General features: G+C 33.2%; 1 protein-coding gene across 1 annotated transcript; it reads left to right on the top strand.

Annotated features, from left to right (window-relative positions):
- The first annotated feature begins 33,234 nt into the window (after window positions 1–33,234).
- LOC126888589 (uncharacterized) lies at window positions 33,235–38,899 on the top strand. Its single transcript, XM_050656941.1, has 2 exons — window positions 33,235–34,824; window positions 38,723–38,899. The coding sequence occupies exons 1-2, from the start codon at window positions 33,235–33,237 to the stop codon at window positions 38,897–38,899; spliced, it is 1,767 nt and encodes a 588-aa protein (XP_050512898.1).
- The last annotated feature ends 33,190 nt before the right edge of the window (window positions 38,900–72,089 follow it).

The following is a 72,089-nucleotide window of genomic DNA, read 5'->3' as shown; positions in this document are numbered from 1 at the left end:
CTCGTTCTCGAAGTTGTCCCTTGAAACGATCATTTCGGAAATACGTTGCATTGTCCAGTAGAATCTTTTTTGGTGTTCCTACTATGGCTATAAAATTGTCGATTTTTCTTAATATTTCTTCCCCCTTTGTGGTGCGGCAACTATATAATTTTACGTATTTTGAAAACACATCCACCATTACCAGAATATGTTTGTTCCTTTTAGTGGTCATAATTAGATCGCTTAACATATCTATTGCTACAATGTCTAGTTTGTTTCGGGCTTCAATATTTTTGGCAACATTTTCGTTTTTGAAATTCCGACTCTTATATTTTTGACATACATCGCACTTCTGGGTAATTTCCTTTGCAATGCGGTAATCCTGTCGGCTTATGTAATTTTCCCTAAAAACGAGCCAAACTTTTCTGCTACCGATATGCCCATTGTCCTCATGTAATTTCTTTATTATCTTTTCGGCCAATGTCTGTGTCACTAAATATAGTTCCTTTCCGTCTATTCTCTTAAAATATATGTCATTTTCTACTTCCGCTCTTCTTTTCTCTCTTTCCTCTAGGTCTTCTTGGTTTGTCCTTATCTCATTTAACGAATATATCCCTTCTTCTTGTATTAATCTATTTAGTCCCACCTGTAGAGTAATTGTTTCCTTTTTTCCCGTGTCCTCATCCCGTGTTAGAGCGTCGGCTATTATGTTCTTTTCCTTTTATATATCGGAACTCAAAATCATACTCCTGTAATAATAGAATACCTCTATGTATTCTATTATTTACTAATCTATTCTTCATGATATGTACTAAAGCTGCATGGTCTGTTTCGATTGTGAATTTTGCTCCCAATAAGTAAAACCTCAATTTGTTTACGCAATATAGTACACTGGCAAACTCCAATTCTGTAACACTATATTTTCTCTCATGTGTTTTAGTCACTCGCGATATAAAACATATCGGCACTTCTTGGTCGTTTTGTATTTGAGACAGAACTCCTGCAAATTTTTGTATGGACGCATCAGTTCGGAGTATAAAAGGTAAATTGTAAATGGGGTGGTATATTTTCGTTCCTTTTGCGAATTCTCGTTTTAATGTTTCGAAAGCTTCCTCCTGTTCTTCTTTCCAATTCCATTTTATTCCTTTTTTAAGCAACTTTATCAGAGGGATTTCCTTTTGGCTCAAATCGGGAATCAGTTTTTTAAAATAATTAATCGTGCCCAGAAAACCTCTCAATGTTTTCAAATTCGTTGGTCTTGGGTATTCATCTATGAGCTTGACTCTGTCTTCGGATAATCTTACTGTTTTGGTGTCCAATTGAAAACCCAAATAAATGACTTCTTTTTGAAAAAATTGACATTTTTCAATGTTTAATTTCAATCCCGCTGTGTCCAATTCTTCCAGAATTATTTCTATGTGTTTCAGATGACTCTGAGTATCTTGTGAAAAAATTAATAAATCATCGATATAATGAACTATGAAATCTTCGTGGCGATTCAAAATGGTATGTAGAGCTCGGACGAGTGCAGCACAAGCACTCTGCAATCCAAACGGCACTACCTTAAACCGGTAGACAATACCATCAATAGAAAAAGCGGTGTAGTTTCTACACTTTTCAGCTAACGGTATCAACCAAAAACTGTGTTTTAAGTCAATTTTCGAAAATATGTGTGACCCGGTGATTCTTCCAAAAATGGCCTCGATGTTTAGAGGTGATTCATATTGTGATACAGTGTGCTGGTTGATATTCCTGGCATCTAAATATAATCTCAATTCTCCACTGCTTTTCTTTACTATCACAATCGGGTTAACATACGGTGAATCACATCTTTCGATGATTTGATCTTCCAACATTTTATTTATTTCTTCTTTCACCTCTTGTCGATACTTGTATGGAATCGGGTAAGTCTTTGATCGAAAATTTCCCAAGTTTTTCACCTCAAATGAATGTTCGTACTTTTTAGCCACTCTGTTTTCCTCATTGATCAAATTTTCGTAGTTTCTTAACATCAACCGCAATTCTTTTTCTTTCCCTTCTCCACATATCAATTTTCTGTCTTTTTTCTCAGATTCTTCACACATGTTTACCGTGCATTCTGCATCCTCGTTTGCATATACCTCCTCTTCAAATACCACTGTTTCAATCATATTCTTTTCACTTTCATTTTTTAGCTTTATTTCTTCTTCTCCTGAGCCCGTCTCTTCTTTTGAGGAATCCCAGGTTTCCTTTGTTTCTGATACTCTCAAATTTTCTTCTTCTGGGCTCAACTCTTCTTTTGAGGAACCACAGGTTTCATTTTCTTTTATCTTTTTCTGACCTTTTCTCCTTTTTCTTCTTTGTCCTTGCTTCGCTGCCAAATTCATTTCCACTGTTTGTTCTTTACCTGATTCGTCCGTATTTTGTTTCTCATGTTCCTTGTCCTGTTCTTTTTCTTTTTCTTCTGTTAGTTTCATCGTATTATTTTTAAAATCTATCACTACATGTTTTTCTGCCAATTCGTCCACTCCTACTATCATGTCATGTGACATGTTTGGCATTATTACACATTGTAGTGCATACATATTCTTGCCCAGTCGTACCATTACTCGTATGCCTTCATTTATAGTTGCCAATGTCCGTTTGTTTGCGCCCACTAAATTTACCCTAGGTATTTTATAAATTAAATTCGTTAAGTTAACTTCTTCTATTAGTTTTCTGTTGACCAATGTTATTTCAGATCCAGTGTCTATCATAATTTTAATTGGTTTCTCGTTGATAAATCCATCCACAAATTTTAAATTAACTCCATTTTTCTTTTCGTTGTTTCCTGCCAATTTAATAAACTCCTTGGGGTGACAAAAGATTCCTGTTTGATTTTTGGTTTTTAGTGAGCGCCGTCGTGAAAAGACGCCGGTTGCTCATCGTTGTTTATATTTTCGTCATAATGTCTCTCTCCGTCATATTCATCTGTCTGGGTATTATTTACTTCTCTTCTATTTTCTCTTGGTCTGTCGGACCTGTTTCGGTTTTCTCGATATCCCTGTTCATTTTGTCTACCATTATTTCTGTTTTCTTGATTTGAGCGTGTGGTGTTTCTATTCTGGTATTCTCGATTTCTATCCTCATTCCATTGCCTATTTCTTTGTTCATAATTTCCTATTCCGTTGTCTCTATTTTCGTTTTCCCTTCTGGGATTAAAATCTCGTCTTGTATAGTCCCTCCTATTTTGATTTCTATCTCTGTAATCTTGTGTTTCTCGGGGCCTGTAATCTTCTCGCGACCTTCTTGATTTTCTTTCTCTTAGACGTGATTCTCTTATTTGTAGGAATTGGCATAAACTATCTATGTCCTTGTAATTTTGCAATGTGATATGGTCTTCCAGCGTTTCCTCGAAATGTCTTGCAATCAGTTCGACTAATTGTTCCGATGAGTAATTATATTGTAAATGCTTTGCATTATTGTAAATTTGTAAAGCATATGTCCTTTCTGATACCCCCATCCTATCATTGTATTTCCCATTTTGCAATTCCTTGTTAATTTCCAATTGTTGGACTTTTCCCCAGAAATAATTCAAAAATTTTTGTTCAAATTGTTGCCAATTGCTGAATTCTTCTTCTTTACTATCGAACCATAGGCTTGCTTCATATTTGAGATGGTTTCTGATAGTTTCTTTTGCTGTTTCGAAATTTCCGATGTGCTGTATTTTCTTTTTCAGGCTATTTATGAACGGCACTGGGTGTAATCTTCTTACATCCCCGCCAAACCTTATCTTCACGTCATCTGTGCTATGTATAACCATTTCTCTTCTTTCTCCGACATTCTGTTGCGTCCTGTTTTCGGTGACTTGTTTTTCTATTTCTGTGATTCTTTTTTCCACTTCTTCTCTGTCTACTTGAATAGCATTTTCCAACTTATTTTCCAAATTTTCTAGTTCCTTTTTTTGGCCATTCGTTAACTCCTTTATTTTATTTTGAGTTTTCATTTCTTGTTCTTTCATGTGATCCTTCAATCTCATTTCTTGTTCTTGCATGTGATCTTTAATTTTCATTTCATACTTTTCTATGCGTTCCTCCATTTTCTTGTTGTTCTCTTCTATGGCTTGTTTTGTTTCCTTCTGATTTTCTTGCATTATTCTTTTTGTTTCATCCATTTTTTGATCCATTTTTTGTTGTGATTCATCCATTTTTTTTTGTGATTCATCCATTTTCTTTGATGTTTCTTCCTGATTTTTATCCATTGTTCGTTTTGCTTCATCCATTTTTTGTGACTGGAGTTGCATAAGTTGTAATATCTTTTCTAATTCTGACAATTCTTTTTTTCCTGTTTCCATGATTGTTGTGTCTAAAATATCTTCTTGGTCTGAATTTTCCTCTTGATTTGAATGTTCTTTTTGTTTTTTATTGTCTTTGCTTTGGCTTCTTGTCACAGACATTTGTTTTCAAGAAGTACTGTCCCCGCCAAATATGAAATTTTACTAGTATGTTACCAAAACGACTTTTTCTCACCCAAATATTATAAATTGTCAATAAATATATCAAATGTAAATATCGTAAAATAAATATTAAATCAGTTATGTAAAATTTGTACCTAAAGAGATCTAAAATTTTATGTTATCAAATGTAAGTATCTCACTTTTTACCACAGGCATATAAATTTTCAAATACCGGCTTTACTCTTTCTATCCTTCAAATTTGCCACTAGAAATACTTATCAATGCTTTCCACGTTGGACGACAGTTGATGTGATCTTGATTATTGATGTGAGATAATATTCTTATATGTCACTTAATTTAATCAATGTATTAATACTAATCTAATTAATTAACCAGATCACATATCAATATGTTTTCAATCTCAGGGCGAATTATAAATTAATTACTTACTTGCGTGGCTTCTAAATATTTCTTAATGGTTCCTAATCGGGATAGAAAAGAAAAGAGTAAAAAAAATACAAATATGGGTTACAATTATAATTAAAATATTTTTTATTTTATTTAAAAGGCAATCAATGCTTAATATTTGCTATTTCTTATTATTCTTAAACATAACATTTACAAATGGGAATCTTATTTCCTTTTGGTTTTCAATTGAAAGTTTTTATTAACATTTAACTATTAGGAGTTATTAGGAACAACTCTATTTAAGTTTGATGAAGCTTTTCTGATATTATTGATTATGTTATTCAATTATTTATGTGGAATTTAATACGAAAAAACCCATACATTCATGTCCAAACAAATGAGACTGACCTTTTCCTGGTGAACTGAAAATGTCCTCACACAAGACCCTTTTCCTGCTATCCTTGGCTGCGATCAAACCTCGTCCTGGCTTCCAGTAATGTTCTCCTTTGAAAAACTAGCTCGAATAGCTCTCGTTCCTGCGTCTGTCGTGATGCTGTGTTCTACCTTTCTCGAAACTGCTATCAGCTACCGGGACACTTTTGGCTCAAGGAGGTTCTTTTACTCTCGACCTGGCCTACTTCTCGTTCCACGATAGATATTCCACACTCACGGAACTACACCGGCTTTCTCACTCTCCGTACACTACCGTCTACTACTCGACTTCACTTCTCGACAGCTCAAAACATTCTGCTCTCTATTTGTCATTCATTCCCCTACTTTCTAAATATCCCTTCCAGATTCACAAATCAAAATTCCACCACCAACTCTCATTCGCAGTATTCCTCAAAACCAATTTTTAAACTTTCTAAATATGCTTAATGGATTTCAAAGAAAATAGTTAATTCCCATTCTAAAATTACTTTCTACTATATACAAATTTTAATGACCTATTCTCTATTTCCACTTAGTCTTATTTAGCATCGGCTAATGATCGATCCTTCCGCGAACAAACATAATTACCTATTATCGATTTCACTTGAGTCTTATTTAATCACTTCTTAAAATTAAATATAACAATTTGTTGTATACAGGTTGTTCTAAATTTATATGCCCGTGGTTGAGAAAATTGAAAATATTTTATATTAAATTGAATTTTGTCTATAATTATCAAATTTTAATTTTCATATCAAATAGAAATATAACAATATATATATATATATATATATATATATATATATATATATATATATATATATATATATATATATATATATATATATATATATATATATATATATATATATATATATATATAAAATCAAACAGATGAAATAGAGAATGTGGAAAAATCCCCTTACGAACAATTCACACATCCACCATTTCGGGTTGGGAAAAATTTTTTGAATAGAATCAAAGATCCAAACACCAGTTCTTAGAAATGTGTTTCGCCCTCTTCAACCTCTCTGGGCTTATCAATAAAGATGAGAGGTTGAATATCTTTAGACACATTCCAATCAAAAAACAACATTCGAGACCTAGACATAGAAGGTGCGTAAATCTACGGCAAGTCCGACAATGACAGTCTCAAGTTTTAATTCCCTAATTACTTAAAGTAAGTAAAATATATGTTTAAAAACATGAGATGTAGATCCTTGAAACACACTCAGTGATCAAAAGATCCAAGGTTAATGGTTTGACGACCACTCGTACGAAATCAAACAGATGAAATAGAGAATGTGGAAAAATCCCCTTACGAACAATTCACACATCCACCATTTCGGGTTGGGAAAAATTTTTTGAATAGAATCAAAGATCCAAAAAACTTGAGACTGTCATTGTCGGACTTGCCGTAGATTTACGCACCTTCTATGTCTAGGTCTCGAATGTTGTTTTTTGATTGGAATGTGTCTAAAGATATTCAACCTCTCATCTTTATTGATAAGCCCAGAGAGGTTGAAGAGGGCGAAACACATTTCTAAGAACTGGTGTTTGGATCTTTGATTCTATTCAAAAAATTTTTCCCAACCCGAAATGGTGGATGTGTGAATTGTTCGTAAGGGGATTTTTCCACATTCTCTATTTCATCTGTTTGATTTCGTACGAGTGGTCGTCAAACCATTAACCTTGGATCTTTTGATCACTGAGTGTGTTTCAAGGATCTACATCTCATGTTTTTATATATATATATATATATATATATATATATATATATATATATATATATATATATATATATATATATATATAACAAGGAGAGGTTAGCGCGAGTTAATAAATATCGGCATGGCTCGCAATAAGTATGAAAAACAAAATATGCACAAGGTGGAATGCAACCATAGACACGTGTTTCTGACTTATTAGTCGTCATCAGTATGATATAGCTAAACAGGAGCAATGCAACCAATTTGTGGCTATAGTTAGATTTGTGGATTTGTTAGTTGTTGCTCTCGAATCCTGAGGGTCTTCTAACATTATAGCCACAAATTGGTTGCATTGCTCCTGTTTAGCTATATCATACTGATGACGACTAATAAGTCAGAAACACGTGTCTATGGTTGCATTCCACCTTGTGCATATTTTGTTTTATATATATATATATATATATATATATATATATATATATATATATATATATATATATATATATATACATATATATAAAGGAAAGGATCAATGGGAAAGCAGCTGAATAATGGAGCCAAGAGTACTCTTTTTTTCAAATATCAAATATTTCGGTATTTATTTGATACCATCATCAGTGATAGCTAAAAGATTGTTTTGGTGAGCTACATTACAAAATATAAATTGAAAATTTTGACTTACAAAATTGAGAATGTGGCTATGTTGTTAAAAAATATGTAGAAAAATATGATGAAAAATATGTAGCGTATAATATTTAGTTGACATAGTTGTGACAAAAAACACTGCACAAGACATCTCTTCGGTGGACACTGCTCCTGTTGAACAGGAAGGGGATACTGCATCGGTCACAACTATGTCAACTAAATATTATACGCTTCCATACATACACAATGTCACACCAAAATTGACAAGAATTTTTAATTCTGTTGGTGATTTTAAGTTTGCTTCCAAAACAGCTTTAACAATAAATTCAGTTTTCTCCAAACTCAAGGATAAAACCTTAAAAGAAAATATGTCAAATATAGTGTACAGCATCCCTTGCAAAAATTGCAATTTGCAATATATAGGCCATTCTTCGAGACGATTGAGGGATCGGATCACATCACATATAAGTGATTCTAAAAGATACCCAGACAGATGCAGTTTGTCCATGCATGTCCATCAAAACAATCATATAATGAACTACACAGAATCCAAAGTTCTAGCAGTGGAAAACAATTATTTTAAAAGGTTGTTTCTTGAGATGGCTTTTATTTCTGAGACTGAGGAGACTATCAACAAAAAATCAGACATCAGCCACTTAAGTGAAATTTACTCACATTTGCTTCACTTAGATAAAGAGTTCTATGCAAAAAAACTACATTATAACACTGCAGTTTCTGATTAATAAACTGCTGAAAGCTATTGGTTTTCAAATATCATATTTTCAAATATCCACATGTGAAATTTATCTATATTTACAGTGAGAAGTAGGGTTAGGTTAGGGTAAATAAAATACAAAACTTGGAATGTCATATTTACTTGACTTGAAGTTTGTCGTTGTCGGCTATCACTTGTTTTATACCATGGAACATGAAATATATTACCGCCAGATTAGTTGAATTTCAATTTTTTCATGTACAAAAAAAGTACAAGTTGTACCTACTTAATGTCTGTTTTCCAATGTTTAGATTTTGATATTCAAAAAATTTTTATTGGTTTTAATTAATTTATTCAAATGTGTATTGTTACAGTTTTTTGTTGTTCAGATGTTTTTTGTGTTTTATTGACAATAATTTTTAAATCACAACATGTTTCCCCTCTGGAGGCTTTTCTACATATTTTTTAACAACATAGCCACATTCTCAATTTTGTAAGTCAAAATTTTCAATTTATATTTTGTAATGTAGCTCACCAAAACAATCTTTTAGCTATCACTGATGATGGTATCAAATAAATACCGAAATATTTGATATTTGAAAAAAAGAGTACTCTTGGCTCCATTATTCAGCTGCTTTCCCATTGATCCTTTCCTTTGTGTATTCAATTGTTCAGCTGTGATCAAGACTTGGATATATATATATATATATATATATATATATATATATATATATATATATATATATATATATATATATATATATAACAGGTATATAATCTTTGCTGAACAGTTAGGAAACAAGGTTGAAATATTGGGGTAGCAGCAATCTCAAAGAAAACTTTTTATAATAATTCCAAGCTTTCGATAATGTTTATTATCATCTTCAGGGAAAATTATTTGAGGATGTAGAGCCTAGTTGTTAAATACTTACATAACAATGAAATTTTGTCTTGGTAAATAGTAAATAATATAAATTAAAGTAAAAACTATATAAAAACTTATAAAAATCTGAGTATAAAGCGATAAAAGCTAAAATATTTTTTAAAAAATTATGTATGTCTAATTGGCATTTTACAAAATGTCTAACAAAATGTTATTAATAACATGTTTATTACATTATCGAAAGCTTGGAATTATTATAAAGAGTTTTCTTTGAGATTGCTGCTACCCCAATATTTCAACCTTGTTTTATATATATATATATATATATATATATATATATATATATATATATATATATATATATATATACATATATTTACGCACAGATATCAAAGTGAGGTCCTGACAATACGCGCACTTAGTGAGGACCGGTAGAAAACGTAGACATAATCGTTTCAACTCTTCATAGCGACCTTGACAAGTAAATAGCAATTAGAAAATGACCAATATACACAAAAAAAAATTACGTATATGTGTTCCGCATTGTTCAAGTATATTGCCACCAAAGTGAGGCCATTATACGCAGCTGTTAAAGTGAGACTGTATATATTTTTTGGTTATGCGCACAAAGTGAGGACAACTTTACGTGTATATTTCCTTACAGCTCATCAAGTGAGAACCATACAGTGTTGTCGATAAATATGAGATTAGTGGTTTCTACTGCCTTTTTCTGTATAACACAATAAGAATTATTATTGTTTCGGTGTTTCAGTCACTTGTAGTAACAAAGAGCCCACATCCTTCTTATAACTGTTATAAGAAGGATGTGGACTCTTTGTTCTTGCTCGTACTGTTTGTTAATTTTATAACATTTTAGTACCTAAGCATTAAATCAGGGTAGCCTTATCGGAGACTAGCGTTAATAAAGAAATAGTTTTATATTTTTCAATAATTTACATTAAAGATGGATAGGAAAGCAAGAATTTTGAAAATGGCGTTAGTTGAGAACAATAATAATCAAAATGGAGGATACAGTGATAGTTCAGTTATGTGAAATTCATATTGAACTTAACATATAAATATAAAAGCCCGACTTTTGATCTAAGGGGAACACATTTTTACGGTACATACATCTGTCATTTGTCAACCCCCTTCCTTCCATTTCCCCCATCCCTTATTTTTAAATAGGGAATAGGGGCGTGTGCTAGCTCATTTGAAAGGATATTCAATTCTCTATCCAGTATTATTAACATTGACATAATTATTTATTTATACAGAGCGTATTTTGGTATAGGTACTGTTGCCCCTGTCGATGTTCATTTTGAAAGCTTAATTTTAGTATACAAGATGATTTAATTAATTTAATTAAACTTAATGCACCTTTTTTACTGACTTAATCTTACAGTTATTCCACTAGATGGCAAATACAGTAAATATGTGCATAGGTTTTATTTCGAATAATCATTTTAAAATATTATTTTTAACTATTTATAATGGGAAATAGTTAAAATTGTAAAAATGCCACAAGAAAATAGCTTCAGAAAAACATTTTAAAATAGTTTTAGTTTTCTATTTTCTCTGAAAATTGTTGCAAGCTTCTTGTTCTTATACTTAAAATCATGTCACTACAAATTTATACGAGACTACATATTTTGAGTATAGAAAGTATTGTAATATAATATGACTTAAATGCTTTTTTCCATTTATTGAAGATATTTCACCTTATCCTGAAACAATGCAATGTGACCAAGTGTCCTCAACTAAAAAAATATATCCCACTATTTTGATATTAAATGTGTAGTTTGTACTATAAACCGTATTGTAATATATTGCAACATGTGTGTGTGGTTGGGATATTGACTGCGAAACCTAAGGCTTCATTCGCCTAATCATATTTACCTTTGATTCTTATAACAATAAATAAAATTTATTAACATTTTATATCAATATTATTAATGTTTTTAAACAATATCAGTATGATAAAAAAAATTTATAAAATTCTACAATTGGCACACTTGCAAATCACATAATATTATTAATGTTCGTACACAGTTTTCTAATATTATCCAGTTCCGAATCCAGTGGTTATATTTCTCCCGTATTGTTTAGTTTCGCTTCCAGTGATTGTATTTTTTTTCTTGTTTTTTTTTGAAATATTTATTTATTATTTTATTATTATATTTTTTTATTGTGCTCATAATATATTGCAACATTGTCTATAGACATGAATGCAGTAACAATAAATAAAAAAAAACGGAGATCCACACCCCTGATTTGAAATCGAAACCTCTGCTTTACGAATCCGAGACCCACTAGGTCACTAGGCTATCGCTCTTAGACAATATTTTTTCCTGAAACGGGGAACTTTTAAAGCCGGGTCTAGACTATGTAACAAAACATGCTAATAACAAAGTTGTACAACAAATTTGTTGTACAACTTTGTTATGTAACTTGTTATAATATAGCATGAGTATCCAGACTATATAACAAAAAACAAAACAAAAACATGCGCATAAATTTTGCAGCATTTTAGATGGATAGCTGGTAGGTTAGGTAGTATATAAAATTGCGTCATATAAGTATGGAGGATCTCTTCATAGCAGCAGCAGCTTGTGTAATATTGTGGAGGCGACACCGGCGTGTTAAATGAATATTTTGGGTGTGTCCTTCATTAGCAGCTCGAGCAAAATATAGGTAGTGGTACAGCTCTTTTAGCTGATCTGGAAAGAGATGACATAGACTCATCGACAGGAGACATTAAATGTGATGGCAGTTTTAAAAACTTCTTAAGAATAAAAAGTTCTGATTTTGAATTTCTTATAAATGAAATCGGCCATAAAATAGGCAGGAAAGACATTTCGAGATGCAATTCCAGTAAGAGAAAGATTAGCAGTTATATTATGAGCAAAGTATATTTTTTAAACTTTTTACTCATTGTTTCAGAGAGAATGTAACATTTCTGTAAAATTTAATTCCTCAGTATTATCTTCTGCACATGTTCATGATTGAGTGTCACTGTCTGTTTGAATTGGTGTAGCTGGAGAAGTAGCGGATGTAGGTGTAGTGGACGGAATAGAAAGGCTCAGATGTATTTTATGATTGAGTGCCTGTTGGAGTAGCTGGTGAAGCAGTCTGCATCTGTGTAGCAAATGAAGTGAATGTTACAGGTTTTATGTCTGAACACTCTGCTCTGTAGAGAATATTATTTATGTCGTTGATTTGCACCGATTTGCTGTTAAGGTTCCGCGTACTGCTTTTCTTTTGTTGGCTTGACTTATAGGCGTACTTGCATTAGTTTTAGCTACTTACAGTTTCTGTATCTATTTTCACTTCTACGGCTATTTCAGTCAATTCATCGTGTTTTTATTTGTTTTTAAAATCAATAAATGTAGCTCATTCCATAGCAATCCCATAATACTCGTTACTTACGAAATAGCTCAATTAAATGAGTAGTCAGTTCTTTCGACAATTTCATCGCGTAAATAACCCTACGTGAACAGAGCAAAGAAAAATCTAGCAAAATCACTCAAGAATGAACAAGGCGATATGACTCCAACGGTTGCTGCTCGCGTACTATGCCAGAGAAATGTTTCAATAACATGTTTTTAGGTGTAGATCAGTCGCGGTACGGTTTTACAAAATTTTTTTATAACTTTCTTTGATGTATAACGACATCTGTTGGATAACATAAAACATGCTATATAACCAGAAAAATGTTATACAACACTGTGTTTTAAAACTTTTTTATTTAAAATTTTGTAACAAGTTACAAAACTTTGTTATTTAACATGTTTTGTTACATAGTCTGGACCCGGCTTAACGGTAACTTCTTATAGGTAATACATACAGTTTCTGAATATTTTTAATTTGCTTTACTTTACACCAATCTAGTATTTAGAACACAAACTACAGTAATATCATATTTAAAATATATTTTAGACAATACAATGTAGTTTACTGTAAACTTATGCAATATTAATTTTGACAATGTCAAGAAGTAATTTACAGTTGAGTCCGCGAATTTTTACCCGTGCGTCATCATTTAAAGCATATGAAATAAGTCGATGATAAGTCGGAAATTTAAATTTACTAAACGCAACAACAAGTGACAGTAAGTGACTTGCTGTTGCGTTTAGTAAATTTCAATTTCCGACTTATCATCGACTTATTTCGTATGCTTTAAATGATGACGCACGGGTAAAGATTTCCGGACTCAACTGTAGGTAAGTAGGTACCTAATAAATGTCAAAATCATAGCTACGGTGGTTGTAGAAAATCATAGCTGCGGTATGCACGATTGTAGAAAATAGTATATTGTACAACAAGTGAGAAAAAAGACATATTTCTCACGAGCGCAGAGGTTTATTGGCACGAGCCGACGCACGAGGCGAGGGCCGCAAACCAAGCGAGGGAGAAATATGTCATTTTCTCATGTGTTGTACACTGTACTTTTTCTATGGATACGGTTTTGTCAAGAGTTCAAAATTAAATAATTTAGGTGCTTTTACGTATATTATATGAATAAATATTCTTAAAATTTATATACTTACGTTATTTATTTACAATTCTAATTAACAGATATTTTCAAACAGTTTTGAACGGTAATTCCTGGTAAGTTTTGCACCAACACATTTTATTTGACAACATTAATTGTGTTTGTATTGTGCATGTTACCATGTAAACGGCGATCATATTATATGGAAAACTGTACGAGAATCCGTGAGAAATAATATTTCTCAGTGCAATGGCCGACTTTTCTCACTGCATCAGAAATTGTTCGTTTTGAATGTATGTAAGTAGTGAGAGAAGTTGCACATTGTATAGCATCCATAGAAAAAAGTAATTTAATGTCCGACTGGTATATTATTTGACATATAATGACATTATTTCGAAGTCTGTTAAGTACGATATAACGCCACAGGGCGTTATTTTGAAAAATAACGCCCTTGGTTGGGCATTACATTTAAATAATGACTTAGATACTCTCAAGTTGACAAATATCAACCTAATTAAAACTATGGTTACCACAATTACGTTACTAATGTTACTGATAAATGTACTTATTTGAAAACTAATTAATACAAAATTCATTCAAATTTTTCGCATATAAAGGATAATTTAGTCGGACATTAAACGTTGAAGGCACCACGGGTATTATAGATAATAATAAGGCTTTCGGTCAACGTATATCTCTCGGGCCGAAGGCCCTCGGTAAATAATTGACCTCAAGCGTTATTATCCTTATAATACCCTTGGTACCTTAATAACTATAATAATTGTTGGAATCAGAATCAGCCACCAGTAATAAACAGGCAATGATCACAGGTGATCTTTAATTCTTGTAATTCAAGATAATTTCTGGATTTATTGGAACTTTAAAATAGAAATTTTTTTGGTTTGTTTGACACAGTTTATTAGCTAGATATAATCGATTTGATCGTTATATAAATTGCGCGTCATAGAAAACGGGCACCCTAAAAAATGGGTCATTTTTGATGTCGCGTATCTCGTAAACCTGTCGTCCGATTTAAGTCATTTTTTAATATGTTATAGCCTTATTCTTTGTTAATATCTCTTTACTAAAATTTTTGCTAAACAGGTAAATTTTCATTGTATACAGGGTGTACGAATCAAACTGTGTTTTTTTCTCAAAGTTCGCAACACCCTGTGGAATATTCTAGCGTATATAAAATACTGAAATTAAAACCCAACTATAGCCTCGGGTTTTTTTAACATTCTGCTTTTTAAATCATTCGCTTGTGTTGGATAATACAAAAGTTATGTACTTTAACAACTAGGCATGCTCTTTATTAGTACAGGGTGTTTCTAAAGAAGTACGACAAACTTTAAGGGGTAATTAAAATAAATAAATAAACAAAAATGCATGAAAAAATAATGGCCGTTTGCTTTATAAACATATGTCCGCAAATACTTCGTTTCCGACATACAGGATGTTGAATTTTTTCTTACAAACTGACGATTTATTTATTGCCCTAAAACCGGTTGAGATATGCAAATGAAATTTGGTAGGTTTTAAGAGATAGTTATTGCGCATTTTTTGACATGAAATTAAGAATTTTATATTCTCCATTGGCTCGCATACGGGTCATCTGCGCGTCAGAGAAAACGAAACAACCACAAAATGGGTCATTTTTGATGTCTCAAATTTCCTAAACCTGTTGTCCGATTTAAGTAATTATTTTAATATGTTATAGCCTTATTATTTGTCAATATCTCTATACCAGCATTGTTGCTAGACAGGTCAATTGTCATTGTATACCTGGTGTACCAATCAAACTGTTTTTTTCTCAACGTTCGCAACACCCTGTGGAAAATTCTAGCATTTATAAAATACTGAAATTAAAACCCAACTATAGCCTCAGGTTTTCTTAACATTCTGTTTTTTGATTCATTCGCTTATGTTGGATAATACACTGCGCGTCAGAGAAAACGGGCCACACGCAAAATTTAAGAAATTCTTGTATTGTTGTTTATGTATGTTTTTATTTTCTTTTAATTTCTTTTATGTTCATTAAATTAAATGAATTATCACGTATATTGAGAAGCTGAACAAAGCCTATAAAGAGAATAAACAAATTTGGAAACCCTATTAAACCCTAAAATTCTCAGAAATCAATATTTAAAAATCATCGAGGCTTTGCGGAATTACGTCAAATTGAACTGTCAATGATTTTTTTGACAATTCTGTGAATTGTTAAAAATAAATAGACGTTTTCGTTTTGGTTCAAGTGTGAATTATTGTTGTGATCAAAAGAGTTTCTACGATATTTTTGAGTTAGAGTGACCTCTTAATAACGATGGAAACATATAGAAAATCTGTTCAGATTGTTACATTGTTAGAAAATGGAACAAGCCAAAGTGATGTATCAAGGCAACTAAATGTTAGTCGTTCAACTGTGCAGAGAATTTTCCAACGATTTGTTGAGACCGGATCTCTACAACGGCGACCCGGTACAGGTCCCAAAAGAAAGACAACTGTCAGAGAAGATCGAGTTCTCACTATTGCTGCATTGCGGAACCGGTGGCAAACTGCTAGAATGCTCCAAAGCCATATTCAGCAAGCCCAAGGACCAGTCATCAGCATTTCTACAGTTCGACGAAGGTTAAAAGAACAGGGTTTGACAGCTTGCAATCCCGCAACGGGTCCATTACTTACTGCAGCTCATAAAAGACGCAGACTTGCATTTGCCCGAGAACACGTCAATTGGAGAGTAGACGATTGGAAAAAAGTATTGTTTACGGATGAGTGTAGAATGTCCATTTATGGTAAAGATGGTAGAAATAAAGTCTACAGAAGGGCCGGAGAACGTTATGCTGCATGTACTCGGTCACACCGGGTTGCTTTTGGTGGTGGCTCAGTAATATTTTGCGCAGGGATTTCTTTTGACGCACACACGGATCTCGTCTTAATTGAAAGGAGCACAGTAACAGCCCACAGATACATAACGGAGATCCTACAAGATCATGTCATGCCATATGCTGGGTTTAATGATAATGATTTTCTACTAATGCAAGATAATGCCAGACCACACACGGCTAGGATTGTATCACAGTATCTTGAAGATGTTGGTATTGCAAAAATGGACTGGCCTGCCCAAAGTCCTGACCTGAATCCGATTGAGCATATATGGAGCCTTTTGAAAAGGCGTGTAAGACATCGTACACCTTCTCCAACAACACGTGAAGAGCTTGGAATGGCCCTCATTGAGGAATGGGCCACTTTTCCCCAAATGTACATCCAAAATGTAATCAATTCTATGCCATATCGAATGATGAGTGTCATCCAGAACCGTGGTGGCAACACATATTATTGAAACTAGCGAAAATTGCTTTCTTTTACTACTCACTTATTGTAAAAACTGTAACTGTAGTGATAAATCAAAAATTTTTAATACATTTATTATTTTCTTAAAATTGTCCATGTTTTCCCTTTATTACTAATGATATTGCTGGATTACGTGCTACAAGAGTAACTAAAACAATAGACAGTATAAAAGAAAAAAATACAAAAATTTCTTAAATTTTACGGGTGGCCCGTTTTCTCTGACGCGCAGTGTATTATCCAACATAAGCGAACGAATCAAAAAACAGAATGTTAAGAACACCTGAGGCTATAGTTGGGTTTTAATTTCAGTATTTTATAAATGCTGGAATTTTCCACAGGGTGTTGCGAACTTTGAGAAAAAAACACAGTTTGATTCATACGCGCGGTGTACAATGAAAGTTTACCTGTTTAGGGGAAAGTTTACCTCTTACAAGGGATATTGACAAAGAATAAGGCTATAACATATTAAAATAATCACTTAAATCGGACAACAGGTTTAGGAAATTTGAGACATCAAAAATGACCCATTTTGTGGTTGTCCCGTTTTTTTGGAAACGCAGATCACCCGTATGCGCGCCAATGGAGAATATAAAATTCTTAATTGCATGTCAAAAAATTCTCAATAACTATCTCTTAAAACCTACCAAATTTCATTTGCATATCTCAACCGGTTTTAGGGCAATAAATAATTCGTCAGTTTGTAAGAAAAAATTCAACATCCTGTATGTCGGAAACGAAGCATTTGCAGACATATGTTTATAAAGCAAACGGTCATTATTTTTTCATGCAGAATTACCCGTTAAAGTTTGTCGTACTTCTTTAGAAACACCCTGTACTGATAAAGAGCATGCCTAGTTGTTAAAGTACATAACTTTTGTATTATCCAACACAAGCGAATGATTTAAAAAGCAGAATGTTAAAAAAACCTGAGGCTATACTTGGGTTTTAATTTCAGTATTTTATAAATGCTAGAATATTCCACAGGGTGTTGCGAACTTTGAGAAAAAAACACAGTTTGATTCGTACACCCTGTATACAATGAAAATTTACCTGTTTAGCAAAAATGTTAGTACAGTGATATTAACAAAGAATAAGGCTATAACATATTAAAAAATGACTTAAATCGGACGACAGGTTTACGAGATACGCGACATCAAATATGAACCATTTTTTAGGGTGCCCGTTTTCTATGACGCGCAGTTTATTATCTGATATATGATCAGCATATCTGGCGGGTCATTTGACTGCGCAATTACAATTAGCTGGTGTTTGGGACTCTTAATATTACAAGGTCACCTTGGTTTAGGGATGGGAAAAACCCACCGGATGGGAAAAACCCACCGGTTATAACCTAAAACCGGTTTTTTCTTTTTAAAGTAATAACTGGTGAAAAACCGAATAAGTTATCTGTGAAAAAAAAATTAATTCAGAGAAAAATGAAGAGATTTCTATCTATTTTCGATCTCAATCATATTGGTATGGGAGCCCAAGCGGGGATTTTTGTAGTTACTCGAGCGCGTCAGATTATCATATGGGGAGAAACGTGGTACCCTGCAGATGTACCTCTACCATATATTGACTCTTAACACAGGGGCGTTCGTTCAGGGTAAGTTAAGTTCAAGGTAAGTTAAGTACATGAAAAAGAGTGTATATTTCAAAAATCTGACGATTTGAGGGCGTACGGAAATGGGTGAGTCCAAAAGTTTCACAAAAAAAAAAGCGAACATTTCGCGAAATGAACGTCAGATCGAAAATCTGCAAAATACACTTATTCAATATTTTTCAAAAATCTATCGAAAGATACCAAACATGACCCCCCCCCCCCCCACGGAGGGAGGTGGGGGGTAAATTTAAAATTTTAAATAAAAATCCCGTGATATTTCGCAAAATAGACATCAGATCGAAAAACTGCAAAATACACTTATTCAATATTTTTGAAAAATCTATCGAATGGTACTAAACATGACCCCCCGCGGAGGTGGGGTGGGGGGTTACTTTAAAATCTTAAATAGGAGCCCCTATTTTTTATTGCAGATTTGGTTTCTTTGCTTAAAAATAAGCAACTTTTATTCGAAACATTTTTTCTAATTATGGATAGGTGGCGCTAGAATCGGAGAAAACGGGTGTTGGAAATGGAAAATTAAATTAAAAAAAGGAAAGTCCCCACTAAAATGGAAAATTGTACTTAACTTTTTTGGTTTTAGAACCTAATAATCACAACCCAATAGGTCCCCAAAGCGCTCGAGCGATTGCACATTTAGCATACTTTGCTCCCCTACTATATGTATTATAAATAATATGCGAAGTAATTAACCCAAACAACCATAATTCAACTTTTATTTACTAATAAAGAACTGGACGAAAGTGTCACATCAGCTTTTATGAAACAATAAAATTTATAAAACAAGTTTTATTAGTTTGGGAGCAATTATTAGCAGCAATCTCAAAAAAACTCTTTATAATAGTTCCAAGCTTTCGAAAATGTTTATTTTCATCATCAGGGAAACTACAATCATAAATAGACAGTATTTAACAAATAGGCTAACTAAAATAAATAATAATTGCTATTTTTGTGTTACCAAAAATAACACCATAGTTTCCTCTCACTAAACCAGGTGTCGAGGATCCCCAAAAATACAAAACAACAACATATTGTTCTGAGAAATGCAGAGTCAATACTTTCACTAAAAACACTGCACATCACAAAACAATCTTACTAAAGAGTTACTTATATGTTATGTACTTACATTATTTGAGGATGTAGAGCCTAGTTGTTAAACACTGACATATAAAAAGAAATTTTGTCCTGGTACAAATCGTAAATATAAATTAAAATTAAAAACTATATAAAAATTGTTATAAAAATTGAGTATAAATTGATAAAAGGTAAAATATTTTAAAAATTGTGTATCTCAAATGGCATTTTTCAAAATGTCTAACAAATGTTATATCGATTTTTATTCAATTTTGTTTGAATTCATACGGAAACGTCACCACCACTGAACCAATTATAATTTTTAGTAAATGTTTTATAAATTTTGAAATAGGAAAAATCCGAAATGAGAATAAAACAGTTTTAATCAATGCAAAGTTTTTCAATAGTAGATGTCTTTTTATTATTATGTAATTTATACTGAAAAAATCTACAAATTATATATTAAATTAAAGAAGAACTTGAATTATTAAATTTAAATTGGTTATTTTTGTCTAAAGTGAGTAAATAAGAATAAATTTCACTGAGATGTCTTACATCTGATTTTTTGTTTATCGAATTTTCTTCTTATTTATTATAAATTAATAGATGAAAAATAGTTTCTGTCCTTGTGGGATCGGTACTCACCGGAGGGACCGCAGACGTTCGGAAACAATAAGCGTCTCTTTGCAAAGACAATGACGTCGACTTTGCAAAGTAACAAGACACTTACTCAACACACACACTACACATTACTCCCCTGACTTAGTGATAAGTTATACAATTACGTGGCTTAAGGTTCTAGTTCTAAACTAAAGCCAGAATCAGAGAAAAAAAAATTTTCTTCTTGAAAGATAAAAGCCATTTCCAAAAAGAGTCTCTTGTTATATGTGTTCTCAGAAGCTAGTACTTTAGTATATTGATACTTTGGAAACGTGTTCTGCTAAAGCACAACCTTCAAGATGTAGGCTAGAATCACTTTTATGTGATATTATTCGAGATGATAGAGTTCTCGAGGTGATACCTATTGTAGCTCATATTACAACTATGACATGGTATACTATAAACTACATTTGAACAAGATAATGCAGGAGTTTTATTTTTCAGTCTAGTAAAAATTGAGTTTATAGATAATGTGATACTATTAGCTATTTTTATGCCACTAATTTGATCAAAGATTCTACATAGCTTTGGTGTGATGTTCTTAATGTAAGGGAGTGAAAAATATTTAAAGTTAATGGGTTCCTGGTTTTCTGTAACATTAGTAAGATTATTTAAATTTTGGTTGTTAATACTATTATTATTTGTGTATGAGATGTCAGATGTGTTAAAAAGTAATTTCTTTATAAGGGTTTTTGGATAGGAATTGTTAATGAATATATTAAATAATATTCTTAGATTTGTATTATGAAATGAGTTGTCTGATATTTTTAAAACCCTTGATATTTTTTTGTTTTATTAAATTATCTTTTTGAGAAAATTTATGGTAAGACCAGTAATTCATATACCTACCTGAGCTTATTGGTTTTTGGTACCAGTCAATCATTAAGGTGTTTGTAGTAGTATTAAGAATAAATTTAGTATCTAAGAAAGGTAGAGTACCATTTTCATCTTCTCTTTCTAAGGTAAATTGAATGGAAGGATCATAACTGTTGAAGATAAACAAGATTTCATCCAAGGCATTGGAAGGTATTATGTCATCAACATATTTTTTAATAAAACAAAGGTCAAAAGGTAGTACTGGTATTACTACGTCTAACAAATCGTCCATCACATAACATGCAATAATAGGTGAAATTGTCGCTCCCATAGGAGTACCAAATTTTTGCGAATAATATTGATTATTAAAAGAAAGATATGTGTTATTAAATAAAAAGCTAATTAAATTTAAGAAGGTGTCTTTCTCAATGTTACAGAAATTACGAGTAGAAGACCAGTTTTTATTAATATCTCTTAGAGCTGCATCTAAGTAAACATTACTAAAAAGGGACACGACATCCAAGCTTGCAATAACATAATTAGGTGGAAGTTTAAAGTTATTGAATTTGTAAGCAACTTCAAAAGAATCTTTTATGTATATATATGGACCGTTCACTCTTGTTAGAGTATAGGTCGCTCGAATACTATGAGCTCTTTTAATCCATTTCACGCGGTGGATTAGTCCGCAGTGTCCTTTAGGTCATCGTTCATAGGTTGTGATATTTTTTTGCCTTCTCTACTATCTTCTTCCACTCACTCCGGTCCTGAATCTTTTCTCTCCAGTTTGCAATTTCCATCTTTGATATATCGTCTAGCAGTTGATTTTCCCATCTTATTTTTGGTCTTCCTCTTGGTCTATTTGTTACTGGTCTCCAGTTCACTATCTTCCTGATCAGTTCTTCTACCCCTCTTCTTTGTGTGTGTCCAAACCATCTGAGTCTTTGTGCTTTAATGAATTTTACTCTATCTTCTCCTTCAGTTATATTTATTATTTCATGGTTCATGAGCCTTCTATATTCCCCTGTTTCTGTCATCACTGGGCCATGTATTCTTCTCAAAATTTTTCTCTCAATTATTCTTAACTTTTCTTCGTCTTTTTTCGTAAGGCACATTACTTCTGCTCGATAGGCTATCACTGTATATATTTTTGATTTTGTTTTTTTGCTCAGGTTTTTGTCCTTGAGTAGTCGGTGGTATTTCCAATATATTCTATTACCTGCTTTAATTCTTTCGTTGATCTCTGTACTCCTTCCGTTTTTGCCGTCCACCATCACCCCCAGGTATTTGAAGCAATCTACTCTCTGGAATGTATTTTCACCTATCTTTATTTCTGTTATTCTGTTTACATTGTCTCTTGTGCTTATAAGGTATTTTGTTTTATTCTGATTGATTATTAATCCTCTCGTCTTTGCTTCTCTTACAAGGGTTAAAAGTGCCTCTTCTAGTCTTTTTTTATCTCGTGCTATCAGTCCTAGGTCATCCGCATATCATATGATCTGTGTTGAGCTTTGAATAATTGTCTTTTTCAGGCCTGTGTCCCTAATTACTCCTTCTAGAGCGATATTGAATAGTGTCGTTGAAGACTGTCTCCTTGTCTTACCCCAAGTTCTATTTTGATGTCGTTTGTATCTCCTTCATTTGTTTTAACTTTTGCTGTTGAGTCTTTCATTGTCATTCTAGTTAGTCTTATTAATTTTGCCGGTATCTCCATTTTTTTTTCATTTCTTTTAGTAATTGTTGTCTGTATATGCTGTCGAAGGCCTGTTGGAAATCGATGAATAGTATGTGTAATTCTACGTCATGTTCATAGCTTTTTTCAATTGTTTATGTTAGGACGTGTATTGCATCTATTGTTGATCTTCCTTTTCTAAAGCCCTGTTGGTATGGTCCTATAATTTTTTCTGTGTATTGATTTAGTCGGTTTCTTATAATTGTGGTCAATATCTTATACGTTGTATTTAGTAGCATAATTGCTCTGTAGTTGCAGCACTTAGTTGGATCTCCTTTCTTAAAGATTGGTGTGATATGCCCATTTTTCCATTCTATGGGCATGCTTTCGTCCTTCCAAATTGTAACCATTAACTTGTGCATTCGCTTCGTGAGCACCTCTCCTCCGTTGATGATCAGTTCTTTGTTGATTTCATCTGGCCCTGGCGTTTTGTTTACTTTTAGTTGTTTTAGTACCTCCATGAATTCCTGATAAGTAGGTGCACCTTCCTTTTCATCTCTGTTATCTCTTATATCCTCATCCTCTGAATCTGCCTTGTTGTTGTTTTTGTATAGGTTCGTGAAATGTTTTTCCCAATCTTTTTTGTTTATTTTTGTGACAGTTTTTTTGGTGTTGTATTGTTGTTTTATGTATTCGAACAATTTCTTGTTGTCTTTATTATTCGATTCTAATTCTTGCATTTGTTCAATGATCCATGTGTTCTTCTTTCTTCTATAGAGTTTCAATGCTTCTTGTTTTTCTTTTCTATATTGGTCCAATTGTTCCTGTTCGGCACTCTGTAGCCATTTGTTTCTTGCGAGGTGCTTCAATTGACTTTTTTGGTGACATTCGTCATCAAACCACTCTTTCGATTCTTTGTTTTTTTGGAATCACATTATTTGTTCTGCTGTCTCTATTATGCTGTTCTTAATGTTTTTCCATTCCTCTTCTATTTCTATGTTCTCGTACCTGCCCAGTTTCTGTTCCAGTTGTTCTGTATATTTTTGCTTTTTTTCTTGCGTTTTCAGTTTGGCTATATTCCATTTCCTCCTTTTTCTTTCCTTATGATTATTTGCTTTGATTATTTTCATCTTAAGTTTTGCTATCAACAATATGTGATCAGTGTCCGCATTTGCCCCTCTATATGACCTTACGTCTTGTACTATTTGTGTCCACTTTTTCGAAATTAGAATATGATCTATTTGGTTTCCATCCATTCTTCCTGGTATCATCCATGTTATTTTGTGTTCTTTTTTATGTTTATGCCTAGTACTAACTATATATGTGTTTGTTGCTGCTGCTAGGTTGCAGATTTTTCCTCCATTGTCGTTCGTAGTGTCATGAATGGTTTCTTTGCCCGCTACATTACTATTATAGTCCTCCTTTCCGATCTTTGCATTGAAGTCACCCAATATTATTAATATATCATTCCTCGGAATATTTTCACAGGTTTCTTCCAGGATGTCGTAGAATTCTGCTTTATCTTCTTGGCTTGCTTCTTCCGTGGGTGCATAGCAATTGACTATCGAGATGTTGGCTTGTTTATTTTCTATTCTTATGTAAGATATCCTTCCATTAACTGCTTTGAATTGTATCACTTTTTCCCTCATTTTTTTGTTCACCATAAATGCCGTACCATTGGTTCCCTGTTTGTTTTCTCCCGCATAGTATATGCTAAAGTTTTTCTTCTCAATTTTTCCTTCTTTCTTCCATCTTTTATGTAGTAGCATTATTAGTGTCATAAGCTTTAGTCAATATATCAGTTAAAAAAGAAGCCAAAAACTGTGTAGGAGCATTAATACAAGCTACTATAGGACGTACTGATAGTGTAGGTTTATGTATTTTAGGAAGAGCGTAAAATTTTGGTGAAATACCACTATAACACATAAGTTTCTTTTTTATATTATTGGTTTGTATCTACTAGTGATTTTATTAATTTATTACATTTTTGTTGAATAGTGGGGTCCTTTGGTAAAATAGAATAGGCTTCTCTATGATTTAGTATATTTGAAGATAATTCTAAATATTGTTCTTTATATAAAATTACTGTTACATTACCTTTATCAGATTTTGTAACAACAATATTAGGATTATTTTTTAGAAAATATTTAGTTTTAACTAGTAGTTTATGGTAAAAGACAGATGCGTTACTTTGGTACCTCCCATAACTGTTAATTTGATTAGTAATAATGTTTGTAGATTTAGCTATAAGCACATTCCTTACAAGTGTATCAGATATAGATGAGGTTATGTTGTCGATACAAGATAACATTTTTTTAATAGGAATGTGTATTCCTAGTATAGGTTCAATACTAAATTTGGGGCCAAGAGCCAAAAACGAAAAATATCATCTAGTATCACAACCTCTGTTAGATTTTTATCCAGTTTGGTTTAATATTTAACAAAGTATCAACATTATCTTTATACAGCTTATCAAATTTCTTTAAGTTATTATTCTTAATTATGTGAAATTTACGGTTATATACTCGTTGTTATTTTGATAGGAAATTTAAAAAAATTAATTCTGATGTTAAGTTAATAATGGTAGGGGAGCCCAAGCGGGGATTTTTGCAGTTACTCGAGCGCGTCAGATTATCATATGGGGAGAAACCTGGTACCCTGTAGATGTACCTCTACCATATAGTGGCTATTAACACAGGGGAGTTCGTTAAGGGGGGCCCGAAAAAATAATCTATACTTAAAAAAACTCGAAATTGTCAGATTAAGATAAGGTAAGTTAAGTACATGCAAAAGAGTGTATTTTTCAAAAATCTGACGATTTGAGCCGGGCGTAAGGAAATGGGTGAGTCCCAAAATTTCACAAGAAAAAAGCGAATATTTCGCGAAATGAATGACATATCTAAAAACTAAAAATATGTGCTCAATATTTTTTAAAAATCTATCGAATGATACCAAACACGACTTCCCACGGAGAGGGATGGGGGGTAAATTTAATATTTTAAATACGAATCCCACGATATTTCGCGAAATGAACATCAGATCGAAAAACTGTAAAATATACTTATTCAATATTTTTGAAAAGTCTATCGAATGGCACCAAACACGACCCCCCGCGGAGGTGGGGTGGGGGGTTACTTTAAAATCTTAAATGGGAACCCTCATTTTTTATTGCAGATTTGGATTGCTTGCGTAAAAATAAGTAACTTTTAATTGAAATATTTTTTCGAATTATGGATAGATGGCGTTATAATCGGAAAAAACGATTGTTGGAAATGGAAAATTAAATTAAAAAATGGCAAGCGCCCACTAAAATGGAAAACTTTACTTAACTTTTTTTGGCTTTAGGACCTACTCTTCACAACCCAATAGGTCCCCAAAGCACTCGAGTGACTGCACATTTAGCATACTTTGCTCCCCTACCATAATGTTTATTTTAAATTTTGTTTATTTGACCAAATTCAATACCGATGTTCTGGTAAAACATTTGAATTTGGTGACATTGCAGTCCAGAAATTGAAGTCTTGGTCAAAGAGTAAAATGAAATTGGCAAATGAATACAACAGAAGATGTTTCCTTTTAAAATGCCGAAAAACGGGCACACTTCTACCTCACATTAGACATAGTACGAAACCGATCCTCTCACTGATCCATAGACAAAATACCTACACTGAGGAATCTATAAGATTATGTAATAAAATGGGATCTAAAGTTCTAAATATTGAAATTACATCTAACCATAAACTTATTAATAAATTAGAATCAGATTTAACAAAGTTTAAAATAGACATTATTAACTTAACATCAGAATTAATTTTTTTAAATTTCCAATCAAAACAACAACGAGTATATAACCGTAAATTTCACATAATTAAAAATAATAACTTAAAGAAATTTGATAAGCTGTATAAAGATAATGTTGATACTTTGTTAAATATTAATCAAACTGGATAAAAAATCTAACAGAGGTTGTGATGGCAGATGATATTTTTCGTTTTTTGGCTCTTGGCCCCAAATTTAGTATTGAACCTACATATACTAGGAATACACATTTCTATTAAAAAAATGTTATCTTGTATCGACAACATAACCTCATCTATATCTGATACACTTATAAGGAATGTACTGATAGCTAAATCTACAAAAACTAAATCTTTTCTAAAAAATAATCCTAATATTGTCGTTACAAAATCTGATAAAGGTAATGTTATAGTAATTTTATATAAAGAACAATATTTAGAATTATCTTCAAATATACTAAATAAGAGAGAAGCCTATTCTATTTTACCAAAGGACCCGACTTCTTCTATTCAACAAAAATGTAATAAATTAATAAAATCACTAGTAGATACAAACCAAATAGATCCTAATACAAAAAAGAAACTTATGTGTTATAGTGGTATTTCACCAAAATGTTACGCTCTCCCTAAAATACATAAACCTACATTATCAGTACGTCCTATAGTAGCTTGTATTAATGCTCCTACACAGTTTTTGGCTTCTTTTTTAACTGATATATTGACTAACGCTTATGACACTAATAATGATTACTACATAAAAGCTTGTTAATTATGTTATTGCAAGCTTGGATGTTGTGTCCCTTTTTAGTAATGTGTACTTAGATGCAGCTCTAAGAGCTATTAATAAAAAATGGCCTTCTATTCGTAATTTCTGTAACATTGAGAAAGACACCTTAAAATTTAATTAGCTTTTTATTTAATAACACATATTTTTCTTTTAATACTCAATATTATTCGCAAAAATTTGGTACTCCTATGGAAGCGACAATTTCACCTATTATTGCATGTTATGTGATGGACGATTTGTTAGACGTAGTAATACCAGTACTACCTTTTGACCTTTGTTTTATTAAAAAATATGTTGATGACATAATACTTAGCCTACCTTCCAATGTCTTGGATGAAATCTTGTTTATCTTTAACAGTTATGATCCTTACATTCAATTTACCTTAGAAAGAGAAGATGAAAATGGTACTCTACCTTTCTTAGATACTAAATTTATTCGTAATATTACTACAAACACCTTAATGATTGACTGGAACCAAAAACCAATAAGCTCAGGTAGGTATATGAATTACTGGTCTTACCATAAATTTTCTCAAAAAGTTAATTTAATAAAACAAAAAAAATATCAAGGGTTTTAAAAATATCAGACAACTCATTTCATAATACAAATCTAAGAATATTATTTAATATATTCATTAACAATTCCTATCCAAAAACCCTTATAAAGAAATTACTTTTTAACACATCTGACATCTCATACACAAATAATAATAGTATTAACAACCAAAATTTAAATAATCTTACTAATGTTACAGAAAACCAGGAACCCGTTAACTTTAAATATTTTTCACTCCCTTACATTAAGAACATCACACCAAAGCTATGCAGAATCTTTGATCAAATTAGTGGCATAAAAATAGCTAATAGTATCACATTATCTATAAACTCAATTTTTACTAGACTGAAAGATAAAACTCCTGCATTATCTTGTTCAAATGTAGTTTATAGTATACCATGTCATAGTTGTAATATGAGCTATATAGGTATCACCTTGAGAACTCTATCATCTCGAATAATATCACATAAAAGTGATTCTAGACTACATCCTAAACGTTGTGCTTTAGCAGAACACGTTTCCAAAGAGGGTCATACAATGGATTATCAATATACTAAAGTACTAGCTTCTGAGAACACATATAACAAAAGACTCTTTTTGGAAATTGCTTTTATCTTTCAAGAAGAAAATTCGATAAACAAAAAATCAGATGTAAGACATCTCCGTGAAATTTATTCTTATTTACTCACTTTAGATAAAAATAACCAATTTAAATTTAATAATTCAAATTCTTCTTTAATTTATTACATAATTTGTAGATTTTTTCAGTATAAATTACATAATAATAAAAAGACATCTACTATTGAAAAACTTTGCATTGATTAAAACTGCTTTATTCTCATTTCAGATTTTTCCTATTTCAAAATTTATAAAACATTTACTAAAAATTATAATTGGTTCAGTGGTGGTGACGTTTCCGTATGAATTCAAACAAAATTGAATAAAAATCGATATAACATTTGTTAGACATTTTGAAAAATGCCATTTGACATACACAATTTTTAAAATATTTTACCTTTTATCAATAATTTATACTCGATTTTTATAACAATTTTTATATAGTTTTTAATTTTAATTTATATTTACGATTTGTACCAGGACAAAATTTCTTTTTATATGTCAGTGTTTAACAACTAGGCTCTAAATCCTCAAATAATGTAAGTACATAACATATAAGTAACTCTTTAGTAAGACTGTTTTGTGATGTGCAGTGTTTTTAGTGAAAGTATTGACTCTGCATTTCTCAGAACAATATTTTGTTGTTTTGTATTTTTGGGGATCCTCGACACCTGGTTTAGTGAGAGGAAACTATGGTGTTCTGGATTTTTGGTAACACAAAAATAGCAATAGTGGCCTCAAAGTAGAGGCACAGAGAGGTTTCGTACCTAAACGAGCAAGGTAGGTTGCTTCTAACTAATTCAGATTGCGCTAGTCCCATAAGGACTGCATGGCTGTCTTGCAGCCTCGGGTATATGGAAGGAATATTCTACGTCTTCGTCTGTTCTGAGAGCTTTACTGATGAGCCATAAACGGCGAAAACGTTCTCAAGATGGCAGCACAGACGAAGGTGAGAATATTTCTTTCCCGTATATTATTTTACATATTATTTTCATACTTTTTAAAAAGTAGAAAGTTGCGATTATTTCCTGCTTGTTTGACGTCGTAGGTATTTTCTAATAAATACCAGGCGCCCTCTAGTGGCCTCAAAGTAGAGGCACAGGTAGGTTTCGTACCTAAACGAGCAAGGTATATAGGGTGAGGCAGATAACTGGCCTATTAGAAATATCTCGAGAACTAAAGGCAACAGAATCATGAAAATTGGAATAAAGGGGTTTTGATGGATTATCTATTAAATGAAAATATTTTCATCTCTTTGCAACTTCCGGTTATACCGGAAGTTGCTTATAACTTGGTCTTTTTAAATGGGACACCCTGTATATTTTTACATTTTTGGATTCTCCTCAATATCTTCTTTCTTAAAATATGAGATTTTGTAATATTATACAGGGTATTTTAAAAGATATTTACGTTTTTTTATTAATTTCGTAGCAACATTCACACCCTGTAGAATTGTAATAGTTTGACATTAAAAGCTCTGCTTACGTTCAAGTGATTTTTAATATAGTCTATTATTGTTAAGAATCATTAGTATAGCTAAATTTTTAATTTTAGTATACAGCGTTGGTCGAAACTCGGAATGAGTATTTTCTGAGTTTTCTTAAATAGAACACCCTGTATTTTAGTATTGTAATGAAATGATATTTCATAGTACTTTTCTATTTTAAAAGTATTCCCTATACCTAACTGCTTTAATTTGTGAGTTATTGGTGATTCAAGCTAAACATTAATTGCAACAAAAAATACGTAAAATTTTATTAAGTCGGCCGTGAAAATATTCAATCACAAATTTTTTTTCAGAAATAAATACATATTAATCAAAAAGATCCTTAAAATTACTAATAATGGTTTAGCTATCAAAATACCTACGTAGTTAAGAGGAAACAGTAGCGATCAACAGGTAGCAAAAACGCGTTCCAAGATTGCGGCTGTAATTTTGAATATTTTTTCGAGATATTTGGCACACGTATTCGTAATATAATAAAGAATGGCGGTACAGAGCCCAATTTGAAAAATATATTGATATGTGGAAATTACTCTTTAATTAAATACAATATTAAAAAAACGAGCCTGTACCGCCATTAAGAAGAACAAAAAATACACTTTCTTCAAATAAACTTTTTTATCCGATGCCTAGATTTTGTGTCATTTTGGAACTACTAATTTTTTTTATTTCATTAGTAGTTCCAAAATGACACAAAATCTAGGCATCGGATAAAAAAGTTTATTTGAAATAAAGTGTATTTTTTGTTCTTCTTAATGGCGGTACAGGCTCGTTTTTTTAATATTGTATTTAATTAAAGAGTAATTTCCACATATCAATATATTTTTCAAATTGGGCTCTGTACCGCCATTCTTTATTATATTACGAATACGTGTGCCAAATAGGTATCTCGAAAAGATATTCAAAATTACAGCCGCAATCTTGGAACGCGTTTTCGCTACCTGTTGATCGCTACTGTTTTCCCTTAAGATTGTTGGTGCGACTAACAATTAAGCACAAATTAAAGCAGTTAGGTATAAGGAATGCTTAAGAAATAAAAAAGTACCATAAAATATCATTTCATTACAATACTAAAATACAGGGTGTTCCATTTAGGAAAACTCAGAAAATACTCATTCTGAGTTTCGAACAACCCTGTATACTAAAATTAAAAATTTAGCTATACTAATGATTCTTAACAATAGTAGACTATAATAAAAATCATTTGAACGTAAGTAGAGTTTTGGTTGTCAAACTACTACAATTCTACAGGGTGTGAATATTGCTACGAAATTAATAAAAAAACGTAGTTATCTTTTAAAATACCCTGTATAACATTACAAATCCTCATATTTTAAGAAAGAAGACATCGAAGAGAATCCAAAAATGTCAAAATATACAGGGTGTCCCATTTAAAAAAACGAAGTTATAAGCAACTTCCGGTATAACCGGAAGTTGCAAAGAGATGAAAATATTTTCATTTAATAGATCATCCTTCAAAACCCCTGTATTCCAATTTTCATGATTCTGTTAACTTTAGTTCTCGAGATATTTCTAATAGGCCAGTTATCTGCCTCACCCTGTATATATTTTGTACAAATGTTTTCGACCGTATTGTGTTATAGTGGTTTGCAGTTTCAGCAATTCGGTCATGTGAAATAAAAGTCTATTTGTTATTTCTCAATATTTCGTCACAATATATTATAAATGTTATTTAGAATTGTAAAAAATCCAGGTCCGGATTATACAATATTGGAAAAATATTCCGACCCAAAAACAACACTCTGTACAATGATTTTTTTTAAATGGATTTTTCATTTGAAAAGAGTATGAAAAACTAAATTTAGGGGTATACTTTGAATTTTCGGCAAAATGATTTTTCTAGTCAAATTTTGAATTTAAATTCTGAAAATATGTGAATTGCGAGAGCTCTAAGTAGAAAAAAATTGAAATACAACATACAACTTGTTAACAGCACTGTATCTTTATTTTATATATAACGAATATTCTTTAAGGTATCCGATCACTAAATTTATTTACAATTATAAAAAATCCAGGGCCGGATTAAAAAATATTGGAAAAATGTTCTGACCCAAAAAAACACCATGTACATTATTTTTTTTATGGATTTTGCATTTGAAAAGAGGATGAAAAACTAAATTTAGTGGTATACTTTGAATTTTCGGCAAAATGATTTTTCTGGTAAAAATTTGAATTTGAATTCTGAAATTATGTGAATTGCGAAAGCTCTAAGTTGAAAAAAATTAAAATGGTGTGGAATATTTTATAACATATTAATAGGACCATATTTTACCTCCCTCCCTAACCGGTGAAGTGTATTTAAATTTTTTAGAAAATATTTTATCAGTATTTGTACGCGCCACTCACCCCCAATTTTAATTTGAGTCAGAGCGCATCGTGGATGCGTGCGATCATCACCCCGACTGAGGGGAAAGACGAGTACTCATTCGTCTTCAGGGTAGTACACTACATACAATTTTGTCACTATAGCAATAAATACATTAGCATTTATAGTGTTTTTCAATAGTTATTCAGTAAATACAGAACATTTCAAGCGTCAGCTACAATTTTGGTCCTTCGAGCCGGATCTACTACAGTTCAATTAATAATAATAAGATTAGTTCATTTAAAAGCATTGTGTTTCGTTAAGTGACGCCAAGTTAAGCAGAAAAAGCGCGCGCTCTAGACGCAGCCATCAAACGATTCATCATTCATCTGCATGGTAGGATTCTTCGATTCTTCAACTGGCCGATCGCAACGACCACATCGAGGCGAGAACAGACAAATATTCTCTGGTCAGGTACCTATTATACAAATATTCAGAGCTAATAATATAATCCTTATTTACCGTTTTCCTATACCATTTTTCAATTTCAATGAAAGCAATTTAAAGACATTTTAACATGTTTTAATTTTAATTCAATTACATATTTCATTTTATTTATCTTACGCTATACTTATTTATTAAATATAAAAATAATTACACAATATTATATCGCATATTTATATAGTACAGTCATATTTAGTATTCGGTTTTATTTTAGTTAAATTCTATTTGCACTTTTAAATAAAACTTGTTGTTTTTTTTGTTAATAAATAAAATGGAACATTTAAAAACATTACGTGTCAAGCGAGGTAGCTTAGAAGCGCGACTAGCAAATTTTCAGATATACGTTGAAAAATGCATGACACAAATCGATTCAATAGACGATAGAGTCTTAAAAAACAGACTTTCGGATATTGAAAGCCTACTCGCGGAATTTTCTGAGCTTCAGGTAGGCATTGAATGCTCGGTGAAAGAAGAAGACTTACAAGGCGAGTATGACAAGCGCAAGGCATTTGAAAACGACTTTTATTCAATTATTTCAAAAGCGCAAGGTCTTGCCAAGGAAAATAGTACAGATAATGTAGGTTCAGCTTTGGTTTCCAATCCAGAAAATAGCAGATTCCCTAGCTCATCAGAAGTACGATTACCGGCCCTAAATCTGCCAATATATTCAGGAGAGGCAGGTGAATGGCTCCAGTTTCGCGATAGCTTTGATAGCTTGATAAATAGCAACCTTTCCATTAGCAATGTACAGAAATTTCACTATCTAAAGAATGCTTTGAAGGGTGAGGCATTTGAAGTTATCGCCAATATCCAGGTCACACATGACAATTTTCCGATAGCTTGGGATTTATTGTGTGACCAATATACTGACAAGAGGGCATTGTTGCATGTACATACCAAGGCTTTATTCGATATCCATCCTGTAAAAAAGGAATCTTCAAAGAGTTTAAGCCACTTGGTAGATCATGTGAGGATGCACTTAAGGTCTTTAAAGTCATTAGGACAGCCTACAGAATCATGGGATACTTTAATTATATATTTGGTATTCACTAAACTTGATCCAGTGACAATTAGAGAATGGGAATCAAAGGATTTCATGAATGATACTCCTAAGTTGGAAGCTTTTCTCACATTTTTGAAACAAAAGTCAAAAATGCTCAAAAGAATGGAGGAAAACCCTACAGAGGCAAATTCAAGCCAAAACGTAAAGGGACAAACTTCTAAACCACCAGCAGAGTCTAGTAATAGATCTAATTCTCATGTTCAGAGAAGTTATCACATCTCAAATCGTACTTGTGCATCATGCGATGCTCCAAATCACAAAATTTATACATGTACAAAGTTTCTAAGGTTGTCTGTGCCTGAACGAACCGATTTAGTCGAAAAATCCAATTTGTGCGTTAACTGTCTAAATCGGGGGCATCAGGTAAACAATTGTAACTTTGGTCATTGCAAAAATTGTACTGTTAAGCATCATTCTCTGTTGCACGTTTCCGAACCTTCTACATCTAACACCAATACGCAACAGTCTCTATTTACATTTAATTTAAGTTCAAAACAGGTACTTCTATCCACTGTCTTGTTAGAGGTAGTTGATTCAAAGGGAAATCGTCATGATTGCAGAGCACTTTTAGATCCAGGGAGCCAGTCTAATTTCATTAGTTCACATTTATGCCATAAACTTGCACTACCAAGAAAGCCTACAAATATTACGATTTCAGGGGCATTCAAGGTGGAATCCAAAATTCAGGCTGTTTGTCAAATTCAAATTGTGTCTAAAAACACTCCATTTACTGCTTCTTTAGTCTGTTTGGTAGCTCCAGAAATATGCGATGTTGTACCCGAAGCTCCTATTGATCCAGTATCTCTTTCGATACCTACATGTCATAAATTAGCAGATCCTGATTTTCACATTCCCAAACAAATTGATCTTCTCATAGGTGCTGAGTTGTTTTGGGAAACATTATGCATAGGACAGATTCGTCTTAAACCTTCAGGTCCGTTTCTTCATAAAACTAAGTTCGGTTGGATAGTTAGTGGTCCACTTTCAAAGCCTCTTCTTTCAGACCGATCCAGTTCTTCTCCAAGTTATTCACAAAACTTAAACATACAAAGTCAGCTTGCTCGCTTTTGGGAAATAGAGGAGTGTTCTGACTTAATTCAGTCTCCAGAAGAGAAATCTTGTGAAGATATGTTTACTTCTACACACTACAGAGACAATGAAGGTCGCTTCGTGGTCTCAATACCCTTAAAAGAACCTATTTCTAGACTAGGTGACTCAAGATCTATTGCACTTAAAAGGTTTCATGGTCTAGAACGTAAACTTCAGCGGAATGCACAGCTTCGAGAATTATACACTTCATTCATGAGAGAATATAAAGAGTTAGGGCACATGTCCAAGGTAGACCCGTCGAATAATACAACACAGTTCTTTTTGCCACATCATGGCGTATTGAAGGCAGATTCACTTACAACCAAATTACGGGTTGTATTCGATGGTTCTTGTTCTTCATCTTCAGGCTGGTCCTTAAATGATATACAAATGGTAGGACCAACCATTCAAAATGATCTCTTTCACATCTTACTTCGTTTCAGGCAACATACATATGTCGTTTCAGCTGATATATGCAAAATGTATCGGCAAGTTTCAATTCATCCTCCACAAAGAAATCTTCAACAAATTCTGTGGAGAGAAAAACCTTCAGATCCTCTTTTGGAATTTCAATTAAATACGGTTACGTATGGCACATCTTCAGCGTCATATCTAGCCATAAGATCCATTTTTCAATTGGCTTTAGAAAATATGAATTCATATCCAGTCCCATCCAAGGTCATCCAAAACGACTTCTATGTAGACGATCTACTCACAGGCTCTGATTCATTAACAGACCTGTCCAATATTTGCAAAGATGTATCTTCAATCCTCAAACAAGGTTGTTTTAAATTACGGAAGTGGATATCTAACGAACCTCAAGCCCTTAAACATATTTCAGATTCCAATGTGCAATTACACACATTGAACTTAGGTTCCAAGGAAAATACAAAAACATTGGGCATATTTTGGTCATCTTCGTCAGATGTCCTAACCTACAATTCAGAGGTTTTATTAGGCAACTCTTCCAAAACCGTTACAAAACGCCTAATTTTATCCAGTGTCTCACAGATCTTTGATCCATTAGGTTTACTAAGTCCTTGTGTCATAATAGCAAAAATTCTTCTTCAAAAACTATGGACGGAACGGTTATCTTGGGATGAGTCCGTCCCAGCATATATCCACACAGTGTGGGTAAATCTTCGTGATGAGCTCAATCATATTAATACCTTTACGATTCCTAGACATATAAGATGTAACAACCCTGTTGTAACTGAACTCCACACTTTTTGCGATGCAAGTGAGAAGGCTTATGGTGCCTGCGCATACATTCGCACAATTGACATTCAAGGCAATGTTCATGTTCATCTACTTTGTGCCAAATCCAAGGTGAGTCCAATCAAGGCTCTTACAATTCCTCGATTGGAATTGTGCGGTGCTCTTGTAGCCGCCAAATTGTCCCATCATATTCAGAGGGCGCTCACCATATCTTTCAGTGGCATATTTCATTGGACGGATTCTACAATAGTCTTGGGCTGGATAAACATATCCTCTTCTTCACTAAAAACATTTGTTGCAAACAGGATATCTGAAATTCAGAGCAAAACTTCATGTGAAAATTGGTACCACGTCAATTCATCTTCGAACCCTGCAGATCTATTGTCACGAGGTGTCACTCCAACTTCATTATTTGCATCTTCTTTATGGTGGCATGGTCCAGACTGGCTTTCTCTTCCCTCAGTGAATTGGCCCATTGCTTCCGTTTTCAAGGAAACGGAACTTCCTGAAATAAAAACCCCTCAAGTGCTACAAACTACAATAAGAGGTACTGCAATAATAGATATTGAACGATTTTCAAATTTCTCAAGACTTCATCGCTCTATGGCATTTTGTTTACGTTTTATTCATAACCTCAAACCAGGTAACGATAAGTGCCACGGGCCACTGAGCAGTGAAGAACTGTCAAATGCGTTGAACATTCTTTCAAAGATAATTCAAGCTGAATATTTCAGTTCAGAAATAAAATTGTTGAGAGAATCATGCCCAATAAAAAAGGGTACTCTTAAGTTTCTTTCGCCGTTTTTGGAAGACATGGGTATTTTGCGAGTTGGAGGTAGACTCAAACATGCCTCATGGTCATTCGAAAAACGCCATCCTATTCTACTTCCCAAAGATTCGCATTTTACAAAATTACTTTTCATTGATGAACATCAGGTCCCAACCATTTACTTTCTTCTGTTAGGGACAGGTTTTGGCCCATTTCCGGCCGCAACATTGCTCGCAAAGAGTGCATAGTTGCATAACATGTTTCAGGGCAAAACCCTCTTTTCAAACCCCTATAATGGGTGATCTTCCCAAGGAGCGGGTTACTCAAACGTTTCCCTTCCATTCAACTGGCGTGGATTACGCTGGGCCCTTTCTCCTAAAGGATAGGAAGGGTCGGGGGTGCAAGACGTTTAAAAATTGGGTTTGCCTCTTTATATGCCTTACAACCAAGGCTATTCATCTGGAGATAGCCACAAGTCTTACTTCCGAAGCATTCATTACCTGCCTCAAGCGCTTTATAGCTAGAAGAGGCCGGCCCTTGCAATTATTTTCGGATAATGGCACTAATTTCACAGGAGCCAAGAGTGAGTTGGATGCAATTTCAAATTTTTTACTCAATAATGAGGCTGAGCTAGCTTCATTCTGCGCTAACGATCAAATAGTTTGGAAATTCATTCCGGCAAATTCTCCACATTTCGGGGGAATTTGGGAGGCGGGCGTAAAATCAATGAAAGTGCATTTACGCCGAACAATGAAAAACAACATACTCACTTTTGAGGAATTTCAAACACTTTTAATTCAAGTAGAGTCAGTATTAAATTCCCGACCACTCTCACCTCTTAGCTCCAATCCCAATGATTTAAATCCCATTACACCAGCTCATTTTATCATCGGCAGACCATTCACTGCATTGCCTGAACCAGACCTGACGGACATATCTACGAACCGATTGTCTCGTTATCAACATCTTCAGATGATGCACCAGCACCTATGGCATCGCTGGTCCAAAGAATACATGGGAGAGTTACAGCAACGTCAGAAATGGTTTTCTGACCCTTCACCTAACATACAAATGGGACAATTAGTTTTAATCAAGGACATGCGGTTTCCACCTCTGTGTTGGCCATTAGGCCGTGTGACTGCCATTCATCCAGGACAAGATGGTGTGACTCGCGTAGTGTCAGTGAAAACAGCTCGCGGCGAATACAAACGCGCGGTTAAGAACATTTCACCACTACCGAACATTTAAGCTTACTTATATTAAAGACTTTCGTTATTTTCACTACCGAACATTTAAGTTTTCACTTATATTGAACACTTTGCTTTATTCTCATAACCATTTTTTTTATCTCATTTATGTATTTTATCTTATTTATATGTATTTCCTTCATTCATGTTGTATATGTACTTGCATAATTTGTGTTGACATATTTGAAACGTATTTCAATACGCGCCACTCACCCCCAATTTTAATTTGAGTCAGAGCGCATCGTGGATGCGTGCGATCATCACCCCGACTGAGGGGAAAGACGAGTACTCATTCGTCTTCAGGGTAGTACACTACATACAATTTTGTCACTATAGCAATAAATACATTAGCATTTATAGTGTTTTTCAATAGTTATTCAGTAAATACAGAACATTTCAAGCGTCAGCTACAGTATTTCTAGATGATGAACATATCAATACAGGTGGAATATACTTTCAACATGATGGTGCTTCACCATACTACAGACGCATAGTTAGAGATTTTTATTCGACAATTTTCCCAATAGATGGATTGGTAGAGGAAAAATAATTATTAAATTATTTTTCAGCAAATTTTTTCTGTTTTGTTTTTTAATTATAAGATAGTTCGTTGATAAAAGTTATGTAGTTTTTGTGGACTCTTTATTATTTATTCAATATAATTAAAGGTGAATATTTGTTATGAATTATTTGTAGCCATAATAAAAAACCACTGAAATATAAATATTTTACCAAATTTAGATTAAATAATGGTATTAATTAAAATTAGGTCACATTGTAATTTTTTTTTTACTTCGAGTTTCGCAATTCACATAATATCAGAATTCAAATTCAAAATTTTACCAGAAAAATCATTTTGCCGAAAATTCAACGTACACCACTAAATGTAGTTTTTCATCCTCTTTTCAAATGTAAAACCTATTTTAAAAAGTTTTATATACAGTGTGTTTTTTTGGGTCGGAACATATCTCAAATATTTTTTAATCCGGCCCTGGATTTTTTATCATTGTAAATAAATTAATTGATTGGACACCTTAAAAAATATTCGCGTGTTAAACATAAAATAAATATACAGTGTGGTTAACAAGTTGTAAGTCGTATTTCAATGTTTTTCTACTTCAAGCTCTCGCATTACACATAATTTCAGAATTCCAATTCAAAATTTTACCAGAAAAATCATTTTGCCGAAAATTCAAAGTATACCACTAAATTTAGTTTTTCATGTTGTTTTCAAATGCAAAATCCATTTAAAAAAAAATTAATGTACATAGTGTTGTTTTTGGGTTGGCATATTTTTCCAATATTTTTTAATCCGGACCTGAATTTTTTACAACTGTAAATAAATTAATTGATTGTAAACCTTAAATAATATTTGCGTGCCAAATATAAAATAAATATACAGTGTCGTTAAAAAGTTACGAACCAAACAAGGAAATGGAAAAATAGATAAAACACCCAGTATCTTTGTTATTAATGAAGTAACACCCATTAAGTATGGTATTTTTAAGACCGCCTAAGTGTCCTCTTTCTACAGTAACCGTATGTTACTTTCCCAATGAAACACCCTGTATATGAAATAAAGGAAAAGATTTCTCTGGTATACAAAGAAATCTCCCCAGTTAGTAATGAGCGAGACTGGTCTTGGTCTTGGTCTTGCAGCAAGACCAAGACCAAGTCCGCCTTTTGGTTGCAAGACCAAGACCAAGCTTGCAAGAACAAGACCAAGACCAAGACCGAACCTTGCAAGACCACGCAAGACCAAGACCAACCTGCAAGACTCTTGCACTTTTTTGAGAAAAATTGGTTTTTATTATTTAACTTTATTTTTTAGTTCAATAATATATACTGACATTGTAAGAAACCTTAAACAATATCGAATTTTTAAAATACATAATATTTTGGTTATATTTTTACGCCGTTTTGATTAAGTCAAACGGTTTGCATTTTCTCAACCTTCAAAGTGTCCAGAAGGCAAGTTTTCAAACGGCGACAGTTCAAGGACAATTGAAATTACTTGTAAGACAAAAAAATGTAATTATAGATAGGGTAATCCATTAAAAAATGCAATTAAAAACGGTTTTTATTTACCAGTAGTTTTCGCTTTTTTGTCTAATAAAAATACTGACACTTATTTCAATTCTTTTCGCATAATCGAGGAAAAATGTAGGTCGTTAAATTTAAAATGAATACAAAAAATATCATATTAGATTTTGAAAAGGGATTCACAATGCTGTGAAAGCATTGTGGCCTGATTAAAAAATAACTGGTTGTCGATTGTAATGTGTCAAGCTTGGTATCGCAAAATCCAAAGCTTAGATTCAGTTTCTGAATATAATGACAAAAATTCCGATACTGGGAAATTTTTTAAATTATTTTTTGGATTAATTTTTTACAATCATCGAAAGTTGGAAGTTGAATTATTTGTGAAAATCCCGGATGACAAACGTGTAAATAATTTTACTGATTTCATAGTTGAAAACTATTTGGAAGAATCTAGGTTTTCCCCAGAAAGGGCCAGTAGTACAAATAGTATGTGCCGCACTTGAAATGCATGCGCATCATTTCAGTGTGTTTTAAATTCTAGTTTTTACTACCCACATCCGAATATTTTCAACTTTTTAAATGTCATAATGGGTATTCAATCCAAAAATATGTGAAAATAAAAAGTGCGAATAACTCGTGTTACGAGAGCAATGTAGTTTAAATAAAATTAAAGAACTGCAAGATAACAAATTACAGAATTAAGCGTTTATAACTCCCCATTGGGTTTAGTTATTATGTTATAATATTAGGTCTATAAATAGGTATGGTAAATATGTACGTATTTACTAAAAAGTATGTTTTAGTTAGTTTATAAAAAAAGTTAATTATATTAAATAATGATTAAATAGAGTAAAAAATATTTGATTTTTGTGTTCTCTTAAAAAAATTTAATTTATGTTCATACATTTGACCCTCGTTGGATAAATACTAGAGTGTTCGAGTGAAAGGAGCAGATCATTATCTGTTAACAACTATAAACCGTTTATCCCTTTTCGTAAAATCCGTGAATTGAAGGTCGCCGACCATTTGTGGCACCTTTAAGAAGCTCTTTTTCTTTAAAATTTTATTAAAGTACAGGGGCAATAAACACTAATCCAGACTCAAGACGTGGTCTGAAGGCAGGCGGCAGGTATCGACAGCATGCAAAACACAACGTGACACAACCGAAGGCCGGCAATTGCAACAAGGGTTGTAAATGCAGGTTTTTCCTACTGATAAACATAATCATTATAAAAATATACTCTAATCTCTTTATATAGAGAGAAATAATTAGGTCATTAGGTGAATGTATAATGTTAAAATTGGTATCCGTTTGAAACTACATTCTACATTCTGTTAAAATTTTAAAGAAAAAAATATAGTTTCATTCTTCACATCTTTATTTATTTCAATGTACATTTTATTCGAAATTGTTTGGTTCAAATTATTACTACCAAAAAAGCAAGACCAGCAAAACTCTTGCAGCAAGACCAAGACCAAGAACAAGACCGGCTAGTGCAAGACCAAGACCAAGACTGCCTTTTAGCTGCAAGACCAAGAACAAGACCAAGACCAAGACTAGCCTGGTCTTGGTCTTGTTCTTGTTTTGCTCATCACTATCCCCAGTAGCGGACGTGAAAGTGTGAATTCAAGCCTTCATAAAGGCGATGAAACGGCATAAGAGACCATTTTGTCTCACATATATGTCTACAAATCCACGCTATTCGCCACACATTCGTGAAGTGCGGAGAAACCGTGATATGAGAAAATCGGCGATTGCATTCTATTTCACTCTGAAAACCATCGATGCCCTACACGTGTTTCGTCCTCATATCTGGATTCGTCAGGAGCATCTAGATGGATGTTCAGAGCGGAATAGAATTCCGTATGCCTTCGTAGTCTAATAAACTAACAAAGCTTCAGTACACTATGTACTACATCTATATGAAATAAAGGAAAAGATTTCTCTGGTATACAAAGAAATCTCCCCAGTAGCGGACGTGAAAATGTGAATTCAAGCCTTCATAAAGGCGATGAAACGGCATAAGAGACCATTTTGTCTGACATAAATGCCTACAAATCCACGTTATTCGCCACACATTCGTCAAGTCAGTAATCGTAAAGGCAAGATACAAAATAAAAAGGAAAAAGGACCTGCTCAGTACATTACACCAAAAAGGTATCAGAAGAGACCAATACAGCCATTGACCAGTAATAGAGGAAAATAAGATGCGGTGTACTTATCCGGGTTGTAAGGGCTTCACACACGACATGTAGATAGTGTGGTGTAGCACTTTCAGATTGACTAACTACTTAAGGTCATTTCTGTCATTTCGTACGCAATGTTGCCTTTCGGCAATATATGCATTTTTCCGGGAAAACGAACATTGGAATTAAATAGAAATTTTTTAATGATTCTTTTCGTTTTTCCTTATACCATTTCGATCCATTAACATTATTTTCAGAAAATTTCCAAAAATTATGCATTTAAGAGTAAAAACCACATACTTGAAGTATCATATTTTATCACTTTAGAACTCCATTTAAGAAGAAAACGGAATTAGTCGTTATTGTCAACATTCACTTGGAATGACCGAATATTAAATTTTACTACTTTGACACTTTTATTAAAAATAGATATCATAAAGTGCATGGTTTTGATATAACATGCTATAATATCAAATATACTGTTTGGAAATGTAATTAAAATTGTTATCTCTAATTGCAATTGGTTAGAACATCTGTAGTTCCACTTTATAAACACAGTGATCTTCTGAACTCTATTCACGATAATTTAATCAGAAATGCAATAAACATCGAATATTTCTAATCATACGAAACAAAATTAAAATGATTTTAGTTTTACCCTAATGGAAACCATTATTAATCAGTGCCGGATTTACCACTAGGCCAACTAGGTCGCGGCCTAGGGCCGCAAGCAAAAGGAGGCCGCAGCCAGTTTTTAAATTGAATTTGTATTTGTATTATCTAATTAAAATAACCAACCAAATCATATCAAAACATTCTTGTATTCTTAATATTTTTATTTTTGAGTACCTTAGCCTATTACATGGTATTACTATTACAGTTCATATTATTTTGCTTGTTCTTTAAAGGGGCGTTTAGACACAGCGATAAATCAAACAACTTATCAAGGTCAATCGAGTTGTTGCAACTTATAATTGTGTGTAAACGGTGCATCGCACGACTTATCAAAGTTGGAGTTGGGTTGAGGTTGGTATCGGATTGAATCAACTTGGATTGAATCGTCGTGTCTAAACGGTACAGCGATTTATCATTGGAGTTGGGTTGCATCAATTTAAGAGAATCTTACCGAATTAGAATTTATTTACATATCCAATTAAATGTACAGGGTGATTGATTAGTGGGGTAAAGCTACGTAGATCCGTTATAGTAATAGATAGCAATAAAAGTTAATAACAAAAATTGTAGCCAACTTTGAGATTCACATTTATAAAATTAATTAGAATGTTACATAGGGTGTTCGATAACATAGTGGCAGACCAAACTTAATTTTTTTTATTGGAACACCCTGTATTTTATTTTATATTCAAAATCTTCTTAACTTCGCCATTACAAATGTATAAAGTATAAAGGATTGTTATGTTATACAGGGTATTTTACAAAGTTATAACCAATTTTATATGAAAATTGTAACAAGTTAACTCATTGTATAAATAAAAATAAGCACAAAAGCAATGGATTATTGATGCCATTTTTTTTATTTATTATCAAAATTTTCATAAATTATTCTTCTTCTTTTTGTATAGACATGACTGTCTGTTTTTTCAATGTGCCTCTAGTAAGTTGTCGTTCCATCGTTTTCGTGGTCTTACCACTGATCGTCTGCCTATTGGGAAACCGTCTCTCGCTGTCCTGACTACTCTGTTGTCATTCGGCTTATGTGGTCATTCCATTCTATTGTTCTGTTTCTTACCCTGTCTTCTGTCGTATATCTGCACTTCTAGCTCTGTCCCATAGAGTCTCACCATCGATTTTTCGAAGGGTTTTCATCTCCGCTGTTTCGAGCAATCTTTTAGTCCTCTCTGTGTCGGGTGTTTCTACCGTATGTCATTATTATTCTGATGACTGTGTTGTAAATTCTGCCTTTCATATCTTTTCCGATATTTTTATTTCTCCATATTGTGTCATTCAGGCAAATCTTTCATTCTGCGTTTAAATTTCTCAAAAATACTTATTAGTTTTCTCAAAATTCCAAAGTTCTACGTTCTACAGTGTGGCAAAACCAAATGGAATAACTTCATTATTTCGTAAACCGACGACTAAAAATCCGGAAACAGGTCGATTTTTATTTTTAAATTATGATTTTGTGGCATTTACATACTAGTGACGTCATCCATCTCGAAGCTGAAATAAAAAATATACATGCGGACCAATGTAAAAAAGGTCATTTCATTGTTGTCTTCTTACCGGCGTGAGAAATACAAAATAACATTTACTATTTTATTTGGACATAAGCCACAATTCGAGTTTGAAATCAAGTTTACTTGACGTTTCGACTTTCACTTCGGAATTCGTTATCAATATAAAAAAAACATTCATAAATTAAAAATTTAACTTTGTTTCGGGTGAAGCAACGCAGTTGGAACAAGCAGAGTATTATAATTGTCACCGGAAAGCCAAAAAAAGTAACGCACAACTTGAAAGAACTTATATATTTCTAACTTCGTTTCTGGTGAAGCAACGCAGTTTGAACAAGCAGATATATTATAACTGTGTCACCGGAAAGCGAAAAAGGTAACGCACAACTTGGAAGAACCTATAGTTTTCTAACTTCGTTTCTGGTGAAGCAACACAGTTGGAACAAGCAGATAATATTATAATTATGTCACCGTAAAGCGAAAAAGGTAACGCACAACTTGGAAAATCCTATAGTTTTCTAACTTGGTTTCTGGTGAAGTAACGCAGTTGGAACAAGCAGATATATTATAATTGTGTCACCGGAAAGCGAAAAAGGTAACGAATATCTTGGAATAGCCTATAGTTTTCTAACTTCGTTTCTGGTGAAGCAACGCAGTTGGAACAAGCAGATATATTTTAATTGTGTCACCGGAAAGCGAAAAAGGTAACGAATATCTTGGAAGAGCCTATAGTTTTCTAACTTCGTTTCTGGTGAAGCAACGCAGTTGGAACAATCAGATATATTATAATTGTGTCACCGGAAAGCGAAGAAGGTAGTCCCTGAAAACTATAGGTTCTTCCAAGTTGTGCGTTACCTTTTTCGCTTACCGGTGACACAAGTATAATATATCTGCTTGTTCCAACTCCGTTGCTTCACCAGAAGCGAAGTTAGAAAACTATAGGGTCTTCCAAGTTGTGAGTTACCTTTTTCACTTTCCGTTGACACAATTATAATATATCTGCATGTTCCAACCCTGTTGCTTCACCAGAAGCGAAGTTAGAAAACTATAGGCTCTTCCAAGTTGTGAGGTACCTTTTTCGCTTTCCGGTGACACAGTTATAATATATCTGCTTGTTCCAACTGCGTTGCTTCACCAGAAACGAAGTTAGAAATCTATAGGTTCTTTCAAGTTGTGCGTTACCTTTTTCGCTTTCCGGTGACAATTATAATATTATATCTGCTTTTTCCAACTGTGTTGCTTCACCAGAAACAAAGTTAAATTTTTAATTTATGAATGTTTTTTTTTGATATTTTCAACTCAGGCGCGCCAAAACCAACAAACCACTCGCAAACCCGTCCAAATACGTATTGCGAACCATCAAAGCTTTTGTTGAAAAACCGACAGAAGTTAGATTGTGGTGCGCCGTGTGCGTGCCGTTTGTGCACCACTTGAAAACATGTACTAATCTGACGAACATGTATATGTGCGCATATGTATACCTGCCTTTACGATGAATTCTCTAACATTTTCTGCGAGTTAGGAAGTACCACGTTTTCAATGAGGAGTTTTCTAAAAAAAAAAGAAAATAACTATCTATGACTGCCGAGTGGGAAAGAACTAAACTCTCGTCTCGCGTAACTACCAGCTCCCACTCTGGTTTAGCACTTCTTTGCTCTTTGCCCGTACTCTTTCTTCGCTCCACTCTGAACGTGCACTTCTTTGCTCTTTGCTTGTGCTCTTTGCTTGCACTCTTTCTTCGCTCCACTCTGAACGTACGCATAGGTAATGTTGTATACAAATTAAAGTACGGTAATGGTACTTTTTAAAAGTGATATAAAATACAGGATATCCCATTCAAATTTTACTGAAAAAATAATGTACTTGAGTTTTAACTCACCCTTTATTAGATATAAAGTAAATTAGCAATATCAATCATTTTTTAAAATTTTGACAATAAATAAAAAAATATGGCATCAATAAACCATTGCCGTTGTGCTTATTTTTATTTATACAGTGAGTTGAACTTGTTACGATTTTCATATAAAATTGGTTATAACTTTGTAAATACCCTGTATAACATACCCAACCTTTATATTTTGAAAGTAACAGGATCTATTTGTTTATGATGAAAACTAGGTATAATTCATTGAAGGGTCTAAAAGGGTCTAATGTACACAATGGTCCCCTCTTCAACTTGTTGTGGTCAACTTATCGCAGCGTCTAAACAGCGTTTCAATCATCAACAAATCACAGCAACTTGTTCTCACAACTAGTTGCACAACTTATCGCCGTGTTTAAACGCCCCTTTAATGTCTTTTCAACTCGGCTATTTTTAGTCTTTTGTTGTCACCTGTACTTTTCCCCCCGAATGAAACAAATAATGTTGTTATGAGGCTGGTAAATAGACTCCACTTTAATGAAATTGTTCCAATCTCAGGTTCTATAGGTGCTGGTTCGCTGAGAAAGGTAATTAGCTGATACCACTAAAAGTACCAGCGAGACTGCTTCTTAAAGTGATAAATTTAGAGAAATGAATTTGACGAGACGAGAATTTAACACATTTATTCTAAATTAAACAATTAATATTAAAGTAAAGTGAAAAATATATACATATTAGTGATGTAACGAATATTCGTATTCGCATTCGCATTCGCGAATATTCGCATGTTTTTGCATATTCGCATTCGCATCCGCATTCGCGAAATTTGTGCGAATGTTTTGCGAATATGAAAACCAGAAAAAAAATAATTTTAAGATAATATTAGGTTAATAAAATCAAAATCTATTCACTTCTCATCTTTTTTTATTAAGAAAAGGTAACTTAACCTCAAACATGCAGCTACTCTCAAATGGAAATATGCAGGACACAACAGCAGACAAAGAGTCGGAAGATGGAATGAAGCTGGAGACCTTGGGACTACAAAAGAGGAAAGGGCAGACCACAGACGAGATGGTCGAATGACCTAAAGAGATACGCAGCGACCAGATCGACAACATTAGCACTGAACCGAGAAGAGTGGAAAAGTAAGGGGGAGGTCTACGTTCAACTTTGGACAAATGAAGGGCAATAGATAGATAGAATTTAACCTTGTATAATCACATTATCAGCCTTCACTTTTTTTTTATTATTTGGTATTATGTAGTAAAGCTTAAGATTCAGATTGATTTACACTAAATATCAATTAAATTTTTATTAAAAATTTAGGAAACATTACAAAAATAGAAACAAATTTAAAAAACTGGACATTCGCATTCGCATCCGCATTCGCGAATGTCAGTAGCAGATATTCGCATTCGCATTCGTATTCGCGAATGTTAAAAAAATGACATTCGTTACATCACTAATACATATATAACTAATTCTCCCTCTATATAAAAAAGATGAAGAAGAAGAAGAAGATATATACGCAAATAAAATAATGTGTACCTAAATATAAATAATTATGAACAGTAAAAAACGGTAATACATATATATTAAAAACTAAAACTAATGAAAATGAACGAATGAAAGAAAACTACGATATTGTTTCTTAAATGGTTCCGCGCACGAAAATAGTCCGTTAGGCCTTTATTTTATGAGCTCATAAATATGTCCTTACCTCACCAGCTGGATATCTCTTGCCTCTGCCTCGATATGCAGCAATCTTTCACTCCAATTGTACGAGGAACCAAGTTGACTAAAATTTTAACGTCGTTTTTCGTAGTGATACTTAACGAGAGAGAGAGTATTTGAGTCTTCTGATATAACTATGTATCCACTATCACTATATTAAACGAGGAGTGAGACACATACTTGTCTCTTCTGGAGCTACTGTTCTAATTTTTTCTTCAACGAGATAATTTTTGACCTTCTTTTACGGGAGATATATTTCTGTTCTGTAATTGTCACTTTGACGTTACCAGAGATGGGAGATGCCGCATATGAACGATAACATAAATAAGGAACGTACTTCTTTGAATTTTATGAATATTTTGTGAGAGTTTCGAACATATTGGCCGGCCTTGACAAGGCGATGTCTTGTCAAAATGTCTAAATAAATTAATAAACTAAAAAAAAATCTCGAAGGACCAGATCCCAGATGGATCAGAATGTAACCGTAAACTAAATCTTATACTACTGTGTAACAATGCTAAAAACTAAAATTGAATCATAATACCTCTACTACAAATATGACTGGACTATCATGTCCTGGGCTATGACATTCCAACTTCCATGAGTTTGGAATCATCAATCGGGAGAAGTGAAACACGTGTAATGGGCCTAACATACTCCCCGGATGAAGTTTTAACTTTAATAGATCGGACTAATCCATCCTTACCGGGATATGTCTCAATCACACGTCCAAGTGGCCAACAAAGAGGAGGCGAATCGTCGTCGCGTAAGATAACTAGATCATTAATCTGTATATTTTTAACAGGTTTACACCATTTAGGTCGATGTTGCAGTTGATGAAGATACTCTAACTTCCACCTTTTCCAAAAGAGTTGTCGAGCTTGACAAATTTTCTGATATATATTCAACCTATTCGAATTATGTTGCGAGAGATCTTTTTCCGGATGAGCAGTTAATGCAGTTCCGATAAGAAAATGCCCAGGGGTAAGGCAGCCATAATCATTTGGGTCCTCAGAAAGTGGGGAGAGAGGACGCGAATTTAAAATTCCTTCTATTTGGGTCACGATTGTAGAGAAAACTTCATATGTAACTGTGAGATTTTTCATTATTCGGTATAAATGCCGTTTCGTGCTTTTTACGGCGGCTTCTTGAAGACCTGCCCAATGTGGTGCCTTAGGTACTATAAATTTAAATTCTATTCTATTTGTTGCACAGAAATCCAAGATGCAATTAGAGTTTGCATTATTTGCAAAAAGGTGGTGCAATTCAACGAATCTGTTACTTGCACCAGAAAAATTTGTACCATTATCACTCCATATAAGGGCAGGATTGCCCCTACGTGCTATAAACCTTTTCAATGCCATTAGATAGGCATCGGTTGACAAGCTGGTAACAACCTCGAGATGTGTAGCCTTTGTCACCATACAAACAAATACGGCGATATAGCACTTTTCAGTAGCGGCCTTTCGTAATTTAGAGGTTTTTAACAAAAAGTAACCGGCATAGTCGACACTAACTTTAGAAAATGGTCTACAAATTTGAACTCGGTCCTTGTGCATACCGGCCATCATTTGAGTAGCAAATTTTGCTCGAAATCTATGACAAAGAATACATCGGTGAATAACCTTCTTGACCTCATTTAAACCGTTTATTACCCAAAACCGTTGCCGAATATTAGCTAGAGTAGCTTGAACTCCAGCGTGTCCGAGTGATATATGCACAGACTTTATTAAAAGCGAGACTGTGTGGTCGTCCTTTGGCATCAAAACTGGATGTTTATGGTTAAAGGACAGCTCAGACGAGCTTAACCGACCACCTACCAATATAAGTCCACGTGAATTATCGATGAAGGGAGATAGAGACCAAATACGTGATGAGCTTCTTGTGCGATTGTCTAAAAGAACCTTGTATTCAGCTTTGAAATATTTTCTTTGGAGACTTTTAACGATAAAATTTTCTGCATTTAGTCGTTCATCCGCGGTTACTTCCTTGCCTGACTGCAAGCTACTATTTCTTCCCTTGAAACGCGCATTATGAACGAACCGAAATACATAGCTAACGGCCTTAACTAGTCTTTCATATTCAGAAAATCGCGAGAAAAACTCAACCCAGTCTAACACATCGTCTATTGCGACGTGATGTGAACGAGAATGTTCCGTTTTTTCTTCCGGTAACGAGTCTAGTAAGATTAATTTTAAATTTGAGTAGTCAATAATCCTTTCTTGTAAGAAAGAAGGACCATAAAACCACAGAGAATTATTTGACAGTTCCTGAGGAAAGGAACCTCGAGAATTTATATCCGCGGGATTGCATGATCCTGGTACATGATGAAAATGTACCTCTGGAGTCAATTCCTTAATTAATGCTACCCTATTCGCAACATACTGTTTCCATTTAGACGAATCACTGGCTAACCAACTTAATACTATCATGCTGTCTGAATATATGTGATATGAGCTAAAGGATAAGCCATTCTCAAAAACCTGTTTTAGAGTTGCAAATAACCTAGCAGCTAACACTAGTCCTGCTAATTCCAATCGAGGAATTGTAATTTCCTTTAAAGGAGCTACCCGAGATTTTGCTGCGACCAAACTTGACGAGACTGATCCATCTAGATAAAGGGACCTTATATAAGCACATGTACTGTAAGCATCCTTGCTGGCGTCTGAGAAAATATGAAGCTCCTGTTCTCGTATTAACTTGTTATGAAAATACCATCTCGCAATTTTACACATATTCAATGATTCAAAGCCATTGACCAACCTTAACCACTCCTTAATGATGGAATCGTCCGTGATGACGTCATCCCATCCAATTTTCAGTTTCCACAATTTTTGCATTAACAGCTTTCCCTTTAAAACAAATGGGTTAATGATGCCTATTGGATCAAAACACTGACTTACTATTGACAATATGCGACGTTTAGTAAGCTTACCTTCAATTAGATGACGAGGACTAGAAAAATAAAAACTATCTTCTTGCGGATTCCAATGCAGTCCTAACACTTTACTATTTTGAGATTCGTTAGTGTGAATTTCTACATTATCGCGAGCTACCAGATTGTTAGACATCAAGAACTGTGATGAATTTGAGTTAAACTTATGAAGAGAAAAACAAGCTGCATTCAGAACAGTAGACAATTGTTCATACAACACTTGCATGTCATTTAACGTTTGGGTACCGGCTAAAATATCGTCTATGTATGTCTGATTTTGAATCGCATTGGTGGCCAAGGGCATTTCATGGGCATTGTCCGCTATATCTTTTAAAACTCTTTGACTAATGTATGAACTGCATTTTAACCCATATAACAACCTTTTATACTCAATTATCTGCAATGGGTCCGAGGTATCATTGCGCCATATTATGCGCAATAATGCATGTTGTGTGGGATCAATGGCAATGTTCATATACATGTTACTTAAATCGGCAGTAAGAACGTACTTAAACATCCTGAAACGACATATAATTGAAAACAATGACGGCTGCAAATTGCCACCATTTAACATTACTTCATTTAAAGCAATGCCGTTAGAAGTAGGACAAGAACCATCGTAAACCACACGAATACCTATACTACCGTCCGCTTTCTGTTTCGAAACATTAAAATGAGGAATGAAGTGTTGATCTTTACCTACCACGGGATGAGGATCTTTGACTATCTGTGAAATTCCTACCTTCAAATGATCATTTATAATAGAATGGTATTGGGCAAATACTTCGGGATTAGCAATCAGCCTTTTTTCAACATTTAAAAACCTTTTCTGCGCAATTCTATAAGAGTCGCCTAGTTTAGACGTCGCATTTTGAGAACTAAAGGGTATAGAGATTTGATACCTGCCATCCGGCAATATCTTGGTTGTTTCTTTAAATATACGCTCAGCCATTTCAGCTTCAGACCCGGGTGTATGGATTATCGGTATCTCTTCAACCTTCCAAAATCTTTCCACGAGAGTGTTAAGGCTTTCATCATTTTCCTCCGACACCAGCAACGATACATCGGTCCTGTTCTTCACAAGATGCATAACTCACTAGACCCAAATTTCGAGAAGGATTAGTAGAATCCTTGTGGCGATGATATTTTCTATCAACAGAACCACCAACAATCCAACCGAACAAGGTATTTTGAAGAGTCAAGTATTTTGAAATAACAAATGTTATTTAACTTTAACAATAATTAGCTGCAATCCTATCTGATGTTTATTTCGCGAAATATCTAATTAAAATTTTAAATTTCCCCCCACTCCTCTCCGTGGGGGATCGCATTTAGTGACATTCGATAGATTTTAAAAAAATATAGGAGACAATTTTTTAGTTTTTCGATCTGACGTTTATCTCTCGAAATATTCTCTTTTTTCTTGCGAAACTTTGTGACTCACCCATTTCTTTACCTCAAACCGTCAGATTTTTGAAATATACATACATTGTTCTGCATGTACTTAACTTACCTTATCTTAATCTGACGATTTCGAGTTTTTCTAAGGATAGATTTTTTTTCGGACCTCCCTTAATGAACTCCCCTGTATACAATGTATGGTAGGGATACATTTAATTTACAGGGTACAAGGATTCTCCCCAGGCCATAATCTGACGCGCTCGAGTAACTGCAAAAATCCCCGCTTGGGCTCCCCTACCATTGAAACTGTTTCGGAATTTTAGCCAAATTTGTAAACCAAGAATATTCAATTAGTGAATACAACTTTTCAACCTATTTATGCGTATTCAAATAGAACATCAGTGGCATTTCTCTTCATTTATTTTATGGTTTGTATGTTGTACCAATTTTAAAAAGTAAAATTAAAATAAACCTTATGTATTAATATGAAATGTGCTTTATGCTTTAATTACATAATCGTAAAGTTATCGGGTGCCGCTAGGGGTAATTTGGCCTAGGGCCGCAAGTATCCTAAATCCGGCACTGTTATTAATTATTAAGCCCTTTACAAAGAAATCGGTCTTTGTTGTTTCCTGTCCCGGCACTGGAAATGCTGCAATTTGTCCACGAGGCACAATTACATAAAATCAGCAAATATCAAACGCGCTGCGATTGCTCATACAACTGAATAAAATCGATGCGGTTGGTAAAATTTGCTCTGAATTACCTTCGAGGGATATTATTATATTGATGTATAATATTGAAGGATATATGTATACAGTTAATATGTTAATGTCGTACATCTAGTCTGGAATTATCGAAAAAAAGGTCATTTTTGAAAAGATGATTAGCAACTATTTTATTGCTCGAATATAATCTCAAGATTGTATACAGTATATCAGTAATATCGGTTTGCATAGTCCACAGAAAGTGTGGTATTTTGTTTATTAACAAATTAGCGCTCCGAAATCTTCTTGTTTTCAAATTATTGCTCTGTAACTCCGAACATTTTAACCAAAAACGCCCGAATTAAAATTCATCGTAATTTAATTCTGTAGAGATAACTTTTCCCGATTTTCCTCGACGAAAATTTTCCCCGGAAAATCCGCGTTTTATGAAAAAAATATTTTTATTTATAACCATATTTCCAGAAGACGGCGAAATCAAACAAAAATAGTTTAGCAACAATAAGAAATTGTTATTAAAAATTTACTAATAAATATGTCATATAAACGTAACCTAAAAGTCCATTATTCAGAGATCTTCCGAAAAATTATTAATTTTTATCGATTTTCGATAGAAAAGTAAAGTATATAATATGTCCATTCGCGTTTTGGTATTCATCGAGTGAAGATCGTTATAGGCTATTGATGATGTATTTTAGAAAGGAACTACAACGTTAACGGGGTTTTATTGTTTCATATAGTCAATGGGCCTCTAAATATGAAAAACCCGTGGAGTGCTACCATTTAAAGGGGTGAGTTTTTGAGAAATGGGTGAATTAGTCCCTAGGCACAAGGCGAATTAGGGTGAGTTCTATGTACTTTTGGTACAAACATGTCTACAGGAAAAATGTTCCAGGTTAAATTTACTATCCAAACATTACATTTTAAAGTCAAAAATATTTTTTTATACAAAACTATATTCAAAAGAAAAGCAAGAAAAAAACACGACAGATAGCAATTTTATTTTTGCCCCATAACTTTTTTCCACGGGGATATAGGTATAAGCGTTGCTTCAGAGAAAAACAATTTCCATCCTTCCTCTTTAAAAAGACGTTTGGTAGAAGTCTCTAAGATTTACAGTTTTCAAAATATGATTTTTCAAAAGTTTGCCACTCACAGCGATTTTGGCCCATTTTCCTTGTTACTTCTCCAACATTGTTCTGTAACTCTTTTCTACGTAGCTTTAGAAATGCAATGGGTGCGTTCAGACGACCATAGCGGCTGGCTGCCAGCAGAAATCGGCTGAGTGGTTGCATCCAGCCGTGATAGGGAAAGCTTAGTAAATCTCTCAGCGGCTGGCTTCCAGCGGTGACGTCTGACAGCTACTGCTGGCTCAGCTGTCCAGCCGCTGTGGTCGTCCGAACGCACCCTTTGTCACATTTATAATCCGGTCAACTTAGACATCAAAATGCTTGGCAAATAACAAAAATTGCCGGAGAGCCAAATTTTGGTGGAGAGCTAGGGTATACCTTAACAAATAAAGTTTAAAAAGTCCCCATCGATCCCATGTGTGCGTCAAAAGTTATTCGGGGTCAAAGGTCAAATTTTAAGATTTTTTGGATTTTTTTCGAAAACGGTAAGTTTTATCAAAAAAAACCTTAAACCAAAGTTGTAGATCTTAAAATTCTCTACAAAAATAGTCCTTACTATTTTTTTCCTAAGAGTTGCCATTCCTGAGATATCGCGATTTAAAGAGTCACATTATACATGATTTGCACAAGTTTTCACACCACCTGTGAGGTAGTGTACTCGGCGCGTTTTTTTTACCGTGGTTTCCCCTGTAGGCCTACTCCACTAACTGTTTTGACAATTTTAGGATAATTTAAGGAAACAATACCGGTCAAGTTCTAGATATTACCTTATTATTGATATTGATTATTGATATTGCTATTGATTATTAGGTTAACTATTGTTTTGATTTCTTTAGATATTTTAATCAGATTCATATTCTTGAAAGTCTACTTCAACAGTCAAGTCTTCTTCGATTTCATCTTCTTCCTCTTCCTCTTCCTCTTGCTGGATGTTTAGAAATTGTTCAAATGTGACTGAGTCATTGGTCTCTTCATTAAAATCACAGGAGTCTTCCTCTGTTGTACTAAACTGGACATTTGAGCAAGACTGACCTTGGCAGTTGGTACACACTAGAGAACACAGCAACCCGACTTTTTACATCCACATTTGGCACTACAACCTTTTTTGCAATTGCAAAAAATAGTGTTAAGGAGTTTTTCTGGAGCAGGTGGGAGTAAGGTTTTAATCGGTTCCAGAGTATTATCTATTAATTTCCAACGCCAGTCTTCTGGATTCAGTTCATTGCCTAGCCATACAACTTGATAATATACTCGATACAAATGTTGAAAAGCAGATGCTGATGTTGGAGGAAGACATGATAGTTGTACTTGTTTCATGTTTCGCGTATTTTTTACAAAAGTTAAGTATCGGTATTTATCAAGACAAATAATTTTTAATAATAATGAAACAACACTCTGTATATTGAAATTTTGAAAATTTGTTTGTATATTTTAAAAGAGAATAAACAACTGCGTTAAAAGGTGCATGTTAAATGTTTGCGCAGATAATTTAATTACAGGTAATTTTGAAATCATATTGATTAATTCTGTCACGGTGACAAGAAGCTTCCAAGAAAATTAAGGTAATTAGAAAATCGATTCGAAATCTTTTAAAATAATTTTTGTTGGAGCTCCATAAACCGCAAGAAGAAAACGAATTCCTTCCGTAATTATTGTTTGCGGTGTAGAATCAAGTTCTGTAAAAACTTTACAGCAGTCAGTCAAATCTTTTTTTTTTCGAATAATTTAAGTACTGACGTTTTGCCCCTTCTGTACATTGCGGACGTAGTGTCGTAGCCGGTTATCGCATGTAAAAATAAAATGTATTTTTGGCATTTGGGATAAGCCGATAAACTATTCGAAGAATATATCTCTGTTCGCTGTTGAGCCCTTCCAGGTTTCAGAAAATAAATAACTTTATCTACTGGAGTCCTTGCAGTAAGCAGTACCAACAAATCAACACCTTCACCAACTACAATTGTTGTGTTTGTTGCCTTAAATTTTTCAATTGCTGTCTCAATTATAAGGACATCTGCGTCATTTTTAGCTTGTTTCACTTCAATATTCGCAGCTGTTAATTTGTCAGTTAACATTTCAGCCTCCTTTCAGCTTTCTTCTTGCGGTTTATGGAGCTCCAAAAAAAATTATTTGTCTTGATAAATACCGATACTTAACTTTTGTAAAAAATACGCGAAACAAGAAACAAGTACAACTATCATGTCTTCCTCCAACATCAGCATCTGCTTTTTAACATTTGTATCGAGTATATTATCAAGTTCAAACATGGCTAGGCAATGAACTGAATCCAGAAGACTGGGGTTGGAAATTAATACATAATACTCTGGAACCGATTAAAACCTTACTCCCACCTGCTCCAGAAAAACTCCTTAACACTATTTTTTGCAATTGCAAAAAAGGTTGTAGTGCCAAATGTGGATGTAAAAAAGTCGGGTTGCTGTGTTCTCTAGTGTGTACCAACTGCCAAGGTCAGTCTTGCTCAAATGTCCAGTTTAGTACAACAGAGGAAGACTCCTGTGATTTTAATGAAGAGACCAATGACTCGGTCACATTTGAACAATTTTTGAACATCCAGCAAGAGGAACAGGAAGAAGATGAAATCGAAGAAGACTTGACTGTTAAAGTAGACTTTCAAGAATATGAATCTGATTAAAATATCTAAAGAAATCAAAACAATAGTTAACCTAATAATCAATAGCAATATCAATAATCAATATCAAATAAGGTAATATCTAGAACTTGACCAGTATTGTTTCCTTAAATTATCCTAAAATTGTCAAAACAGTTAGTGGAGGAGGCCTACAGGTGAAACCACGGTAAAAAAACGCGCCGAGTACACTACCTCACAGGTGGTGTGGAAACGTGTGCATATCATGTATAATGTGACTCTTTGAATCGCGATATCTCAGGAATGGCAACTCTTAGGAAAAAAATAGTAAGGACTATTTTTGTAGAGAATTTTAAGATCTACAACTTTGGTTTAAGGTTTTTTTTGATAAAACTTACCGTTTTCGAAAAAAATCCAAAAAATCTCAAATTTTGACCTTTGACCCCGAATAACTTTTGAAGCACACGTGGGATCGATGGGGACTTTTTAAACTTTATTTGTTATGGCATACCCTAGCTCTCCACCAAAATTTGGCTCTCCGGCAATTTTTGTTATTTGAAATGTCTATATAGACCGGGTTATTATTAGGAAGAAAAGTCAATTATCTTTAAAATTGTCTATAGCAGAAGGCAGTATGACTATTTTTAAGCAAGATATGGTTGTTCAAAATGTTACACTTTTAATGATTTTTGATATATTTTACGATTAATTTTAAATTTCTCATTATAACTTTTATTATTGTATATTTAGGTATATACATTGTACAATAAAAAAATCCTAATTTGTTTTCTTTAAAATAGGGTATTGTAAAAAATTCTAGGACTATTTTTAAACAAAATATGCCTTTTCAAAATGTGACAAATACACTTATACACATGCAATAGGTACCACTAAGTTGGAACGATATGAAAAACTTTTTTGCTGTTAAATGAAAAAAATTATTCTTTATAAAATGTTCTGCATAGTATAAAACCCACGATACAATCATCAGATATAAAATTTTATCAATAGTGTACGACGTATGTTAAAATATGCTATTATATTCTTCTAATTGAAAAAAATTTAAAAAAATTAAATTTTTTCTCAAATTACGGATACTCTTGGATATCCTACGGATATCTTGTTTAAAAATAGTCATATACCTACTTTTTTGCAATACACCATCTTAAAAAAAGAAAATAAACTTTTTTTATTTCACAATGTATATATCTAAATATACAAGAAAAAAAGTCATAATGAGAAATTTAAAAAATAATCATTAAAAATATCAAAAATCATTAAAAGTATAAAACCTTGAAAAAGCATAACTTGCTTAAAAAGAGCCGTATAATCTTATACCATAGACCATTTTAAAGGTAATTGACTTCTCTTTCTACTAAATGTACCATTGCATATACGTAGAAATGCGTAGAAAAAAGTTACAGAACAATGTTTGCGAAATAATAGGGAAAATGGCCCAAAAATGCTGTGCCCGGCGAACTTTGAAAACTCCTATTTCGGAAACTATAAACCTTAGTGACTTTTACCAAACTTTATTTTAAAGGGGAAGGATGGAAGTCATTTTTCGCTGAAGCAATGCCTATACCTATATCCCTGTGGAAAAAAGTTATGGGGCAAAAAAAAATTGTTTTCTTTCGTGTTTTTTTCTTGCTTTTCTTTTGAATATATTTTTGTAAAAAAACACTTTTGACTTTAAAATATGACATTTCTATAGTAAATTTAACCTGGAACAATTTTCCGGTAGACCTGTTTGTACCAAAAGTGCATAGAACTCCCCCTAATTCACCCTGTGCCTAAGGACTAATTCACCCCTTTCTCAAAAACGCACCCATTTAAATGGTAGCACTCCACGGTTTTTTCAAATTTAGAGGTCCATTGACCATATGAGACAATAAAATCCCGTTAACGTTGTAGTTCCTTTTAGCTTTCTTATCTTGAACATAATCAATAGCCTATTAGTTAATAGCGGACTAGTATGAGTTTTTATCGCGATCGCCCGCAGATTCATCGGAGAAAGTAGTTAGGAACCAGATAGACTACATTATGATAAACGAAAGATACCGTAATGCTGTTAAAGCCGTAAAAGCATATCCCGGAGCAGACGTGGCCTCAGACCACAACCCACTTATCGCCAAAATTACATTCGCACTTAAAAATATTAAAAGAAATCAGAGAACAGCTACAATAGACATAAGCAAGCTTAAAGAACCCAACGTAAAAGAATGTCTTCAACACGAACTGCATAAGAACTGTAGAGATCTGAACATAGACACCAATGACATTGACGAGCACTGGGAGCAACTAAAACATTGCATACTAGAACCTTGTAAAGATATACTAAAGACTTCCACAAGGAGAAAAGAGGAATGGATGAATGACGAGATACTGAATATGATGGAACAACGGAGACAATATAAGAACAAAAATGACAATAAATACAGGGAGATTAACCACGAGATAAGGAAGATGATAAAGCAGGCAAAAGAAAAACACTTTGAAGAGAAATACAAAGAGATCGAGGATCTCCAAAAAAGATACGATCTATTTAACCTACATAAGAAAGTCAAAGAAATGGCTGGACTAAGAAAGCAAAATCTAACTGGTGCACTTCTGGATAGACACGGGATCGCTATAACAGAGACCGATGAGAAAGTACAACGTTGGGCAGAATACATCGCTGAACTGTTCGATGATGAAAGAGGGTACCTGGAACACATAGAACTTACTTCAGGAGAAATAGGTCCATATATTACAACGGAAGAAATAATACATGCGTTAAAAACAATGAAGAACAGAAAAAGCCCAGGACCTGACATGCTTCCTATCGACCTTTTAAAAATTATAGATGAGCAGCATATTGATATTTTAGTGGTACTCTTGAACAAAATTTATAGCTCAGGCACATTACCCAAAGAATGGTTGACGTCGATCTTTATTTGCCTCCCTAAAAAGAAAAACGCACGAGAATGCGGCGACTACCGCACCATTAGTTTGATGTCCCATGTGCTAAAGTTGCTACTGAAAGTCATCCATAACCGAATATATCATAAACTAGACATAGACATTAATGATACGCAATTTGGGTTTCGCAAAGGCCTGGGAACTCGTGAAGCTCTTTTTTCACTTAACATACTTATACAAAGGTGCCTGGACGTCAATCAAGATATATATGCGTGTTTTATTGACTATAATAAAGCATTTGACAAAGTACGACATGAACAATTAATGCATGTTCTGGAATCAAGGAAGCTGGACTACAATGACCTCAGGATTATATCGAATTTATACTATAAGCAACGAGCAAAAGTACATGTTAACGATCAGCTGTCGGAGGAAATTGAAATCAGACGTGGAGTGAGACAGGGATGCGTGTTGTCGCCGGTTCTTTTTAATGCCTACTCGGAAGAGATCTTGAAAAAAGGTCTGGATGGTGAAACAGCTGGAATAAAGGTAAATGGAGTTCCCATTAACAACATTAGATATGCGGATGACACTGTCATCTTAGCTGAAAATATTGGGGATCTTCAGAGGCTGGTGACCAGAATAGCAGAGTTTGGAGAAGAATATGGGCTAACAATGAATGTCAAGAAGACAAAGTTTATGAGAATATCGAAAACTCAAAGAAATAACGAAAATCTCGTCATCAACGGATCCAATATCGAACGAGTCGATCAATATGCATACCTTGGAACAATGATCAACTCCACAGGAGATTACTTACAGGAAATCAAAATCAGGATAGAAAAGGCTAGAGCAAATTTTAACAAAATGAGGAAAGTGCTCTGCACAAGAGATTTGAAGTTGGAGCTAAGAGTTAGGTTGGCTAGGTGCTACGTTTTCTCGACTCTGTTTTATGGAATGGAAGCTTGGACCTTGAATCCTGCATCAATGAAAAAACTAGAATCATTCGAGCTGTGGGTGTACAGAAGAATTCTGAAAATATCGTGGACAGAACACGTTACAAACAAAGAGGTTCTGAGAAGGATGAATAAAGAAATGGAAATCCTAAATACCATCAAAACAAGAAACTTGGAATATCTCAGACATATTTCACGTGGAGAGAGATACAGCTTGCTCCAATTGATTATGCAGGGAAAGATTCAAGGAAAGAGAAGCATAGGGCGACGCAGAATATCGTGGCTGCGCAACCTGAGAGAGTGGTACGGATGTACATCAAATGAACTTTTCAGAGCAGCCATCTCTAAAATACGAATAGCTATGATGATTGCCGACCTCCGCCGCGGAGATGGCACTTAAAGAAGAAGAAGATGAGTTTTTAACATATTTGAAATGTTATAGTGAAAAGTACGATGACTTGACTGGAAGTTAGGTGAATATTATTTGGTTTATCTATGAAATTAATAAGCCTATCACTGAGTTGCAGACTGTAATCTGAACTGATATTTACTTGTATTTACCCTTTTTTTTTATATAACTAGTATTTTTCATTCATGCAATTCACCTCGCAATTCTAAAGGCCTTCATGGATGTGTTTAAAATTTTGAGAGTAGCTCAAAAATGATGCAAATAACAAACCTGACTTGGTGCCAATGTATGCTTTCACCCTGGGGGTGAATGCCACCCTTTCTCTGGGGTGGAAATTTAAAATTTGAAAATGACACCGGGAATCGATAGAGAATGTTATGAAGGAAATGTAGAATAAAATTGTTTAGTTAACTTAGGAATGTCTGAGTTATTCGCGATTGAAGATTAAAAAAAAACACGTTTTTCAATAGTTTTTCGCGAATAACTCGAAAATTACGCATTTTCAGGAAAAAATCATCCTTATTAAAATTGAAGATTATAAAAAAACAAAGAAACTAGTCAGTTTTAATTAAATTTTTTAGATAATGTTAAGCAACTTGAATTTTTTGAACACGAATTTTTTGTTTTTCGTAAATGTATGCAAAGATTTGAGCTCAAATAACGGAAAAATGATTAATTTTTCGTAGAAAATGTTAATAAGCATTTTTAAAGTACTGATTAACTTTGCTTTGATAACAGCCTCTAGCATGAAAATTAAGCGAGTTAAGACGACAATTAGTCAACACCTCGAATTTATAAAAGAAAAAATGACGGTAAAATGTATGCCATGTGCGTCAAAATTAATATTAATCGTAGCCCATGTAAAAATTAACTTTATTTATATTCCGACAATACGTTCCAAAAGTTTGAATTATTTAGAACAATTACATTTTGAAAAAACTTGTTTTAAGTAAATTTCTTTTTTATCGATTTTTCAAAAAATACGTTATTTTTCAAAATATCTCAAAAACAATTGGATGTATGAAAAAAAGTGTTCTGACCAAAAGTTTAGCTTTTTATACTGAAAATTTTGCTTTTTCTATAACTCACGTAGCTTATAAATTAAGTGAAATATAAGCATTTAAAGTATTGATTTCAATGCAAAGGGAGCGTCTTTTTAACCCTTTAACATTAAAATTCTCTGGACAAAAGGGTCTAGAAAGATTGCAGCTCTCATGATCGTATAGCTTATGATATTCCCTACAAAATGATGTGAGAGTGAGTGCAAAAAGCTTAAAGGGAAGCCGAGTTACTGTTAAAAAACCAAATACATTGTTCTAGAGATAATGTTTGAAAATTACGGAGCGTCCAAATTTTGATGTTTTTGGAGTATTTATTCTTTTATACATGCAGTGTCTGCTTTGTATTTACATATCGAGCAAAACTCTCAATTTTGCTGATTGGGGATGGACAAAAGTGAATGGCACCTTGGTACCAAACAAAATGACGGATATTCCTGCACCAGAAAAACTGCTTTAAATATTTTGCAATTGCAAGAAAGGGTGTGGCTCTACTTGTGGGTGTCGCAAACTTGGATTATATTGCAATCAATTTTGCGGTTCTTGCTCTGGTAATAGCTGCCAAAATTGTTTTCCTGTCGACCAAGAAGAAAAGGAAGTTGATACAGAAGAAATAGACGAAATTGGAAGTTGAAGTTAAATTAATGATATATACTTTAAAAATCATATTAATTTTATACTTAACTTAATGTTGTAAAATAAATATTTTACTTTATCATCAAAATTTGAAGTTTAAAAAGTTTAATTTCCCTCAAACGTATATTTTTATGGGATACAAATTTTTTAAATATATCATTATATCATAAGCAACAATTAATCTTCATTTTCTTAACGTATTCCATTACTTCAAGCTTTCAAAAAGATTTTTTCCCAATTTTTATGAGAAGAGGTAGTTTTTAGGGATTGATTCAAACTATATAGGTTGAATCAGGTTTTTTATATTTAAATGATAGATATTTTTTCTATTTAAGATCGAAAATAAAATGATTTCATAATCTCAGCCATTTTTGTAATAACTGTATGAGGGGTAGTTTAGGGTAGTTACATATAAAAATATCGAAATATTAGTTACATTGTAAAAAAACCTATAAAAATTAACATGTTTAAACATATTGATGTCTATAACTGCTTCCATTTATTAATTTTCAATTTTTTCCTAAGTTTCATTGTTAGGGGTGGTAATTGGTGGTTGAATTATTAAAAAAAATAAGTGTCAGATTTCTTGTACTTGAAGGAAAGAAATTCTCCTATTGCGATCCAAAATAAAAAAATTCATGTTTCTTCAATATATTTTTTAAATAATCTTTGTGTGAGGGGTTGTTTTTAAGGGTTGTGAGCTTTAAAATATCATAATATTAAAGTCATGATTCAAAACAATCAACATTTAACATATTTGAACATAATTATAGCCCATTTACGCTTTAATTCATTAGTTTTCAATTTATTGGAGTAAGGGGTAGTTTTCACCCCTTAAAAATAAAAAGCATACTTTGCGACTAAGTCAGGTTTGAAGAGGAGGGTAAAATTCCAAAATTTCAAGAAAATCGATGAAGGCAATTAGAATTGCGAGGTTTGCATCCATTTTAAGCTTGAATCATTGTACTATAGTTGTTTGTGGTTTTGGTAACCAGGATCACAACAACATGTCAAACCCAACTTCAAACTCACCTCACATACAAATTTGCAACCCATCAACTTTCGTTATACTCCCTTCTGCTCACTTTGGGAACTTCTGCTCCCAAATCTTATGCAGCTGCTATATCTACAAAATCGCCTCCCTTGCCTTCATTGTCTGTGTCTTGTCTTCTCGATATCAAGCGATCCTCATGCCTTCTCTGCCTAATACTGTACTATTTGATTACATTAAAGCAGTCGGTAGTATTGTTACAAAATGTATTTGTAATTTGTACTTGTTTGTTACAGTATTTGTTTACCACCAAAAACGTACACTTCGCATCTAGAATCCCCCATGGTCGTATATGTATTTACCTGCCTTCTGCATCCCAAGTTGATAGTCTCCTTAGTATTCATCAAAACATTTCAGTAATTTCAACAGTTAATCCAATATGCAGACTTGTTTCACCTGCCAAAAGGATTAATTAAGCCCATCCATTCCTCACGACATAGTTGAAAAAGTGCTCCAGGATCTAGGATTAACACTTACCTCTCCTGTTTCTTACGTTAAATGTGGATCACCTGATGATAAATACGTAGTGCAGGGTAATAAGGTTTTTTCCATGACACTAGAGCAGCCAGGGTACTGAAGGGTTTTTTCGACAGGTAATATCTATAAGAGCAAATTGTAACTATTTCCTGCGTAGGATCTGGCGGCCATTTTTATTTATAAACAATTAAGTGTCAAGAAATGGCATTATTCCCTTTTTTTTCAAATCAATGGAAAACGGTGAAACTTATGGTTTTTTTAGTACAAATATCTTTGAGATTATGGAAAAAGCTTTAAAATGACGTATTACAAAGTTTGATATACTCATTTATTGTTAATATAATTGCGAAAAATGTCGGAATTGCAAAAAAAATAATTTCGCAATATCTATTGTAAAAATTAGTGTACAGCTTTGAAATTTTTGTCATATAAGGGTTCTTTGGTGCTTAATATGTGATAAAAGTTTCAAAGCGATTCATTCAATTGTTTAAATTTTATTCAAATTGTTTATCCCAGAGAGCATTTTTTTGCAATAACATAAGTCAGAAAAAAATGACGTTAGAACCATTCCACAGGTGTCAAATGAAAGAGCATGAGCTATATTTTCAACTTGGTTTAAAAAAGCGAATAAGAAATGCATTTATTAGTAATAAATAATTATGCAAAAGTATCGTAAATCTTTCCTTATAAACTTTTTGTTTTGTTATATAAGAAATTATATATATTTATTACAATTTTTTATCAATTATGATATAAATAACATTACTTGGTAGTTGTGCACTTAAAACAGGGTAAAAAAGTTAATTTTTTTGGAAAAAGTTATTCAAAAAGTTTATAAGGAAACATTTACGATACTTTTACATAATTATTTATTATTAATAAATGCATTTTTTATTCGCTTTTTTAAACCAAGTTGAAAATATAGCTCATGCTCTTCCATTTGACACCTGTGGAATGGTTCTAACGTCATTTTTTCTGACTTATGTTATTGCAAAAAAAATGCTCTCTGAGATAAACAATTCGAATAAAATTTAAACAATTGAATGCATCGCTTTGAAATTTTTATCACATATTAAGCACCAAAGAACCCTCATTTGACAAAAATTTCAAACCTGTACACTAATTTTTACAACAGTTATTGCGAAAATAATTTTTTTTTGCAATTCCGACCTATTTTTGCAATTATATTAACAATAAATGAGTATATCAAACTTGGTAATATTTATGTCATTTTAAAGCTTTTTTTCATAATCTCAAAGATATTTGTACTATAAAAATCATAAGTTTCACTGTTTTCAATTGATTTGAAAAAAAAGGGGAAAATGCCATTTTTTAACAGTTAATTGTTTGTAAATAAAAATGGCCGCCAGAGCCTACGCAGGAAATAGTTACAATTTGTTCCTATAGGTATTACTTGTCGAAAAAACGCTTCAGTACCCTGGCTGCTGTTGAAGTGTCACGAACGGTATATTTTTGTCTTATTACCCTTGCCTAACGCTCATGTTTTAAGTTTCCGCCGCATAACTTATATCTTACCTAGCAGTGATGATGTTTCTCTGCAAACATCAACTACCGTTACTTTTGGTAACTTAATTCACAGAATATTTATATCAACCGATAAACTAGAATGCTTTCTTTGCAAACAAGTTGGACATACTACAGAAATTTCAAAACAATCTATCACGAAGTGTAAAAGTTGTTCTATTTGTTTATCCCAAATACCTTTTTTGCAATAACATTAATCGGAAAATAATGGAGATACGGTAATTCTACGCCTATCAAATGAAAGTTTGAACTATGAACATTTATCAAAAAAGGTTAAAAAATCACTTTTATAACCAAAAATCATTTTGCAAGCGCACAAAGTAAATTCTCGGGTTATTCTATTCGCCGCGTTCCCATGTTCTACTCATTTTATTTCAGTGTTAGTCTGACCATGGTAGCAGAGAATCTGGAGTACGCCCGTACCCACTGAGCATCAACGAACAAATGCTCGCTTTTGATCTTTCAACGGTTACCGACACTCCTCCGAAAATGATCGGCTCGTTCGGTTCGGCAGAATTTTGCTCGCGAACACGTACTGACTATAGCAATTTGTTAGAGCGCGCTCTGCTCGTTCGGTTCATTCGGAAAAAAATGCTAAGTTAGTATACGCACCTTAACAGAAGATGTATATTCGTTCAGAGGAAGCGATTTCTTGTCCGCGCAACAATCATAAAATATTTCGTTCTACAAAAGACAAGTATTAAGGTAGCTTCGTAAAATATTTAAACATTTTTTTTTCAATCCGAAACTGTCTCTTTAATACGTTCTTTAACGGTAAAATATTGCAAAACCTCATTTTAAAGAACCGCTTGGATTGACATGAAATTTGGCGTACACATAGCTAACAAGCCAAAAAAAAGTGTTATTGTGCCGATATGTGCATTTGCTCTGGGGGTGGATTTCACTTCCTCTCGGGGGTAAAAAAATGTATCTCCAAAATAATTCCGGAAACGGATAAACTGACTAATTCTAAGCAACTTTGGTTCTACAGAGTTTTTTCATGAACTCAATACTTTTCGAGTTATTTGCGAGTGAACATGTTCATTTTTCAACAAAGTAACCACGTTTTTAGACGATTTTTCGCAAATAACTCAAAAAGTAGGTATTTTGTCAAAAAATATATTCTTAGTAAAAATATAGCCTGTAAAAAAGTAAAAAAAAAATGGTGTATATATTAGGTTTCTATATTTAGTAGAAGCAGAGTTATAGCTAATAAAAGAGGTTCATATTCGTCAAATTACAAATCGAATATTTTAACGTGAAATAACCAAAAAATTAAGCACTTTTTGGGGAAAACTCATTACAACTTTCTTAAAGTGTTTAAAAGAAAAGCTTTATTTTTGTTTTATAAAAATAATTTCTAACATCAAGAGTAAACAGGTTACGCTCAAAATAAAATTGGACCCTTTCTTCTTGGTAAAACAATCGGGAAAATCACCTCCTATTAGCATCTCAAATGAACTTAATCGTTACCACCTCATAAGTTTTTTACTCGTGTATGTATTGTTTATATGATCTGTAAGTTTCATCGGTTCAAAGTCCTTATTTTTGAAAGGACTGTAGTTAAAAGGGCTTGAACGATTCCCTAATCACGAGTGTATGCAAATTTAGAAACGCCATATCTTAACCAATTTTTGTCTTACAGAAAAACAAAAGAATACAAAATATTCAGAAAAGCAAAACCAACTTTTCTTTGTTTTTTGAGATTTTTGGTATCTCTAACAATTTTTAAGTTATTTTTAAAAAAGCATTTTTTTTTTCAAAATAAATTTTTTTAAAAATTTTACTTTAAAACCAATTTTTTTCAAAAATAAGCACCTTTAAAAAAGCTGTAATGAGTTTTCCCCAAAAATGCTTCATTTTTTAAATATTTTACATTAAAAGATTCTATTTGGAATTTGGCAAATATGAACCTATTTTTCATTAGTAGGGGAGTGCAATTAGAACGAAAAGATACAATGTTTCGGAAAAAATCAAACAAGGTTATATTTTTCTAAAACTTTTTTTGTTAGTTTACTCTTTTACTAAGTTTACTCTTTTTTAGTACTTTACTCTTGAGTGAAATTCATATTTTTTGACATAGCTCGTACAAAATTAACAAAATTTGATATTTGATGGTTGCATCTTATGTTATATATGATGCAGAGTATTTTATAAAGAACAACTTTTTTTCGTAAAACTGAAATTAAAAAAGTTATCAATAGGTTCCAAGTTACGCAGACATACTGTATATGAGCTAAAACAATTTTTTTGTTGAACATTTATTATTGTTGAAGCTTATTATTAAATGTATTTCAGGTAAGTTTTACAGAAAAAGTTTCGATCACTCTGTATATACATTTTTTCAGCTGGTAATTTTCGGTTTTTGTATTACATTTTTGTTATCTTTCTTAGTTTTCTCAAAAAGAAATTGTTTATTTAATTTTTAAACTAAAATAATTTAGTGTTTTTTAAAGACTACATCCTAAGCTTTAAAAAAATATCAAAAAAAAGTGTATTAGATTTATTCAAACTTAAGTAATACCGTCTTAAAGTTGTGAGAATTCTGTAAAACTACGAAGATTTCAAAAATTACATATTTTGAGACATCGTATTATTTGAATTAAATTTTTGAGATTTTTTTTGAATGAAACATCGTTTAGTAACATGATTGAGAGGTAAGTAGTTGTGCAAATTTGAGAGTTTTATAAGTAAAATTGTATTAGTTACACATTTTTAAATCATTTTTAAACAAAATTCATGTAAGGCTCACTTTCCGCCCACACCGTACGTATGTCCATACATTTTATTTCCTTTTATTCCAACCATAAGATAGCTTATTTCATCTTCTTTCATGTCCAATTTGTAAAATTTCGTTTGATCCGTTAGTTAAAGAATTACATTAAAAAACTCAACCGTGCACTTCTTTCAACGCTAGTTTACAGTGCGCCAATGTGTGTGAGAAGGGTGACTTTAGCGTTATAAATAAAAAATTACAGAAGCTAGAGATTTAATTTTAGAAAAATCTTTATATAAGGTTTTTTTTGTTGTTCTGAAGCTATTTTCTTGTGGCATTTTTACAATTTTAACTATTTATAATGGGAAATAAGCCACAATATTATTAAAAAAATGATTTTTATTAACGTTTCGACGCCCAAATCGGGTGCCGTTGTCAAAATACAAAATACTTATTAAAAATTTTTTTAATAATATTGTGGCTTATTTCCCATTATAAATAGTTAAAAAAGGTTTTTTTTGTAAAATTTTCTGATTTTTTCAATGGTCAAGTCAGTTTTTTTCTAAAAATTAAATTTTCGGAGTTATTTAAAAAAACATCTAACTTCGCTGTTCATTTGTTTAATAAAAAATGAAGCACCCACTTCTCGAGTAGAACTTTTTGATATGTTGTTTATTAAACATTTCTTAATGAAATTACAAGAAGTTTTATCTTGTTTGATTTTTTCCGAAGTGAAAATCTAAATGCACTCCCCTATCGCTATAACTTTGAATTCTTTGTGAAAACCCGTCTAAAAACGTAGTTATTTTGTTGAAAAATGAACATATTCACTCGCAAATAATTCGATAAGTATTGACTTGGTTGAAAAACTCTATAGAACAAAAGTTGCTTAAAATTAGTTAGTTTATTTATTTCCGGACATATTTTGGACATATATTTTTTCACCCTCAAGAGGGGGCGAAATTCACCCCCAGGGCAAAAGCACGCATCGGCACAACATCACTTTTTTATAAGTTATATTTTTACTAAGAATATTTTTTTTCGGTAAATACTTACTTTTTGAGTTATTTGCGAAAAATCGCCTCAAAACGTGTTTTTTTTTGTTGAAAAATAAACATATTCACTCACAAATAACTCGAAAAGTATTAAAAAAACTCTATAGAACTAAAGTTGCTTAGAATTAGTCAGTTTATTCAATTCCTAACTTATCTTCAACATTTGTTTGTCACCCCCGAGAAGGAGTGAAACGCATCCCCAGTATCACTGCAAAATATCACTTTTTTTGTTTGATATGTTAGCTCTGTACATGCCAAATTTCATGTCAATCCAAGTGGTTCTTTAAAATTTACAGCAAAAACCGTGAACGAACGTACTACTTGCAATAATTATTAGTATTAGTATTGTTCTCAAGCTATTTCTTTGTGGCATTTATGTAATTTACTATTCTATTATAATGGAAAAATAAGCCACAATCTAAAAAAATTATTTTATTATTGACGTTTCGACTTCCACCTCGGACGACGTTATCGTTAGACGTCCGAGGTGGAAGTTGAAACGTCAATAATAATATCATTTGTTAAGTTAAATTTGACTTCTTTCTAAGTTAAAATAGTAAACTTGCAATTAGTTCTGTAACTTTTCCGTTATACCAAATTATTTCTATTTCTATAAACAGAAACGGCTGCGAGACGTGAAAACAATCTGTTTAAAGTTAAAAGAAAGGTGTAAAGGTAGAATTCCGCACCAAGCGACCGAGACAGGAGACCGCGGCAGGCGACAGATAAGCGAGGTCTCCCCACGACTGCTCTCAATGCAATTATATCAGGGTAGTTCTGCAGCCCGGGACCGAGACCAGCGACCAACTATCGCCTATCGCGACCTATCTGTCGCCTGTCGCGGTCTCCTGTCTCGGTCGCTTGGTGCGGAATTCTACCTTAACAATCACGCCCAAGTATTTCTATCGGTTTCTACTGTTTTGTACATTCGGAGATTCTATGGCTAGTACGATTTTGCATTTTGTTTTTTGACAAAACCTCAGATAACTATATCAGCAGATGGGTTTGATGAATGCGTACTCAACTGTTAACTGCAACTTCTTTGAACAAAAGTTAGGTCCAAACCAGACGGGCCACTCTGTAGCGCTACTCTGTGGATCCACAGAGTGGCTGACGATGATTTCCCGTGGGTTCTTATGTAGAGTGGCCGTCGCACCCCAGACGAGCGAGTGAAGCCGGCCACAGTCGCCGAGCGTCACTGCTAGTGGCGTCCACTAGTGGCAAACCCAATTCAGAGGACCACTTTTGTAGCTGCCACAGATGTGTACGAGATAGGGTGAGCACCTAAAATGAATTTCGATTCGGAACGGTTTTTGATTGAAGTGCAAAACAGACCGAATATAATATGTGATACAAGAACCCGAGGGCATATTTATAGGGCATTAAAAGGAAAACCGTGGGACGTCATCTTTGAATTATTTGTTTCTGATTTTAAAGAAGGTAGCCCTATCGAAAAGAATAGATCCCATAAGCAATGTTTTCTCTATATATATTTACATTTTATTATATGAATATGAATACATTGGATGCATTTGAACTGAACAAAACAAATAGGTACCCACAATATTGTTTGTTTATTTATGTTAAATAGTGGGGTCCCATTCTAGGTCAAAAAAGGTTTTATTGTTTGTTGTTGAAAACAAAACGATAAGATATCAGTCAAAAGGGGCTTGCAAGCTAACATGTTTTTTACTTTCACTCAGTTGTCAGGTTGTAACAAACTATTTTACGCCTGTAGGATACAGGATACCAGATGCACTGGTTGAATTTTTATGTGCTTGTTTCTGTGATATAGCTGTTTTTGTCTGGTTCTTCTTAATTCCATTTATGGAGTTTATTGGTATTTTTACAAAAGCATTGAAATTTTATAAAATATTTAAAACTATGGACATTACAAACACTGATTTTGACGAACACACTTTTTTAAAAAAATATTAGCAGGCAAGTTTTTAATCGTTTGAACAAACTTACTGTTTTTTTTTCACCCATTACATTAAACGCCGCACCCTTCCAAACGATCCACTTCGCAGCGTAGTCGCCGGCGTTAGAAAATCGGGACATCTTGGATATTAAAGCACCCTAATATGTCTGTGTAAGATATAGACCCGGTCCGGCCGTCA

The sequence above is a fragment of the Diabrotica virgifera genome, chromosome 7 (assembly GCF_917563875.1).
Source record: "Diabrotica virgifera virgifera chromosome 7, PGI_DIABVI_V3a".
NCBI classification, from domain to species: Eukaryota; Metazoa; Arthropoda; class Insecta; order Coleoptera; family Chrysomelidae; genus Diabrotica; species Diabrotica virgifera.
This window is presented reverse-complemented; position numbering and strand designations above follow the sequence as displayed.

Bases quoted from the DNA above. Each gene is read 5' to 3' on its own strand.
- LOC126888589 (XM_050656941.1), top strand. From the start codon at position 33,235: ATGGAACATTTAAAAACATTACGTGTCAAGCGAGGTAGCTTAGAAGCG. The intron at 34,825-38,722 runs GTATCTCTTTCG...GTTTTTCAATAG, and splicing joins CCGAAGCTCCTATTGATCCA to TTATTCAGTAAATACAGAAC.